Source organism: Sparus aurata, chromosome 10, assembly GCF_900880675.1.
Source record: "Sparus aurata chromosome 10, fSpaAur1.1, whole genome shotgun sequence".
Classification (NCBI taxonomy): Eukaryota; Metazoa; Chordata; class Actinopteri; order Spariformes; family Sparidae; genus Sparus; species Sparus aurata.
In genome coordinates, this window is record NC_044196.1 from 33,157,306 (window position 1) to 33,229,394 (window position 72,089).

A 72,089-nucleotide genomic window follows, 5' to 3' on the forward strand; every position below is an offset into this window, starting at 1 on the left:
CATGCCAGATGTGGGCCTTTCCTTTGGTGACAAGCAAGTTGTAACAAAGGATAAACCTGATGTTCTCCAGTGATTGAATTGGCACTGAATGTAAACAGTCCGTGGAAGAGTAGACAGGCACTGATGTAACCCAGGTATTGATTAAGTCCTTTCTGAGCCTGATTGTCCATAGGTTTGTTATGAGAGGCTCTAATAAGGCCAGAGTGTGAGAGAGAGGGCAATAAAAGGGATCAGGACTCTCCCTAGGCGGGGGAAGGAACAGAATCAGGAGGTTATCTGGTGATTCCACATGAGAACTCAGCAGACTGTCCTTTCTCGCAGGCGAAAATGCATATAGCTGGATCACATGCTGTTTTTGTCAACAGTATAGTGTCAAAGAAAAGGGGGGCAAAGGAAGTACAGTATCCAGGCCACCACAATATGGCAGGGAGTAGGTGAGAGGTGAGATGGACACTGACATGCCACTCACACCTCCTGTGGTGAGAGAAACAGAGGACGATGGCTGGTTCCTACAATTGCATGTTACTCTCAAAATACTGTATACTGAATACTGTACATTTAGTCAGCTGAGTGTCAAAATAAATGTGTAAAAGTATGATTGTAAGATGTGTTTTATCATTCATTGATCATTAGCATTAGAGCTCTGGCTCTATCAGTCACAGTTCATCTTCTCCTCTCTAAGAAGCATTCATTACATTGTGACGGGGAAATCTTACAATATAATGACACATTAACATAGGACATTGGGCTCTAAAAGCTGATATTTGTATGATGATGATTCAAATGAATATGTTAAACTGACAAAATTTTTGCTCTAGTTTATTACAATAAGTTGAGTGTTGAATAATGATAATAATAATAACTTTATTTGTATAGCACTTTTCAAAAACGAGTTACAAAGGGCTTCACAATAAAACAGATAACATGATGAGTTAAAATCCAAACAAAGATAAAACAAGGAGGATAAAAGCAAAAGAGGATACTGAGTTAGCCTGCCTGAGATCTCCAGGCAGAGAGTTCCATAGCCGAGGGGCACCAACAGCAAAGGCCCTGGGGCGGCTGTGGCTCAGTGGGTAGAGCGGGTCGTCTAGTGATGAGTAGGTCACCAGTTCGAATCCCGGCTCCCCCTAGTTGCATGTCAAAGTGTCCTTGAGCAAGATACTGAACCCCAAATTGCTCCTGATGAGCAGTTGGCACCTTGCATTCATCAGTGTATGAATGTGTGTGTGAATGGGTGAATGTGGCATGTGTTGTACAGCGCTTTGAGCCGTCGTTAGACTGGAAAAGCGCTATAAAAATGCAGACCATTTACCGGTCACCTTTAGTGACAAGTCAAGATTTTGGAACCATTAGGAGGGCCATGCTGGAGGATCTCAGGCGGCGATCAGGCTCATAAGGAGTCAGCAGATCACAAATATAGGCAGGAGCCTGACCATTCAGGGCTTTAAAAACAAGCAGTGAAATCTAAAAAAATATTCTCAAACTCACAGGTAACCAGTGAAGAGCAGCAATAATTGGTGTAATGTGGTCACATCTCTTAGTGTGTGTTAAAAACCTAGCAGCAGCATTTTGTATCAGCTGCAGTCTTTGGATGTTTCGCCTGCTGACACCAGAGTAAAGTGCATTACAGTAGTCCAGTCTGGAGGAGATAAAAGCATGGATGACCTTTTGTAAGTCAGCAGAGGACAGGAATGACCAGACTAGAGGAGAGTTTGGCATAGTTACTAGTGCTGGAGCCAGAGGGACTCATTATAACAATGTCTGATTTGGAGTCATTCAATTGCAGAACATTTTTGGACATCCAATTTTTTATCTCAGCAAGGCAGGAGAAAATACGACAATCATCACTTTTACCAGGCTGTAGTGGGACATACAACTGCGTATCATCTGCATAGCAGTGGAAATCACAATGTGACACACAGCAAAGAGCCACAGGTCAGAATTGAACCCTGGGCCACTGCAGTGAGGACACAGCCTCTCTACATGGGGCACCACCAATTAAACAGCAAGGATTTATATTGTGATTTTATTTATTTATTTTTTTGAACAAATGTGTTTATTGATGTTTCAAGCTTTACATACTTACATACTAACTATATTGTGATTTTAATCGAGGAAATATTTCAATTCAAGGAAATATATGGAAATATCTGTGTCATTACTACAAGTAGCTTTGTGCTTTACCACCATATATCTGACATGGTTTCAGCTCTAGTGTCTTTTAACCCAAATACTAACTGCTAATGTACAGAGAGGTTCAATTACTTTTTACCTGCCCCATTCTTTAACCCAGAACAGTGCCTGCAGGTATTATTTAAGGCCGGATACAATCTTTGTAGATTGCATGTAGACTATAATGACTGCACAGTTACAGATTAATGTTCAGGAAGTAAAGCGTAGAAGGTGCAAGATCTCCCACATCCTGTGGAGGCCCAACCCATCATCTAACTGTCTCATAACAAAGCGAGTCAGAGGCAGGAAGAACTACAGATAAAGCATAGCATGTTAAGTTTTGATCAGTAGAATTCATTCTACCGTGGACACCTTACTTCAGCATTGTAAGTTCATTTTACTACATTTCTCTTAACACTCAGATTCAAATTATATTGTAAAATAATCAGTGTTCTCACCTTAAATAAACACAGTCATGTAGACCTACTCTCCTTCAGTTTCTACTTTTTGGTGGTTATTTGATGTCATCTGTTAGATCCCAAGTTTGCCAGGAGGCACTGGACCAACTCTCTCCATTATAAAGAGGTTGCTTTAAAAGTGGGAATTTGAATAGGGAGTTCTTAAGTTGGTAGTGAGGAGACTCGCCTAGCTTCTCACTGCCTGAGTCCAAATGTCTACTCTGCTTCTTCTGGTTTGGAACTTGACATGAACAGCCCTTGAGAAAGTACTCCAATATCCAAATTGTAATCCAAAGCATGTTGGCAAAAATGGTCAGTCTGTTGTGCTCTTATTTCCTTGGTCTGTTTCTGCTGAAGATTTCTTGAAGTCCTTTCTGCGATGTTTAGGTTGCTCACAACCGAACAGTCTTGCAACCCTTCCTCTTGGCCTCAGCTCATCCCATCTTCTCTACTGATTTAACATTTCGTTCATTAAGTTTCTAAACTTTAAATACATCTATTTCAAACACAGCTGAACATTCCACACTCTTTTACTGTTATCACAGCAAAGTTAATATTTATATTTATATTGTAATCATGACAGAATCATCATCCTCTGACAGAGCCTGGGTTGTCACACTCCTTTTCGACCGAACAGTCTTGTGTCACTTCCTCTTGGCCTCAGCTCAGCACAGCTTCTCTGCTGATTTAACATTTTCTTCATCAAGCTTTCCAAACTGTTAATACATCCATTTCAATCACGGCTAAACATTACACATTCTTTTACTGTGATCACGGCAAAGTTATTACTTATATTATCATTGTAATCATGACAGAATTATAACATGTTTAATACAATACAGTAGGCAGAGCTTTGATATTATTAGGACTATGTATAATGTCCATTAGATTTATATTTGTGTTTGGCAGGAGTAAATAGATCTCAACTTATCTGACACATCAGAATGAAAGTTTACATGAAAACAATGTTTCACCTCGTACCTGCGACCACCAAAGTCTATTAATGGAAATTCCACAGCTCTGCTTATTCAGAGTTTAATTCCTGTTGCAGAGCTGAAGGAGGAAGTTTAAATTCTAAATGTCAGTAATGGAAAAGTGTTGCACTCTGTGTAACAAACACGTTGTTAATGCTGTCAGCAATTCTAGTAGTTAGGACAAGTGTAGTAGTTAGATGAGTTTTCAAGTTGTAGAAATGATTTTGCATTACTTCTAGTACTTATATGTAGTTACAGGGAATGTCTTCTGATGGATTGTACCCCACCTAAATGCAAAGTCTTAAAATAAAATTTCACTTAAATTCATCACAGTAATGTATATGTATTCCTGTATAACGTGACAGTAATACTCTAACCTTCTCTTTTTCAGTTATGAAGAAAAATGAATATCATCACAGAGTTCCAACTGCCAGCACCCCCAACAGAAACACATCATATAATACAGTGTGTAATTGACAACAACCTCAAGAAGCTAAAAAAATTACTGAAGAAGAACGACATTAATGGCATTTACTCATGCACAGAGTGTAAAGTCAACATAAGCCCACTGACTGCTGCTGTTGTAACTCATAACTGGGATATTTTTACTTTCCTTTTGCGGCAGGGTGCAGACCCAGACAATGTTTCAGAGCAAGGCTTCACACCTCTGCATTATGTCTCAATGTATGAAGCACCACTTGATTTTGTGGAGAAACTGCTTGAAGCAAGAGCTAATCCAAATGGATGTAATCTACAGCTATTCACACCACTGCAAGCTGCTGCCATCAAAGACAGAGATGATGTTATGAAAGTGCTCATCTCTGCTGGTGCACTGGAGACACCCATATCTGTCATTGATCCTAAACATGTGACTCACAATGATGGAAGAAGTCAGGCGATTAACAACTTTGCATCGAAAGGAGATAAATTATGCTCCGTAATCAGATATTTCCTTGATATGGCAGTTGCTCTGGACAGTAAAACACCTGAACAAGTGTTCAAAACTTTTGACAGTCACATGCTGTTGGAGCATCCTCAGACCCATGTGACCATGATTGAACTTATTTTTACTGAACCTGGGCCAAATGAAGAGAAATACCACCAGGGAAGTATCAAATGGCTGAAGGACACTGGAAATCTGAACACCTACATTGAAGGAGCAGTCAGACGCTTTCCAAACATTCACAAGGAATATGTATATCACACTATTATTACTTTACATGCAGTTCTGTGTACTGTGGACGAAATACCAAATGAACAAGCACAAGCTTTAGTCCCCCAACTACTGGAGCTTTGCTTAAAAGATGAACCTGATGTATGTGGACCTGTTCTGCAAACACTGTATGTGATAACACAGAAAACAAAAGGCACAGATGGCTGGGATCTGAACTTCATTGAGAAGTTATGTAAAACAGTTGCTCCTTTTGTGCAAGACAAACACAAAATGAGCATAAGAGTCTTAGCATACGGCTTATTTGGAAACTTGCTGTCATGCAAACATGCTGGTAACATCTTATCATCAGTAGGAATAACTTCAGTTCCTGAAGACATACTGATGTCAGCAGATATGAAGATGCTACAAGATCTAAAAGAAGTTCTCAGACGACTGAACAATCATTTCAGCAAACCAGATGTGGAATGCGAGGACTGTACAGCCTCACCTGGGCCGAGGAAAAAGAAGAACAAGAAGAAGAAAAAGAAGAACAAGAAGAATGAAAAATCAGACAAGGAAGAAGACCCAAATGACAAGTGTTTGAGTGGTGCAACTGATCCAATATCAATTCCTGTTGTGGAGTCAACTTCAAATGTTCAGCCACTCGACTCCAACACCACTGTATCATCAGATACACACACAAGGCGACCAATCAGCAAGAAGTGGAGAGAAAAAATAGAGAAGCTGGATAGAAACAGAGCTGATGGAAGCAGAGTAACCAGAGTTGGGAGCATGAATTATGTGAATCATGAAGAGTTCCGTATAGCAAAGGGCAGTGAAGGTACTGAAGTCTTCTTGGGGCTGAGAGATGATGGCACTGAGGTTGCTATTAAGAGAATGACAAGAAGCAACTATCAAGTTCTGAGGAATGAAGAGGGATTTCTACGACTTCCAGAACTTGATCATCCATCTATTGTCCGATACGTTGACTTTGCAGAGGATGAGAACTTTGGATATCTTGGTCTTCAGCTTTGTGAATACACCTTGGAAGAATGCATCAGAAACAATGATGGTGGTCTGCTGAAAGAGAAACTTGTCTATCAGGTTCTGGAGAGTTTAAAAGTGCTTCACTGTCAAAATCCTCCAATTCTCCATCGTGATCTCAAACCACAGAATGTTTTGATTGGTAAGGAAAAGTTTCAAATGTATTGGAGTAATGAAATTAAATCAGAAATTCAGAATAACAGCAACAATATTCAAAATGTATAGTTATCATACCTTTTTGTGATTTGTCTTGCAGATGTTAACGGGAGGGCGAGATTAGCAGATTTTGGCATCAGTAGGCGGTTACTGAAAGGACAAACAACTTATTGCACAGGCAGTGCAGGAACAAGATGCTGGAAGGCCAGGGAGACTTTAACAGATGAAGCTGACATACGATACAAGTCAAACACTGATGTACAGGTCAGTTTTACTGCTATGTAAACTCAATCTATGACTTGGAGAAAATACTTACTATATTGCAAAACTGTTCTCTTAATTCTCAAGGTGGCAGGGATGCTGATTTATTACATCCTCTCTGGAGGACACCATCCTTTCGGCAACAAACCCTTTGAATGTGAGTACAACATTCATAAAGGTTCGTACACGTTGGACCACGTTGAAGATTTGGTGGCAAAGGACCTCATCGAGTGGATGATCAGTAAAGAACCAGAGAGCAGACCTACAGTGGAAGAATGCTTGAGTCATCCCTTCTTCTGGACCAATGAAAGGTAGGAAGGAAATAGGTGCACTTTATGTTAGAGCACACTAATAAGATGTACTAAGCCGTAGTTTTTGTCAAATTAGAAAAAAATTGGAATAATATGGTATTTATTTGACAGTAAACAAAGACAGTTATAGTCTGCTTAACTAATGAGATGTTACAAGATGAACTTTATAACAAATTAGACAAAAAATAGAAAGTTAGTATTATAAAGTTCTACCCTAATTATAAGCCATACACCTAAATCAGGTTATAATTAGGAATCACATCGAATGTATTATTAGACCTAAAATGTGTATACTTAGACTACAATGCTGAATTATATTGTAATTAGAATCCAATTAGGAAATATCCTATTGCATACAAGATCATGCAATAAAAAATCAAATACAATACCATATCAGATCCATAACATATTGATTAGACACCCCCTCACTACCAAGTAATACTGAACACACCACACTTAATGCTTCCACCACAGACCTACAATGGCTCAATTAGACAATACAGGCTGTAATTGATGATGTAGTTCCATATTAATAATGATCAGACAGAGAACAGCACTCATAGTATGGTGTGTTTATTGGGCGTTATTTAATGTAGTTTCACATTATTACAGGGTAATGTTGCCAACTGTCACCTTGTTAGGACGTTATGAGACTTTCTTAGAGGTCAGTTAGTGACACAAGAAAACTGTACTGCTGGTGTAGTTGCTTTCTATCTGTTACCCGAATTAGATATTATTATATTATATATATTATGTGTTATATTAAATAAACAACAATGATATATCATTTGTGTCATTATCTAGACAAATGGAATGATAAACTATTGAGTAAGGCTATGTTGCAAGGCTGTATTTTTAATTATTACCATTGTTACAAATGGCAGTGAGTTTTTCAGGTTACTTAACATTGGAACAGAACCTTAAGGTTATATGATGTTTTAGTTCATTTTGTAATTCACATAATTCATATATTCTAAGATAAACGTTTTTGTGAGCAGAGTTGAATACTTGAGAAGGACTGGCAACAGGGAAGAGGCGTCAAACTGCCGAAATGCTGACCCGGAACTGATTAGTTCAATAGAACAATACGCCAGGGATGGATCCTTCAGAGAGTGGAAAAAGAAGGTGACTGCAACATAACAACTTCAACTTTTATATTCCTCCCTATCTAACTAAACTAATTGTATTTGGTGTTACAGTTTCCACCAGAGTTAGTCCAAAAGATGGATGGAAAGAAGAAACCCTACCCTGACAACATACTGGGATTACTGCGCTTCATCCGAAACCTTCATGAGCACTAGTAAGTGAAACTCAGCTAAAAGTACATCTTTATGGCATGTAATTCTTAAAGAGGTCATATTCTGCTAATTTCTATGTTCATATTTTTATTTGGAGGTCCTAGTAAATTAGGTTTACATACTTTAATTATTAAAAAACACATTGATTATTAATTATTATTAACATACCTTTTCACACTGTGTCGTGGATGCTCCGTTTTAGTTACAGAGTGAGACATCTCGCCTCTGTTCAATTTTTGGTGAGAGTTGCACATGCGCATATCTTCACAGGCAGGATGTAGCCAATCAGAGGCAGAGAAGGGCGGGTCATGCCAAACAAGGTAGTGTGATCTAAAATGTCACTGCTACAGCAGTAGCAACTGTATGTCTGCTGTCTGACTGAGTGTATATATTTAATAATAACCCTGATAATAACCCCTTTTTTACTTTGCAGACCTTTCACAGACACAAAAATGCTACATAACACAATAAAGGAAAGGCAGAGAGAAATAATATGACCTCTTTAATGTTCAGACCATATATCCTCGCGTTCTATTACATTCCACTTCTTGCTGATGCTCTGCATCTATATTCACCTGAAAACCAGTTTTCAAACTAAAAACAAGCCAATTATATTAGTTAAATGTAGGAGGTCAAAAAGGATAACATGGCACTGCATTTGGGTACATTTGACAAAGCTATTTGAAAACAAATATTTCAGTGGACAGCAGCCCTAATCAGCACTTGGAGTTTGTTAAAAATCTAATATCTTTGATAATCAGCTATTAAAGCCAACTGCCAGAAACTGAGCATGTTATCTCTCATGCAGACCTTATCTTTGATGGCCCTGTCAGTGCTGTATGCATGATTTAAACAGTACAGCCAGAGGAAACGATTTTAAATCTTTCTTAATTTGTTAATTGTATTTTTCTAGTATCTTACTCTGTGTTATTTAACAAACTATTTGTAGCCAAACGTGATAAATTAGTTTTCTGATCCGTCAACTACATTCCCTTGAAGTATATTTACTATCACAAACAGTTCAATAGTAGAAGATGCATGACAACTGAAAGTCAAAACACAATGCAGGAGTCATTAAGTCTACTAGCACACAATGTGATGCTTTGGTTATGGGTGTCATTCACCCATATATGCTAGTTTTCAATACATTGTAATGAAAGGCTCCTTTTACTTTGCAGTGCCAAAGATGCAGAGAAAGTTAAAGTGATGGAGCTGTTTCCTGATCTCTTCGGATGTGTTTACAAGTTTGCCAAGAGCAAAGGTTGGAATTCAGAGGTACCCCTGAAGGAAATGTTTTAGAGAGAAGACATCGCCACAAGGTTCACAATGCTGTCCATAAATGAGGAGCACCCAGGTGTCCCAGTACAAGAGTCTCAACCAAGCACAACCAGTTCTGGTGTCAAAGAACACCATTAGGTGTAGTGTCCCAATCCAACCCCATAGCAAGGCTTCAGCAGCACTGCACAAAGATAGTCCAAGAGGCCTTTTTCACACCTGATATCATGAGACCTAAAAGGAAATGTTACGAATAACATTAATGGTGTCTCTTTTGTATTGAAGTGTCCCAATAAGACCTGACAGTGAACCAGCGTGAACAATACCAGGACCCTGAAACTGAAGCAGCTAAATGGAATTCAGTCATGATTCATTTTATTATTCACTCCTGTGCTTTTACTTACTGTGACATGTCAACATGTTTCCTGTGAAATAAGCCTGTAAAGTTTTGCATATGTGTTCTACATAATAACTATTTTCAAAAGTAACAGTAACAGTAAGTAGTATTATTTACAAAAGTAACAGTAACAGTAAGTAGATTAGAAAGATAAAATAAAAGTACAATTCAAAGGACTTTCTCCTCACTTGTTATGGTATAGAAGTTGTATTTTTTGAAGATTGTATTGTTTTACATGAGAATCATTATAATCAGGAACTCTTTGTCTTTTATTTTGCTGACGATTTTAGTTGTTTCGTTTTGTTTTTCTTCCGCTTTATCCATGCGGGTCGTGGGTGATGTTACCGCTTTTATACCACCTTTTTTCAAGGTGGAGCCGGGGTACTGGGGCCAAATCCAGTGACTCTATAAGCGAAGGCCAGGGTACTCCCTGGATGAGTCGCCAGCTCATTGCAGGGCCCTTACTGATGGCAGTGGCTGCCACGAAGGTGCCAACTGCACATCAGGAGCAGTGTTGGGGTTCAGCATGTTGCTCAAGGATGCTTCAGCTTGTAACTCAGTCCTGCCCTGGGGAGCCAGGGATTCGAACCCGCGACCTTCCGGTCACTAGTCCTCAGCTCTACCCACTGAGCTACAGCCGCCCCAATTTTAGTTGTATCTCACAAATTATAAAAGTCATGTCATATGAACAAAAAACACAATGTTGTGTTAGACTTGCACCACCCAACCATGTGGGTTGCAAAATTATAGTTCTTTTCACTTTTCTACCATTTTACAATTTTGTGTATTTTTCCGTCATTGAACTACATTATGTGAGTTATTTTACTTTCTTGATTATCCTGTCTCGTTACCCGTTCTGCCATAGTCTCTCACATGTACTGCCATTTCAGTAAGATTGCAAGAGTAATAAAGAGGTTTGGTTCTGTTGTTTGAAAACATTGAATTCTGACTTACAGCCTACAAAATGTACATAAAACAAAGAATACAATTCCTGTTAGTCACACAAATATCTGAATGGATGTTTGCGCTTGCTTTGAAAAAATAAAATGTTCTTTTTGCAGAAATGTATTAAACTCAGAAGGTGAAGGGACCTTGTTCATCAATTGAATAGTATTAAAAATATATATGTATTTTCACAACTTGAATAAATATAAGAACTTTCCAAAATCTTGATTATTTCTTGAGTTTGTTTTAATTGCTCTGAATGTTGCCCTCAAAATACACAATGAGTAAGAGTACAACAATTAATGTATGAAAATATGATTGGAAGATATGTTTCCTTATGTTATGTTTGGGTTATGGCTGCTATAATATGGCGCAACATTAATTGAACATCAAGTCTCCCCTCACAGGATAAATTACTCTCCATACTTTCTTTGTTGCAAACAAAATATTCATAATATTGTGTAGACAGAGCATTAACTTGACTAACCTCTCTAAAGGAGCTTGTATTATCTTTGCCCTGCACTTTTGTAGTGCACTGAAACTTCCTCTTCATTTCTGGGGAATGACTTGATCTTACTAACTGTGAACAGGAAGAGAGAGTAAGGTAGACAGAAAGAAAAAAGAGAGATGCAGTGGAGATTGACTCACTTTTGGAACCAGCCTCAAGTGGCCATTCGAGGGACTGCATTTTTTGTTCCTCCTGCATTGGCTTCATTTCTCAGCCCTCGAGGTTGTTGCTTGGTATTTACTGCAGTCATGAATGTCGTATGTATGTGACTATGCAGCACACTGAAACAAAAAAAATAATTATTACAGCAAAGACAAAACTTATTTGGAATTAGACTTCAGTTTAGTTGTTTTAATTCACAGTTATGTTGTATTTTATGAAGAATTATATGTTCCTAAACGTTTTTGATGTATTTTATTTTCTATAAATGTTCCTTGGATTCCTGTGTGTACCACTAGAGGGAGCTCACATACCACCACAGTTTGAGAACAGCAGTACAAGACAGTTATTAACAACACATAATTATTTGAGGTGTTGCAGTTTCCATCAAAGTTGGTCAATAAGATGGATACCCATAACCAAGCCTACAAAGACAAACAAACTGGGATGACTGCGCTTCATCTAAAACCTCTTTGAGCACCAGTGAATGATACAGTGTCATCATTTATAAACACTGAAATATCACAATGTGATGTGGGAATTATTTTACTTTCCTTGCAAAGGACAGTGGAATCTTTATTTTAACCAAATGTTAGTGGAGTTTTTGCAGACAGATGATGCATGTGTGGTCATATAGAGAGTACTAATATTGTATTGATAGTTTTCTTACATGGTCTTTGTATTGTGTTGTATGAAAGAAAACAAGCCAAAACACATTGATAATAAAGTTGATCTTTAGACTACGAGAGTGGTTAGAGCTTTTTTCCCTATTTGTCTTTTATTATCTTTCTCTCTTGTATTTTGACAGTGACAGGCTTTGTGCTCTTATCGTGTTAAAACTGCAATAAATTGAATAGAATCTGTATTTGAAGGAGTGACCTGATCATCTTCCTGCCCTGTTGACAGACACTTTCTTTTGCAAAGAAAAAAAACTTAATGGAATATGCAGATTCTTTTGTATGATTTTTGTTTTAAGCATATTGAATGTTACTCTCAAAATATACTGTACATTTAGTCAGCTGAGTATCAAAATAAATGTGTAAAAGTATGATTGTAAGATGTGTTTTATCATTCATTGATCATTAGCATTAAAGCACTGGCTCTATCAGTCACAGTTCATCTTCTCCTCTCTAAGAAGCATTTATTACTTTGTGACGGGGAAATCTCACAATATAATGACACATTACCAAAGGACATTGGGATCTTAAAGCTAATATTTGTATGATGATGATTCAAATGTCAAACAGCAACATGTCAAACTGACAAGAGACATGCAGAGAACTCGTGCACCTTATATTTAATATTGATTTAAATGAATGTACATTCTGTAGAAATGGAACTGAAACTCAGGAACACCTTTTCTTTTCTTGTAAAGGTGGAGGCCCAACCCACTGCAAATTTAGATGTTTGTTGTGGAGATTTTAATGCTCATAGTACATTATAGGATAGCTATAATGATGTGAATGGAGAGTTGATTGAAGAAGTAATGGAAACTAAAAACCTAGTATGACTCAATGATGGAAATGGTACAATGAATGAATGGGGAAGCTGAGAGAACATCACTGAAAACCATTTATATAGGATTAATCAGATCAGTATTAGATTATGGCTGTGTAGCGTTTGGATCTGCAGCAAACACATCTCTAAAAAAAGGTTAGACAATATCCAATATCAGGCTTTGAGAATATACTCAGGTGCTATTAGAACAACCCCAACATCAGCACTACAAGTGGAAATGGGAGAAATGCCACTGGAGATAAGGAGAGTACAGTTATCATTGAATTACTGAGTTAATTTAAAAGGTCATCATGAAGATTATCCAACACAAGATATACTGAACAATGTTGGGAAAAGGAGAGAAGAGAAACACAAAGTTTTGGATGGACAGTTGAGCAGAAAGCAAAAGAACTAGAAGTAAATGAAATAAATATTTGTCCAACGGTACCACCCTCAGTAATACATCATGATACTTCCTGATCCTATTGTAGATCTCACACTGCTTGACAAAAAGAACAAAGATAAGGAGTTCATTTTACACCAACAAGTAATAAAAACATATATAGAAAATAACTATTATAGTTGTGTTCAAATTTATACAGATGCTTCAAAGAACTCAGGTAACAAAATTGGTATTTCATTTATGGTTCCAGATTTCAACATTAAGATGTGTAAGTGTATCAGTGATGGATTGTCAGTGTTTACTGGTGACATGATGGTAATTTTGTTATCATTACAATGGGTTGAGGACCGTTGAGAACAGTAATATGCTCTGACTCAAGTTCTTCATTAATCAGCTTAAAAAATAACAAGTCAGGCAGCAGACCAGATGTTTTAATAGAGATGCAGCAAACATTATATAGAATTCAAATGATGGGACTAAATATAATACTAGTATGGATACCAGCACATATAGGAATCTGTCAGGGTTGGGTTAAAGGGAAGAGTATGGATAGAGGGAAGGTGGACCCAAATGCAGTTACACGAGAGGCAAGGATATGGGGAAACAAAAAGCGAGCTTTATTTTAAAGCTGAACACAAAAAACAGAAGCAGACAAAACGGGGGCAAGAGGCAAAGTAGCAACCAAAAACAGCAAGGCAAAGTAACAACCAAAATGCAAGACAAAGTACAAAGAAAAAGGCAAAGCTCAAATCAAACATAGAAAACTCAAAACCAAAACCTACCATAACGGGACTTGAAGAACATGGACGAGAGCATGGACGTAAACAGGGGCTGACAAGAACAAACAAACGACCAGACAAGGAGTGAGGGGAACACAGAGACTAAATACACAGACACTGGTGACAAGACGAGGAACAGGTGAGGTGGACCGACAGGTGAGATAATGAAGGGGAGGAGCACATGAGAACATGAAGGGAACAAAGCAATAGACAGAGGGAGCCAGAGGGAACATAGGAACGCAGGAGAACTTAAAGGACACATGAGGGCATGGGAAAAACAGGACACAAGACAAGATACAAAGACACGGAAATCAAATACAAGAAACCACAAGACAAAACTAGACAAGAACACAACAAACAGATCTACAGTCATGACAGTACCCCCCCTCAAGGGACAGCTCCAAGATGTCCCTCAAACACAAGTCCAAGTGAGGCTGGGAGGGTGGAGGGGGTCTGGAGGATGGCCAGAGTCAAAGTGAAGTCGGGAGGGTGGAGGGGGGCCAAGGTCCAAACAAACAGGAGGGTGGAGGCGAGGACTGGAACCCACTGGAGGCCGGGGACGTGGGCTGGGGCCCCCTAGTGGCCGGGGACATGGACTGGGACCCACTAGAGGCCGGGGACATGGACTGGGACCCACTAGAGGCCGGGGACATGGACTGGGACCCACTAGAGGCCGGGGACGAAGACGAAGACGAAGACGTAGGCGTTCTGGAGGCCGGCGACGAAGACAAAGGCGAAGGCGTTCTGGAGGCCGGCGACGAAGGCGTGGGCTGGCACCTACTGGAGGCCGGCGGCGAAGGCGTGGGCTGGGACAACAGAGGTTCGCAGGGAGCTGGTGGCCTGTGAGCCAATGAAGGGTCGCTGGCAGCAGATGACCTTGGCCGGGCCTCCGACCGAGGGGCAGACACAGAACTTGGTAGGGACTCGGCCGGGCCTCCGACCGAGGGGCAGGCACTGGACATGGCGTGGGACTCGGCCGGGCCTCCGGCCGGGGAGCAAGAGCAGGACTAGGCGTGGGACTCGGCCGGGCCTCCGACCGAGGAGCAGGAACAGGCTGAGCAGGGACAGGCCTCGGCCAGTCCTCCGACCGAATTGCAGGGTCTGGACTTTGCGTGGGCCTTGGCCGGGCCTCCAACCGAGGAGCTGGAACAGGCCTCGGCCGGTCCTCCGACCGAGGAGCAGGAACAGGCGCTGTTAGGGCCGCCGACTGAAGGCCACTGGCAGGTGTCGACCGGGCCGCCGACTGAAGGCCACTGGCAGGTGTCGACCGGGCCGCCGACTGAGGGCCACTGGCAGGTGTCGACCGGGCCGCCGACTGAAGGGCCACTGGCAGGTGTTGACCGGGCCGCCGACTGAAGGGCCACTGGCAGGTGTCGACCGGGCCGCCGACTGAGGGCCAGCTGGAACCGTTGTCAGCCATGCCGTCAAAGGGGATGACCCAGCTGGCATCGGCAGGGCAGCCAACATAGGAGCTGGGAATCGAGCTGAGGCATGGGCTGGTAGCTGTGCTGTGGCTGAGGCGTGGTCTGTGGCTGGAGCTGAGGCATGGTCTGTGGCCGGAGCTGAGGCATGGTCTGACGCCGGAGCTGAGGCATGGTCTGACGCCGGAGCTGAGGCATGAGTTTGGGCTGGGGCCCCAGAGCCTGACTTCAGGGAGCCAGGACGTGGACGGGCTCGTCGCTTTCTCGGTGGGGCCTTGTAGGCCAGCCAGGTTCCCCAGAAAGGGGACATATCAGGATTGGCAGACACTGTGGTTGAGACTGAGGCCTGGGCTGGTAGCCAAGCTGCGGCTACGGCATGGGCTGGGGCTGGTAGCTTGGCTGTGGCTGTGACTGTGGCGAGGGTTTCGGTTGGTAGCTTTGCTGTGGCTTGAAAAAAAAGGTTGCTAGCAGCAATTTGACGAGCCCTGCTAGCAGGGTTGGTCATAAAGTCCTGGTACCAGCGAATAATCTCTAGGCCATTAACTGCTGGGTCCATTTTATAAGGTCTGGTCATTCTGTCAGGGTTGGGTTAAAGGGAAGACTATGGATAGAGGGAAGGTGGACCCAAATGCAGTTACACGAGAGGCAAGGATATGGGGAAACAAAAAGCGAGCTTTATTTTAAAGCTGAACACAAAAAACAGAAGCAGACAAAACGGGGGCAAGAGGCAAAGTAGCATCCAAAAACAGCAAGGCAAAGTAACAACTAAAAGGCAAGACAAAGTACAAAGAAAAAGGCAAAGTTCAAATCAAACATGGAAAACTCAAAACCAAAACCTACCATAACGGGACTTGAAGAACATGGACGAGAGCATGGACGTAAACAGGGGCTGACAAGAACAAACAATGACCAGACAAGGAGTGAGGGGAACACAGAGACTAAATACACAGACACTGGTGACAAGACGAGGAACAGGTGAGGTGGACCGACAGGTGAGATAATGAAGGGGAGGAGCACATGAGAACATGAAGGGAACAAAGCAATAGACAGAGGGAGCCAGAGGGAACATAGGAACACAGGAGAACTTAAAGGACACATGAGGGCATGGGAAAAACAGGACACAAGACAAGATACAAAGACACGGAAATCAAATACAAGAAACCACAAGACAAAACTAGACAAGAACACAACAAACAGATCTACAGTCATGACAGGAATAAAAGAAAATTAATTAGCTGACAAATGTGCAAAGGAAGCTACAAAAAGGAATCATACTGATATCGAAGTTCCTTTTAGTAAATCGGAAATAAAAACTACAATCAAGTATAAATTGGAAGAATGGTGGCAAAAGCAATAGGAAGAAGAGTGAAAAGGAAGATGGTTATACAGAATTCAAAGAAAAGTAGGCATGATGAGAATCACGGGGAGAACCCGGAGAGAGCAACAATAATATCCAGGTTACACTTTGGTCATACACGATTAAACAGTAGATTATTTAAAACACAGTTCAGGAAGATGTGAGTTTTGTCAGCAAGAACACACTTTAGAGCATGTTATGCTTTATTGTCAAAAACTGAGAGAAAGGAACTGATTCTGAATCTCAAAGAAATGAAGATGAATTATGATTTACGGGATCTTTTACAGAGAAGTTCTGGAAAGAAGTCCATCCATCCATCCATCCATTATCGTCCGCTTATCCGGGGCCGGGTCGCGGGGGCAGCTGCCTGAGCAGGGACACCCAGACTTCCCTCTCCCCGGACACTGCCTCCAGCTCTTCCGGGAGGATCCCAAGGCGTTCCCAGGCCAGCTGAGTGACATAGTCACACCAGCGTGTCCTGGGTCTTCCCCGGGGTCTCCTCCCGGCGGGACATGCCAGGAACACCTCCCGAGGGAGGCGTCCCGGGGGCATCCGAAACAGATGCCCGAGCCACCTCAGCTGGCTCCTCTCGATGTGGAGGAGCAGCGGCTCTACTCCGAGCTCCTCCCGGGTGACAGAGCTCTTCACCCTATCTCTAAGGGAGCGCCCTGCCACCCTGCGGAGGAAACTCATTTCGGCCGCTTGTATCCGGGATCTTATTCTTTCGGTCATGACCCAAAGTTCATGGCCATAGGTGAGGGTCGGAACGTAGATTGACTGGTAAATCGAGAGCTTCGCCTTTCTGCTCAGCTCTCTCTTTACCACGACAGACCGATACAACGACCGCATTACTGCGGCCGCTGCACCGATCCGCCTGTCAATCTCACGCTCCATCCTTCCCTCACTCGTGAACAAGACCCCAAGATACTTAAACTCCTCCACTTGAGGCAGGAACTCTCCTCCCACCTGGAGGGAGCAAGCCACCTTTTTCCGGTCGAGAACCATGGCCTCGGATTTGGAGGTGCTGATTCTCATCCCAGCCGCTTCACACTCGGCTGCAAACCGCCCCAGGACATGCTGGAGGTCCTGGCTCGAAGGAGCCAACAAGACCACATCATCTGCGAAAAGCAGAGATGAGATCCAGTGGCTCCCGAACCAGATCCCCTCCAGCCCGTGGCTGCGCCTAGAAATTCTGTCCATAAAAATAATGAACAGAACCGGTGACAAAGGGCAGCCCTGCCGGAGTCCAACATGCACTGGGAACAGGTCTGACTTACTGCCGGCAATGCAAACCAAGCTCCTGCTCCGGTCGTACAGGGATAGTACAGCCCTTAACAGAGGGCCTCCGACCCCGTACACCCGGAGCACCTCCCACAGAATGCCACGAGGGACACGGTCGAATGCCTTCTCCAAGTCCACAAAACACATGTGGACTGGTTGGGCAAACTCCCATGAACCCTCGAGCACCCTGCGGAGGGTATAAAGCTGGTCCAGTGTTCCACGGCCAGGACGAAAACCGCATTGTTCCTCCTGAATCCGAGGTTCGACTATCGGCCGAATTCTCCTCTCCAGTACCCTGGAATAGACTTTCCCAGGGAGGCTGAGGAGTGTGATCCCCCGATAGTTGGAACACACCCTCCGGTCCCCCTTTTTAAATAGGGGGACCACCACCCCGGTCTGCCAGTCCAGAGGCACTGTCCCCGACTGCCACGCGACGCTGCAGAGACGTGTCAGCCAAGACAGCCCCACAACATCCAGAGACTTGAGGTACTCAGGGCGGATCTCATCCACCCCCGGTGCTTTGCCACTGAGGAGCTTCCGAACTACCTCAGTGACTTCGGCTTGGGTGATGGATGGGTCAACCTCTGAGTCCCCAGCCTCTGCTTCCTCTATGGAAGGCGTGTCAGTGGGATTGAGGAGATCCTCGAAGTATTCCCTCTACCGCCCGACGATATCCCCAGTCGAGGTCAACAGCTCCCCACCTCCACTGTAAACAGTGTTGGTGGAGGACTGCTTCCCCCTCCTGAGGCGCCGGATGGTTTGCCAGAATTTCTTCGAGGCCGACCGGTAATCCTCCTCCATGGCCTCCCCGAACTCTTCCCAGACCCGAGTTTTTGCTTCCGAGACTGCCCGTGCTGCCGCACGCTTGGCCTGCCGGTACCCGTCAGCTGCCTCAGGAGTCCCCTGGGCCAGCCAGGCTCGGTAGGACTCCTTCTTCAGCTTGACAGCAACACTTACTTCCGGGGTCCACCACCGGGTTCGGGGATTGCCGCCGCGACAGGCACCGGAGACCTTACGGCCACAGCTCCGGACAGCCGCGTCAACAATGGAGGTGGAGAACATGGTCCATTCGAACTCAATGTCCCCAGCCTCCCTCGGGATCTGTTTAAAGCTCTCCCGGAGGTGGGAGTTAAAGATCTCCCTGGCAGAGGGTTCTGCTAGACGTTCCCAGCAGACCCTCACGATACGTTTGGGTCTGCCAGGTCTGTCCGGCTTCCTCCCCCGCCAGCGGATCCAACTCACCACCAGGTGGTGATCAGTTGACAGCTCAGCCCCTCTCTTCACCCGAGTGTCCAAGACATACGGCCGGAGGTCAGATGACACGACCACAAAGTCGATCATTGATCTCCGGCCTAGGGTGTCCTGGTGCCACGTGCGCATATGGACACCCTTATGCTTGAACATGGTGTTCGTTATGGACAAACTGTGACTAGCACAGAAGTCCAGTAACAAAACACCACTCGGGTTCAGATCGGGGAGGCCGTTCCTCCCAATCACACCCCTCCAGGTAACACTGTCGCTGCCCACGTGGGCGTTGAAGTCCCCCAGTAGAACGACGGAGTCCCCGGTTGGAGCACTCTCCAGTACCCCTCCCAGGGACTCCAAGAAGGCCGGGTACTCTGCACCGCTGTTCGGCCCATAAGCCGAGACAACGGTGAGAGTCCTATCCCTGACCCGAAGGCGCAGGGAAACGACCCTCTCGTTTACCGGGGAGAACTCCAACACATGGCGGCTGAGCTGGGGGGCTATAAGCAAGCCCACACCAGCTCGCCGCCTCTCACCGCGGGCAACTCCAGAGTAGAAGAGAGTCCAGCCTCTCTCAAGGAGTTGGCTTCCAGAGCCCAGACTGTGCGTGGAGGTGAGCCCGACTATTTCTAGCCGGTACCGCTCGACCTCCCGCACCAGCTCAGGCTCTTTCCCCCCCAGCGAGGTGACATTCCATGTCCCCATGGCTAGAGTCACCATCCGGGGATTGGGCCGCCGGGGCCCCCGCCCACGACTGCCACCCATATCCCACTGCACCGGCCCCTTCTGAACCCTCCAGCGAGTGGTGAGCCCACGGGAGGGCGGGCCCACGTTGCTCGTTCGGGCTGCGCCCGGCCGGGTCCCGTGGGCACAGACCCAGCCACCAGGCGCTCGCCTGCGAGCCCAAACCCCAGGCCTGGCTCCAGGGTGGGGCCCCGGTGACGCCGATCCGGGCGATGTGCACGTCCTCGTTGTTCTTTCTGTCATCAGGGGCGAGTGAACAGATCTTAGTCTGACCTGTCACCTAGGACCTGTTTGCCTTGGGAGACCCTACCAGGGGCATTAAGCCCCGGACAACATAGCTCCTAGGATCATTCGGGTGCTCAAACCCCTCCACCACGATAAGGTGCCGGTTCAAGGAGGAGTCTGGAAAGAAGTGTTATCCCTTTTTGTTTCAGTATCTAAAGAGAACAAAATTGATTGAGCGAATATAATGTTGTTCATTATATTTTTTTTTTTGTGTGTGTGTGTGTCTTTATTTATCTTTTTATTAATAGATTGCATAAAGTCCCGATCCACACTCCATGCCAGTAGGTGGCGGTAATGCAACAAAAAGTTGTTTGTGAACCGCCATGAAACATCAAGAAGAAGAAGAAGACTGCCAACCTGTCGACTGGCGGGTTTCTTCATTCCCGGGACAGAGTGAGAAGCGGGAAGACACACAGAGAAAGCAGCATTTAAAGTGTTGATCGATAGGATTCATACTACAGTGGACACCTTACTTTGTAAGTTCATTTTTCTACATTTCTCTTAACATTTACCTTCAAATTATATTGTAAAATAATCAGTGTTCTCACTTAAAGAAGCACAGTCATGGAGACCTACTCTCCTTCAGTTTCCACTCTTGTGGAACTTCGGTAAAGTTGGAAATATATTCACAGATTCGAACTTCCTGGATCAATAACTCATAATCGAAACATTGTTAAAACACAAACGACGACTGTTTCCTACAGTAGTAAGGTAGACAACGAGCTACAACCGTATTTTCATCAAAACAGCTGGACATTAACTCTGGTCTGTATGGTCAGCCGTGTGTGAGACGAGGGCGCAGGGACCGTCTACAAAGTGCAACACCGAAAAGAGATGCCACAAAAAATATTCAATAACTTCAATATTATTCAGTGTAGTGTCACCAAAATCACTGCCCACATCACAGATCTGATCCGCAGCAGGAGACCATTGATGTGTGCAGTGATTTTGCAACTTTACCGAATTTCTTGAGTTTATTTGATGTCATCAGAAGGAATGTTTACATGAACACACAATATTGAGGGCCCTAGCAGGTCTCAATAGATTATGAATATTTCATAATCTATTATCGTCTTCCAGTGGCGAGCGGTGACCTTTTACTGTGGTCATGCTGAAGTGTCAATACCATGTGCGCCCGTAAGGGGGGTATTTATTTATTAATAAAAAATATAATGTGGTTTTTAACTACTATATCAACTCAATTTTGACACTCTCACACTCACACTTGCCCCATGTTACTAACAACAATGTGTTGGAATTTACAGTGTATGTAGGCTAAATGAAAGCAGAAATATACAGCACTGACATGACGCTTGATGCGCCCACACAATGTAACCAGCGTGGTCAATCACATGCCTACAAAGTTACCAACAACATGTTGGAATTTACAGTATTCGGAACTGGCATTCGCCCATGAAGTGGCCTCAAGCCAGGTTCAGCCGTGCTCAAGCGGAGCGAAGAAAAGAGAGGAAAAGCATCTCAGCGCAGCGGCAGCGAGTGAGGATTTCAGTACCACGGACAGTACAGCAAATTATATAGGCCTAATTAATGAAGACGGTGACACATTTTCCAATAAAAAAACAATGAACTAGCAAAATCATATAGGCTAATGAATGAATTTTGACAATGCCAGTTACAGTACAAACGCACTCAATAAATGTCCTACCTTATTTATAGATGAATTCCATCCTACGGGCCTTCTTGGTAAACTCCGCGATGACTTTGTCATAGAAGCTTTCATCCGACTTGATTTTCTGAAGCATCCTCCGTTCTATAGACATCATGGCAAGGCCGGACAATCTCTGCTGGCCCATGGCGTTGCGCTGATACGTCTTGATCCGTTTTAGTCCAGAGAATGTTCTTTCTACCGAGGCAGTGGTGGATGGCAGAGTGAGGAACAATTCACACAGTTTGTAGAGTTGGGGCATGGCATCACACAGGCCATTTGAGCGCATGAAACTGGTTAATTCCGAGACGTTTTGTTTTTTCAGATCAGGAGACACATACAACACTTTCAGCTCACTGCGCAAAAGCACATCATCAAAAAACTGTCCATAAGTGTATTTGAGAGAGTCAAATGCACTCTCTGGAAATGCCTGCTCATACTGATGGAATCTGGGGAAGTCCAGGAGACCCAGAAATGTCATCTTCTCCAAAGATGAAAGACGATGTTGCATTTGGGAATCAATTGTGTCCAGCACTTTGAAATAAAGTTCTTTATATTCCGTTTTTCTGTCGCCTGCCCCTCTGCACCTCTTTGCTGGGTTCTCAGGTTCTGGGACCAGAGCAAAAACATGTTCAGAATCCCCTCTCTGTCTTTGCAACTGTTCTGCCGTTCTCTTCATTTGACTCACACAATAGCCAATGTCAAAGCCTTTGGTTTGCAGGATGTTGAAAAGTACATCTGTGTGTGAAAAAACATCTGAAAAAAGCTGCAGGAGAAATACGACTTTGGGGTCGTTTAAATATTGCAGAAAGCCCCCTGCTGAAAGAATGGACCTCTCGTCCCAGTCCAACGCATTGTTCCTGATTTCATTGAACAGTTCAATTAGTGCTTCGTGGTTTTCTTTTGCTGTGTTTACTAACCTAGACGTGTAGTTCCACCTAGTTGGGGCAGCTCGGGGGAATCGCCTCTGCACAATGTCATCAAGAGCCTTGGTGCGCTTTGTAGAGGTAACAAAAAATGACGCCAGGCCATTTAAAGTTGAAAAGAAAACCTTGCAGTCTTTGATAGTGTTGCACGCTTGTGACAGCACCAAGTTAAGAGTGTGGGCAATGCAATGCACGAAACAGCAGGACGGGTAACGGTCCCTAACCTTGGCCTGCAGGCCATTTAGGTGGCCAGACATCACTGCGGCTCCGTCATATGTTTGACCGACAAGTTTGACACCGCATTGCATTTCATCAACAGCGGCAAAAACATGCTCTGCTAGGGCCTTGGCTGTTCTGTCAGCGCTGACATCAGAAAAGCCCACAAATCTCTCTTCCACTTCTCCCTCTTTAGTGACATATCTCCAGACAGTAGAAAGCTGGGCGAAGTTGGACACATCAGTTGTCTCATCAAGTAGTATAGCTACAAAGCTTGCATCTTTGATTTTGGATTTTATCTCATTTAACACCACACTAGCCACAGCTTCAATCAAATCATTCTGAATGTGGCTTGACATGCCCGAGAACACAGTACATGTCTCCAAATGATGGGCAAGCCTCTCATCATATTTTCGGAGTAGATTGACAAGTTCAATGTAGTTACCGCGGTTGTCTGATCCTTCCCTTTCTGTGTGCCCTCGAAATGCCTGTTCCTGTGCTCCAAGGTAGACAACGATGTCCACAAGCCTCTTCAACACGTCCCGGTTCTTTTTTACCCGCGCGTTGTGCTGCTCTGTGGCCAGTCGCAGTCCCTCATTCAGCTGATGATCAATCCGTGTGTTTCCAAATGTCTGCAGTTTTACCATACAAAGGATGTGCGAATATGCACGCTCATGCTTGCTCATAGCAGTGTGAAGGTTGTTTAAATCACCATAACCTGTCGTGGTCCAGACTGTGTGTTCCGTGGAAAAAAGGAGACAGGGCCAACAGAACAGTTTGCTAACCTGTGGACAGCCAGCTAGCCATTTGTCTCTCATACGTGCTGGCTTGAAAGTGACGGACGAAATTATTTGCAGTTTTTGTTATATTTACTTCAGGAGTAGGCCTACCACTTGAAATTATAGTTTTCTTTTCCTCAAAAGTTCTCCGCGAAAACGGCACTGAACGCAAAGCAGAGTCCTGCACGGGTCTTATTTTGCAAACCTGCACCCGCCCGTACCCGTCGTACTTAAAACCGCATCCGACCCGTTTCCCGACAGTAGCACAAATTACATTCCGCACCCTAGCTGACCCGCTATAAATTGATACCGACGCCCGTCCCACACCCGAAGCAAAATTAGACTTACGCAATTTTTAAAAATGAAAGTAAGCCAGCGTGGGGAATGGGAGTTCTGGGAGGGCGCAAGCACGCATGAATGAGCTCATATGAAATATACCGTATTGACCCGAATATAGGACGACCCTGATTATAACACGACCCCTCTTTTCAAGACTAATCTTCAGAAAATAACTCTGATAACCAAAATTAGTTTCTCAATAACAAACTCACATACCCTCCTGTCAATCTCTTGGAAGCGGCCGCTTAGAGGACCACGATAAGCTTTTCTCTTACTGTTAGCGTTTTCAGACGATCTTTTTGGACCCGCCATCTTCGGACGTTACACTCCGTAACTCCATATTTCTTGGCTGGCTGACAGTTGTTTGGCGCCTCCGCTGCATTGATCACCATTATCTTAAAATTAGCATCATAGCTCCGCCTCAGATGTCTGTTAACTTGCCCCACTTTTGATCCATTTGCTCCGTAAAATCACCGCGTCTCTCCATTTTTCATCTCCTGTCACTTCTTCTCCGCTGTGATTGACAGATAACCCCAGCCACAGTGTCAGTGACGTCTCTACAATAAGCTGGCGCCCTCTGCTGTTGCGGTCGTGTAGCGACCCAGACAACTATCAGCATGTGTCAACGGTTAGACCCCGATTATAAGACGACCGTCACGACCCCACTTTTTCCACATAATTTTCATCGAAAAAACGGTACATGCTTATCATTTTGAAATGCAGGCATATTTTTGTAGAAGTGTTGCTAATGATTTTTTTTTTTTTTTTGCACCTGACGCCATGAAAATGACAATCGCAAAACCCGACCCGCGCTCTCTAGGCGTCCGACCTGATCCGCACCCGTGTCTGACACAGGACATTATTTTTCACCCGTTTCATCCAAATTGTGCGGGTCACCCGTCGGGTACCCGCGGGTACCCGAACCCGTGCAGGACTCTGGCGCAAAGACTGAATAGAATTAATATTTTCACTCATTTTGACCCAGGCTACACGATGAAATGAACCACTGACAGTTTCCCGCTGAACAATTCAAACAAGTCAGTTTTGCGCATGCGCGGTGGCAGATAAGCTGCTTCATTGACAGCTTTTTTGCCATTCAAAATGCTCATCTACAGTAAACACAGCCTCTAGCAGTAACTGTACTACTCAGTGTCACAGTGCGCATGCGCGAAACAAGCTGTCAGCTTTCCAGCTTTTCGCAAGCAAAACGGGACAGATTAGGCACGGATTTAAGACCAAAACAGTAGAACTAAGGTATTGTATAATTGAACACACTGCCAGATTAATATTTTCGATTATTTTTATTGAAGGGCTTGGACATGCACTGCATTTATAGCTTATTATGACCGCTCGCCCATGTCGTCTTCAGTTTCCACCACTAAGTGGCGCTATAATCAAGGAAAGTGAATTTTGGCTTATAACTCATATACTTTGTTGCACAGTTAAAAATCTTATATCCACGCATTAACTGATTGTGCTGAATCTCGTGACATAGGCCACGCCCATTTCCGTTTTTTCCCCGCAAATTTGGGAAATGACGCAAACCTACTTTTTCGAACTCCTCCCAGGCAATTTCACCGATTTGCAGGAAACTTTGCACACAGCATCTGTGGGCACTCCTGACGAAAAAGTGTGTATATATATATATACATATAAAAAAATCATATTCCAAACAATACTGAAGTTACTAAATAACAACTTCCTGTACATTTTGCTCAAAATGACACAATGATCTGTCCAATAAATTGAAATATTTTATATCTTGGTCGGATTAAGACGAAACTTGGTAGAATCATTGCCAACGCCCTTCTGACGATAGCTGAATGTAAACGAAAGGCATTACCTGAGGACTCTATAGCGCCCCTGGAATAATAACAATCCAAGCCCCGCCTCCTACATGCACATACATGACCGAAATTCGGTACGCATTTGTATAATCACCAGGCGCAGAAAAAAAGTTATTAAAAGAATTTTCATATTCCAAACAATACTCAAGTTATTAAATAACAACTTCCTGTACATTTTGCTCAAAACACAAAGTGTTGCATATCTTCACATTGTCTGTCCGAATGACTTGAAACCCAGGTGACTACTTCCCCTTGAGCCACTGAGGCTCTGTGAAAGAACGAAAAACTTACTTTTTCCAACTCCTCTTAGGCCATTTGACTGATTTGAACGAAACTTTGCAAGTAGCACCCTGGACGAAACTTTTTCAAAGCTTTCACCTACATCACACATGGTGGCTGTGGTGGTGTGGTCGATTTTGATGCTTCGCCATAAAACCATCAACTCATTATAACTTCCACATACAATTTGCCATCTACTCCAAATTGCTGAAACATGTAGAGGGTGTTGCCCTGAATACATCTTCGCGGCACACCCCGACGGCAGCATGCCGCGGTGCTCATGGACTGCGGGGGCCCGTTCATCGCTGCTTGCAGCTTTAATTCACCTTGTACCGACGACCACCAAAGTCTATTCATGGAAATTCCACAGCTCTGCTTATTCAAAGTTTAATTCCTGTTTCAGACCTGAAGGAGAAGGTTTAAATTCTAAATGTCAGTTGAAGGAAAGGTGTGGCACTCTGTGTAGTTAATGCTGTCAGCAAGTCTAATAGTTAGGACAAGTGTAGTAGTTAGATGAGTTTACAAGGTGTAGAAATGATTTTGAATCACTTCTATACTACTTATGTACGAATATGTAGTTACAGGGAATGTCTTGTGATGAGACATGACAAGTGTAGTAGGTAGATGAGTTTTCAAGTTGTAGAAATGATTTGAATGTCTCAAAGGAATGTATATGTCTTTTTAACATTGATATTATACCCTTTTCTTTTTCACATTTAGGCTGAAGAAAAGAAATGAATATCGTCACACAGCTACAAGTGACATCATCAAGGAACACATCCTATAATACAGTGTGTAATTGACAATGACCTCAAGAAGCTAAAAAGATTACTAAAGGAGAACAACATTAATGGCATTTACTCATGCACAGAGTGGAATGACCTCATAACCCCACTGACTGCTGCTGTTGTAACTCACAACAGGGATATTTTTACTTTCCTTTTGCACCAGGGTGCAAAACCAAACAGTATTTCAGAGCAAGACTTGACAGCTCTGCATTATGTCTCACTATACCAAGCACCGGTTGATTTTGTGGAGAAACTGCTTGAAGCAAGAGCTAATCCACATGGATGTAATCTACAGCCATACACACCACTGCAAGCTGCTGCCATCTATGACAGAGAGGATGTTGTGAAAGTGCTCATCTCTGCTGGTGCACTGGTAAAATTTGTATCTGGCATTGATCCCAATCATGATATTCACAATGAAAAATTGAGTCAGATGATTCAAAAGCTCACATTGAAAGGAGATCAATTCTGCTCTGAAATCAGATATTTCCTAGATGCTTCAATTGCTGTGCAAAGTAAAACACCTGAACAAGTGTTCAAAAAGTTTGACAGTCATATGCTGTTGGAGGACCCCCAGACCCATCTGACCATGACTGAAACACATTTTAATGTAACTGGGTCAGGTGAAGAGAAATACTGCCAGGGAAGTATCAAATGGCTGAAGGACACTGGAAATCTGAACACCTACATTAAAGGAGCAGTCAGACGTTTTCCAAACATTCTCCAGGAGCATGTACATCAGGCAACTCTTACTTTATATGCAGTTCTGTGTAATGTGGAGGAAATACCAAATGAGCAAGCACAAGCTTTAGTCCCCCAGCTACTGTACAGGCTTTTCTTAGGAATGAAACATGATGTATGTGGACCTGTTCTGCAAACACTGTATGTGATAACACAGAAAACAAAAGGCACAGATAACTGGGATCTGAAGTTTGTCAAGAAATTGTGCAAAGCAGTTGCTCCTTTTGTAAAGGACCATCACTCCTCAGACATCAGAGTCTTCACATATGGTGTCATTGCAAACTTACTTTCAGTTGAACATGTGGGTGACATCTTTACATCAGTGGGGATAACTGCAGTGCCTGAGGACATACTGCTGTCTGCAGAAATGAGCAACAATGACAAGCTGAAAGAAGTTCTCAGAAGACTGAAAAATCACTTCAGCAAACCAAATGTGGAATGTGAGGACTGTATAGCCTCACCTGGGCCGAGGAAAAAGAAGAAGAAGAAAAAGAAGGAGAAGGAAAAATCAAACAGGGAAGAAGACCCAAATGACAAGTATTTGAGTGATGCAACTGATCCAACATCAGTTCCTGTTGTGGAGTCAACTTCAAATGTTCAGCCACTCCACTCCAACACCACTGTGTCATCAGATACACACACATGGCTACAAATCAGCAAGAGGTGGAGAGAAAAATTAGAGAATCTGGTTAGCACTGATAGAAGCAGAGTAACCAGAATTGGGAGCATGATTTATGTGAAAGATGAAGAGTTCCGAATAGCAGAGGGCAGTGATGGTACTGAAGTCTTCTTGGGGCTGAGAGATGATGGCACTAAGGTTGCTATTAAGAGAATGAAAAAAAGCCACTATAAAACGCTGAGGAATGAAGAGGGATTTTTACGACTTCCAGGACTTGATCATCAATCTATTGTACGATACGTTGACTTTGCAGAGGATGAGGACTTTGGATATCTTGGTCTTCAGCTTTGTGAATACACCCTGGAAGAATGCATCAGAAACAATGATGGTGGTCTGCTGAAAGAGAAACTTGTCTATCAGGTTCTGGAGAGTTTAAAAGTGCTTAATTGTCAAAATCCTCCAATTCTCCAGCGTGATCTCAAACCACAGAATGTTTTGATTGGTAAGGAAAGTTTAAAATATTAAAATAACAACAACATTTGAATTTATATGTATGAAAAAAGATTTTAATGTCACAGTTTGTCTTCTTTGATTTGTCCTGCAGATGTTACCAGGAGGGCGAGATTAGCTGATTTTGGCATCAGTAGACAGTTATCCACAGGACAAACAACTTGTCCCACAGGCAGAGCAGGAACTAAATGCTGGATGGCCAGGGAGACTTTAACAGGAGAAACTGACATACGATACAAGCGGAGCACTGATATACAGGTCAGTTTTACTGCTATGTAAACTCAATTGATGACTTGGAGAAAATACTTCATATATTGCAAAACTGTTCTCTTAATTCTCAAGGTGGCAGGGATGCTCATTTATTACATCCTCTCAGGAGGAAAACATCCTTTTGGCGACACCTTTGAATGTGAGTACAACATTCATCAAGGTTTGTACAAGTTGGACCATGTTGAAGATTTGGTGGCAAAGGACCTCATCGAGTGGATGATCAGTAAAGAACAAGACAGCAGACCCACAGTGAAAGAATGTTTGAGTCATCCCTTCTTCTGGAAACGTGAGAGGTAGCATCAGTTTCATTGTCACCTTTTATTTCTGTGTATAGTAGCTCGCATTGTGTTAACGAGAGTCGATGACCACGAGTGGCTCAGTGAGGCTGCTCTTAAAGGCACAGTGGTGCTTTCATCTCAATGCTAACATCAGCATGCTAACAGGTTAACAATGACAATGCTAACATGCTCATACTAAGAAGGTATATTGTCTACTATGGTCACCAACAATGCTTATAATGTAGATGCTAATTCCTACCAGACCTAAACTTGGTTGATGGGAATTCATTTTGTATGTGTTTGGTCTGAATCCCAACTACTGGATAAATTGAGAATTTGACTTAATGATAGAACTGAAGAACATTTCAGGGGTCATTAAGATCCATCTTTTGATGAATCATGAATGGCAATCCATCAAACAGTTGTTTCTTTCAATCCAAGTGATGGACTAACAGAGCAACAGACCAACATTGTCGTCTACAGAGTTCTGACATGGCTAGTAAAACTCCACGTGTTGTCTCTTTTTCCATTTCACTAAACAAGCATCTTAAACACATTTTATTTTTCAGGAGACTTGAATACTTGAGAAGGATCGGAAACATAAAGGAGGTGGAAAAGTGGAAAGATGCTGACCAGGAATTAATTTCTTCGTTGGAGAAATGTGTCGGGGATGGATCCTTCAAACAGTGGAAAACTGAGGTGACAACTGTACAACAACTGGAACTTCTCTATTCCTTAATTCCACTTAATGACTAGTTAGGGGGCCAAGCCCGAGGGGCCAAGGGAACGCGTATGCAAGCATACGCGTTTCCTAGGACCAGCGGTGCTAGGAACCCTATTGTAATTGTAAAGATTTTTATTTTTATTTTTCTCCGGCTAAAAGTGGTGCTGCAGGCTAAACCGTGCAAGGGAGAGCAATGCAATTTTGAGGGTTGGTCCAGACTCCTGCAAATATCTCAGACACAAAAAACTACACATATTCACCGGCAGGGGGCGCTATAACCTAGGCCAACGCGTTTTTGCCTATAACTCCCACACCGTATGTCGCACATTCAAAAATGGAGCCGAATCATTTTGCGATTGGCCACGCCCACTTCCGCCTAGAATTTTTTTTCCGCTAAATCGCAAAAACTGGAAAACCTACTTTTTCGAACTTCTCCTAGGGATTTTGTCTGGTCTGCATGAAACTTGGCACATACACTCTTCAGCTGGACCTGATCTAAAGTTATCAAAAGAATTTTGCTCAGTCAAAAAAAAAAGCAGATTATTAACGAACAAAGTTCTGTAGCTAGCTATAAAAATGGAGAGTGTTTGATATTTCGGTCAAACTAAATGCTATTAACACCAAATTTCACATCCTTGGTAACATGACACTGGGATGGGATGATCCGAATTTTGAGAATTTTGGCCACTAGGGGGTGCTAAAAATATGGAAAGTTCATGTCTCCTGAATAATACATTTTAATACATTTTATTTGTTTGGTGGCGCCTTTCAAGTCACCCAAGGTCACCTTACATAGGATAAAAGCATAAAATCACAGAGTAATATCACCACATAGTATCACAGAATATTAAAAACAAACATTGATATAAAAAAGGAAAAGAAAGGTGTAGTGCACAGTGACCAGTCAGAGTGAGTATGCCAGTTTGAACAGGTGGGTTTTGAGTTTGGATTTGAATGTTGTGATGGAGTCTGACTGTCTTATGTGTGGGGGGAGAGAGTTCCATAGTCTGGGTGCCGAGCAGCTGAAGGCTCGGGCACCCATGGTACTGAGGCGTGGTGTGGGGATGGTTAGCAGTCCAGCAGAGGTTGAGCGGAGGGTGCGAGAGGGGCTGTATTCATGGAGGAGGTTGCAGAGGTAGGTGGGGGCTAGATGGTGGAGAGCTTTGTATGTGAGGAGGAGGTTTTTGTAGTGGATGCGGTATTGTACAGGGAGCCAGTGAAGTTGGATGAGAATAGGGGTGATGTGGTCAGATGATTTGGTGCGGGTGATAATCCGGGCAGCTGAGTTCTGGATGATTTGCAGTCTGTTGATGAGTTTGGTGGGGAGTCCGGTGAGGATGGCATTGCAGTAATCGATGCGGGAAGTGACAAGTGAATGAACCAGGATTTCGGTGCTGGACTGGGACAGTGATGGGCGGAGTCTGGAGATATTTCGGAGGTGGAAGAAGGCAGTCCGGGTGATGTTTTTGATGTGGGGTGCAAATGAGAGGGTGCTGTCCAGAATGACGCCGAGGCTCTTGACTTGTGGGGAGAAGGGTACAGGGAATCCGTCGATGATGATGGGTGGGGCTGGGGTGTGTTGTGATTTAGTGAGGGTGGATTTGGAGCCGATGAGCAGGGCCTCAGTTTTATTGCCATTGAGCTTCAGGAAGTTCCTGCTCATCCAGCTCCGGATGTCTTCGAGGCAGGTGCTGAGGGAGGTGGGAGGGATGGCGGCGTTGGGTTTGGAGGAGATGTAGACCTGTGTGTCGTCGGCATAGCAGTGAAAGAGGATCCCATGATGACGGAGGATTGTGCCCAGGGGGAGGAGGTAGATGATGAAGAGGAGTGGACCCAAGACTGACCCCTGGGGGACACCCAGTGAAACACCCGAACACCCAGACTTGTGGTCCCTTATTTGCACAAAGTGTTGGCGGTCAGTGAGGTAGGATGTAAACCAACGGAGTGCAGCACCAGTGATCCCAATGCCAGCCAGGCGGTCCAGGAGTAGTGTGTGGGAGATAGTGTCGAATGCTGCGCTGAGGTCGAGGAGGATGAGAATTGTAAGAAGTCCGGAGTCAGCTGCACAGAGGAGGTCGTTGGTGATTTTGACAAGGGCTGTTTCAGTGCTGTGTTTTGGACGGAAGCCGGATTGGAAAGGTTCATGGAGTTTGTAAGTGTCGAGGTGGGACTGTAGTTGTGCAGCAACCACCCTTTCAAGTGTTTTGGAGATGAAGGGGAGGTTGGAGATGGGCCGGTAAAGGTTAAGGTCATTTGGGTCAGTACCAGGTTTTTTCAGGATGGGTGTGATAGCAGCCAGTTTGAGAGTGGGGGGCACAGTGCCAGTGGTGAGGGAGGAGTTAATTATGTTGGTGATCATGGGAGAAATGGATGGCAGACAGGCTTTGACGAGGGAGGTGGGAAGAGGATCAAGCTGACAGGTGGTGGCTTTGGCTTTGTGGATGAGGTCAGAGATGGTGTGTTCTGATACTGGGGTGAAGTCAGAGAGGGAGCTGATGAGAGGTTGGCCAGAGGTGATCATCCAGGCTGGATCTTTTGACGAAATGCAGGATGAGGCCAGTTGTTGGTGAATGGTATTGATTTTAGAGCTGAAGAAGTCCAGGAAGGCAGTGCACTGATCGGTGGATATGTCTGGTGGGAGGGTTTTCGGAGTCTGAATTAGGTGGCTGATCGTTGCAAAGAGGACTCTGTTGTTGCCTGTACCAGTGTTGATGAGGTTGGAGTAGTATGAGGATTTGGCAGTAATGAGGGCGTTCTTGTAGTGATGCAGGTGGTCCGAGTACATTTGACTGTGTACGGTGAGTCCTGTTTTTTTGTACAGTCGCTCCAGTCGACGGCCTGTGGCTTTGAGCTGGCGTAGGTCAGGGGTAAACCAGGGAGCAGTGTGATTAAATGAGACTGAGCGGGTTTTCAGAGGAGCCAGGGTCTTGAGGGAAGAGGAGAGACAGTTATTGTAATGAGTCACCAGGTCAGCAGGGGAGGATGCTGGGGGAGGGCTGGGGTAGGAGCTGATCAGGGTGGAGAGATCTGTTGTGTTGATATGTTTGATGTTTCTGAAGGAGATGGTCCGTTGTTCTTTGACTTTGTGAAGTTGGGTGTGAATGTCAAAAAGTACAGCTTTGTGGTCAGAGATGGGGAAATCCGTGATGTCAAGGTTGGTGGGAGTGATGTCAGTGCAGCAGATTAAGTCCAGTATGTGGCCTTTGTTATGGGTTGGTAGGTTGACATGTTGTGTGATACCGAGACAGTCTAGGAGTGATGTGAAGTCGTTGGCAAAGGTACTGGACGGGTTGTCAATGTGGATGTTGAAATCGCCGAGGAGGATAACAGTGGGGGACATGGCACATACAGATGTTAGTAGTGATGAGAATTCATTGAGGAAAACAGCAGAGGGTTTTGGTGGCCTGTAGATGGTAACAATGATAGTGGGTTTTGGGCCTGTGAGTTTTGCAGCTAAACATTCAAAAGAGGAGTGATGGGGGACATTGACAGGAGTGACTCTGAGGTTATCACGGTGAAGGAGAGCGAGACCGCCCCCCCCTCCCTGTAGCACGGGGTTTACTAATGTAAGAAAAACCCGGTGGAGCAGCCTCATTTAGCTGGGAAAAGTCGTTTGGCTGTTGCCAGGTCTCAGTGAGGCATAAAATGTCCAGCTTATGGTCAGCAATAAAGTCGGCGATCAGGACAGCCTTGTTACTGAGGGATCTGATGTTCAGCAGACAGAGTTTCAGACAGGTGAGTGGTGTGTATGTGGTTGCTTTGAGCAGGGGGGACAGTACATTGTGATTGACAGGACTGACAGGACGGGCAGAGCGGGGAGGGGGGCGGGGCTCAGTGGACCAAAAAGAGCGGATGTTTGTGTTGCTGATGTGTTGACTGTACTGAAAGTTTCGTCCAGAGCCTCGATGGATGTATTTCGGTGGTTTGAGAATGTTGTGGCGGTGTGCAAGCTGTAGTGGAGGGGTCCTGGAGAAGATCCGAAGGCGTAACAACTCCGTTACCGAGTAACGGAGTGGCAGAGTAGCGCTCGTCAGAGTCAGACACAGCGCAATCCAGAGTAACAGGTTAAAAATCCACATGACGCAAGATGGTCAGCGATGTCGTCCAGCGGTAGTTGATCCAGGTGATGAGGCCACAGGACCAGTGTGGTGGAGGCAGAGAAGTGAAGCGTGGAGGTTGTAGTTTCGCTGGAGACGTTGAAACGGCTGAGCGACGCCGGGGATTAGCAGCAGGCTAGCAGACCGGCAGGCGAACACCCTCGGGGCAACTGGTGTGTCGGGTCCTCCGCATAAGACAGCAATCCGTGGGCGCAGGTAAGCGTCCAGGAGAGCTGGCAGGGTGGCAGCGGACCAGTCGGCTGGGGCGTGCTTCGTGGGGCACGACAGAGCAGGCTATCCAGCCACAGAGTGCGGAGAGGAGTCCCAGGAATCCCTTGCAGGTGAGCCTTGTACCGGTGAAGCTAGCTCGGACGCTAACCAGTGGCGAGGCAGTAGCAGCAGACAGGTAAAGACTGTTTAACTGGCGTTTCAGTGTGACAGAGCGTTAGGTCGAACGAGCCGAATCTAACAGATGGCATTAAAGTCCAGAGTTCATGCACAACACGAGCAAAAGAAAAGTAAAATATCACAAAAACAGTAAAAATAGTGGAGGAGGCGCGGCAGCAGCTTGCCAGCGGTCCCTCACTTCTGTTGTTTAGATGGCAACAGAATGGCTATACCAAATTTGGTCGGTATGATGTAGGGCCAATCCTGAGGCCATATCTTGAAGGTGGTCATGACTGGTCAATGTGGGCGTGATTTAGTACAACAAATCCAAATCGGCACACATTCAGCCTTTTGCACTTCAGGTGCACCTCCCATTACAGCGAATACCACGGCTCAGACGTTGGCCTTTGTCCTCACTTTTGCCTCGAGCCCGTCATCCTTTGGGGCCAACTTCCGTGAGCTCTGCGGTGCACGGGGTCCGAGTTGCGCAGGGGGGCTTGGCCCCCGTTCATAACTGCTTGCAGTTCTAGTTGTTTTTGGTGTTGCAGTTGGCAGAGTTGGTGAAGAAGATGGATCCCAAAAATAGATACGATGACAGCACACTGGCATTCCTGCGCTTCATACGAAACCTCCACCAGCACCCGTAAGTCAAACTGAGTTACAGATGATGAGGGGCCTTAAAGGTGTTATTGATAACATTCAGTCATAAATGTGTCATTCCATCTCCCCACTTCCACTGCCTTCATGTTACAATAATGCTGTTGTTTGGAACATCTGCCCCCTCAAGTGGTTGCTGGTGTCTGTTGCTAAAGTCAATCTTAACACAAACTTTACCTGATTTACCACAGTTTGTGCCAGCTCTATTTTTTATTTGATTGTCGTGCAATTGATTTTTCTATCTGTTTGCAGTCCCAAGGACGCAGCCGACATTGATCTGATGTTGATGTTTCCAGATCTCTTCGGGTGTGTTTATCTGTTTGCCAAGAGCAGAGGGTGGAATTTAAGGTCGCCTGTGAAGGAAATGTTTGGAACAATGTTCTCCAGAGTTGTAAAGTCATCCACAGAGGAGGATCATGTTGGCAGGCCAGTTCAAGAATCTCAACTTCTGTCTGGGCCAAGTCCTGCCGCAACCTAGTTGAGTTGATTGAACTGCATTAATGCAACAAGACCTGATGCTGGGTGGTTGTAAATCAGCACCCCGACTTCTACGTTTGCTTATTTTGCCACTGATCTGGAGCTTCAAAGTCAACTGTATAGTAAAAAGACAAGTCTACAAGCCTCTAAATGTTTCCACATTAACTAAATGGAACCTTTCTTTTCGGGCTATCACTGAAAAAGCTACCTCAGGTAATTAAATGAGTGCTGATGTAGTTCTACGTCAACTCCAACGGTAGGACCTTGACCCCGGTCTGTCATTGACACGGCTGATGTTAAAGACCTGTACTTTAAAGAAATAGAGAACGTGAGTTGAACTTCTTCGCTTGAGTAAGGAGGGTGTCAAAAATGTAAAAATAAGTCTAAGTGCGTCCTCTCATTATGTGAATATTGCAGAGATGGGACTCGAGTCACTGTGATTTGGACTCGAGTCGACTCGAGTCGCTGTTTTGATGACATGTGACTTGACTTGAAAAAAAAATAAAAGACTTGAGACTCGACTCGGACTTGGAAGTTAATGACTTGGAACTTGACTTGACTTGAGACACAATGACTTGAATGACTTGAGTGTTATTCAGTTCATGATTTCAGTTTGAATATAAATTAATACATTAATTAAAAGAAAATATATATACATATCCATAACCCGGTAGGAGCGCAGGCTGAGAATGGCGTTGTCATGATTGGATCACTACCTTGTCAATCAATCATGCCCTCTCTACATACCTTATGTGTTTATTTGAGAAACTCGCCCTATCATATCAGATCTGCATCAACATGGCAGCGGGAGGGGTACCGAGAGTCGTCTTTGGCTTTCGGAATTACCATTTTGACGACAAAAGATGCACAGCAAAGTGCAAGACATGCGACATAAACATCTCGGACAGCCAAGCAACAACTTCAAACTTTGTTCGTCATTTGAAGAGCCATTCTACCCAGTAAGTGCTTGTCAATTAGCTAATATTATCCTGTTAGCCTAGTCGGTAGTTAGCTAACTTTAGCTTGATATGATACGGAGGTGGGGGTGGGAAGGGTCGGTTTGGTGGAACTTCTTGTTTTTAATTTGCCAAAATTAACTCCAGAAAACGCGAGCGAACCTTCCGACCGGTTCATCACAAGACCGGCTGTACGTTTAACGAACGAGCTACACAGGGTTAAATGAGCTAAATAACATACAAGCCCGCCAACACCAAATCATTACCCAGTGTTTTCCCTGACTATCTCAAGCAATGGCGGGCCGCCTGCATGAATTTGGCCGCTACCTGTGTGTGTGTGTGTGTGTGCACGCGCGTGCGCACGCACAGACGTGCACACGGGGGTTATCCCTGCAAAGTAAATATTGCAGGGATGAAGTCACCTAAAAGTAGTAGTAGTAGTAACTAAGTTTGTGAAGTTGAATGAATACTGTTTGAGATGGACTAAATGAAGCAATTGTCTTAAAATTGAGTAATTACTACCAGCTAAAACGCTAGCAAATAAAGTAGATGCTGCTTAAAAACAAATCATGACACAAATATGGTTTTAAAACTTAGCAAAGTAAATAAATATAATTTCAAATGGAATACATGTTAAAACAGTACATTAAATAAATAGGATTTTAAATTGAAGTAACCCCTAGTTAAAAAACAGCATATGAAGTTGATTTGGGTTAACAGCTGAGTAAATGTAAATTTTTGTTTTGTTTGATGTATTTTACTGAATGTCAGTAATTACAATGTAGGTTGGACACATTGGCCATTGATTTTTACTGACAGTTACTTATATCTTGTCTTTTCACTTTATTAAGATCAGATTCTGCAGGTTAAATTGCAATAATAAGGTGACTTGACTTGGACTTGACTTGACCTAGTACAGGACTTGACTTGACTCGACTTGATATAACCTGTGACTTGACTTGATTTGACTTGCCCAAGAAAAAATGACTTGGGACTTACTTGAGACTTAAAGGTTAAGACTTGAGACTTACTTGAGACTTGTGTCGTAAAATGACTTCTCTTTTCTTGGTTGGTCCAAGAGATTTCAAAGATCAAAAAGTCACCAGGAGTCTTCAAGGATGAGTACAATAGAACTTTTTTTGCTGGCAAAAAAGAGCGGGATCAGACGCAGACAAAATCTGTGAAAAAAACAAACTGACCTGAGGCTCAAAGCCCCGAACATCCTCTTTTAAACACAGAAAAGTGGGTGTGTCCGTTCGGACAACATGGCCTCAACCAATCATCATTCTGCTTAATTTCTGCTGACACTGTTATTTCTCTATGGAAAAATACCATATTTCTTATGGAAAATCCCTGTACCTCTAGTGGAAAAACCCTGTATTACCTTCTGCGCTTGCGCGAAGATTGGCGTACGTGCAGAACTGCATGTTGACCAGTTGCACCTCGCCTCGCTTTGGATTTTTTACATTGGGGCTTACTCTGTGCCGCTATCACCGGCTCTTAGAAACTCTGGCCTTGAGGCCTTCAGGTTTTTGATAATTCACTCCCCTCCTTGATATATCCCATTATATCTGACCACTCTTGGCACTGCATTTTTAAACATAATGAAAGTGTTACATATTTGGTTATATGATGTAATTCTTAGATTTGTGGTTACATTTTCACGCTTGACATCATCTGACTATAGCAGCTTTAAACAGTAGATGCACTTTTCAGTCAGCTGGTGCCCAGCAATATGTTTCAGCAACTCTTTCACACTTGTTACCCTTTGTTTCTTACTTTTATCATTATAACAGTTATTATCAGTTATCATTAGTAACTATTTACTAACTGTGGTTATTTTATACTGACCACTATCTACTTACTATGGTTATTTTACACTATACTTGCACAGATGTGACTTGGTCCCATCTCTGGTATATTGTAATTAAAACAATATAATGAAATATGAAAGCTGTACAACATGCAGGTTGTTTTTAAAGAGATTCTCTGTATTATAAGGTTTTCTGTTGGTTATAAAAATGAGTAATGTTTGATCATGTTTGTTTTAGTTATATTATATATTTATATTATATATATTTATATATTATAATTACTTTCTTTTTATATGGAAATTATATGGGAATTACCAAATGTTAGTGAAGTTTTTGCAGACAGATGATAATATTATACTGATGTTTTTCTGAAATGGTCTTTGTATTGTGTTGTATGCAAGAAAACAACCCAAAACACATTGATAATACATTTGTCTTTAGACTACGAGAGTGGTGAGAGTTTGTTTTTTTCCTATTGGTCTTTTATTATCTTTCTCTTTATTTTGACAGTGACAGGCTTTGTGCTCTTATTGTGCTAAAACTGAAAAAATTGAACAAGTCTGCATCTTCCTGCCCCGTTGACAGAAACACGTGCTTTTGCAGAGAAAATAAACTGGCTATGACACGTTATATCGGTGACTCCAAAGTTCTACGTTGGGGTGCCAAACAATTTACAGAGATCCAGGCTTTGCCCTCTCGAGGCTCCATGATTCTCCAGCCGTTCCTTTTCAAAGAACGTTACTACCTGGCCCTGGGAAGCGATTACACCTTCTCACAGATCTACCTGTGGGATAATGAAGAGAAACTCTTTGAGCGCTTCAAGGAGGTGTACATCCAGGCGCCGCGCTCCTTCACTGTGGTTTCCACTGACCGCAGGGACTTCATCTTCACCTCCAGCTTCAAGGGAAACACGCAGATCTTTGAGCACATCATCATTGACTTGAGCTTGTGAGGGGCTGTGCCTTATTGCCTGTCCTGCAATCGAACGTCTTCCACTCAAAAGATATATTTGTGAAGGGAACAGACTTAATGAACTGACAAATATCAATTCCTACATAGTTTTCTGTCACAAATAAGAGCCGGATCAAGTAGTATTTGGAATCCCGTCAGTTTCTCACTGGCCTTGTCCTATTATCTGTTCTCATGGCCTCTCAGACTTTCAGAGATACGACCATTTCACAAAGAACGAGAGGGACAGTCAAGAGGGTGGACACTCGTACAAGGCAGCTGGTTATTCTCCTAATAATCCAGCCGACATTCCTGGGGTTGGAAAGATTTGAAATACGATTTGATCTATTTGGATGTCTACATTTCGGTTTAATCTCCCCTGTGCTAATGGTTTTATACCCCAAAAATATACACCAGGACCTGAGAGAAGGATCATTGTACTACTGAGGGTGAAGCAGGTGTGGTTGCCACTTACCTCATGTCCTCTTACCCTGTGGTAATGTACAGTATGTTGCCTTATCAGCACTGGGGTTCTGTGTTCTGATGGGCCCACAGTGCCTCCCTCTGGCCGTGATAAAGTATCACACCCCTTTGCAGATTCTTTTGTATGATTTTTGTTTTAAGCATATTGAATGTTACTCTCAAAATATACTGTACATTTAGTCAGCTGAGTATCAAAATAAATGTGTAAAAGTATGATTGTAAGATGTGTTTTATCATTCATTGATCATTAGTATTAGAGCTCTGGCTCTATCAGTCACAGTTCATCTTCTCCTCTCTAAGAAGCATTCATTACTTTGTGACGGGGAAATCTCACAATATAATGACACATTAACAAAGGACTTTGGGATCTAAAAGCTGATATTTGTATGATGATGATTCAAATTAACATGTTAAACTGACAAGAGACAAACTTTTTGCTCTAGTTTATCACAATAAGTTGAGTGTTGAATGCACAATGTGACACACAGCAAAGGGCCACAGGTCAGAATTAAAAAAAAACCTGGGCCACTGCAGTGAGGACTAGGGATGTCCCGATCAGGTTTTTTTTTACACCGATCCCCATTGGAGTCTTTCAATATTTAGTATCTGCCGATACCGAGTCCCGATCCGATACTTAGCCTTAACTAATATTTTCCTGGATAATACAGCTGCATTTAGAAACAAAGTACCTGCATCAAAGCTGTTCCTTAATAGGTTTTTTTATTTTGTTGAAACAAAGTATATACTTTCATATGGCTCTTCCTTATTCTGCATATGCTATTGCAACATTGGCCTCCACCTTCCTTGTGTTGGCAGGTGAGTGTGTGACGCTGCACTGTGACAGCAGACCCTCGTGTACAGCCAGCTGAAGTGTGTGAGACGCAGCCCACGCTTGATGCCTCCATATCATCCACTGCTTTTACATATTCCTTACATTGTCACATAAAAAGACGTGGACGCGTTGCTCGTCTATTTCACACGCGGTCAGCGTCTCCTCGATTGCCTGTTTTACATGCTCTGCTGTATGAGACCCACGAAACTAGTGCGCATACTGGCACGTTGTAACTCAAAAGTGGAGTCAATATAATGTATTGCCAGGTGACGAACATGAGCTGGTTATCCAGAGCGATTCATTTAATGACCTCTGTGTAATATTTCCGCCCATGTCGCTGTCTCGAGGATATTTCTCTTTCCTTTTGAGGGTATCCGCGAGTGTTTTTTTGCTTCATCGTCTTTGCCTGTATTGCTTGAGTTAACTCGTAATCTTTGAGTTTTTGTTTTTTATGTACCGTAACAAATGTGTTGTATTAAATGCTGGGGCGCCGAAAAGGGGGGGGGGGGGGGGGGGGAAGGGGAAGGATTCGAGGGGCCCATAACTGACAGGGGCCCAGAAAGGCCCTTAATCAAATTGTAATACTGACAAAAATAATATGACACTAATTTGTTAGTTTATAATCATAAATATACATCATTTAATGCACTGATAATAACACTAAGTTTATTTTAGAAACATTTCTTAAGCCCCCCCCTTACGTAAAATGGTTCGGTCCTCCCATCAAATCAACTGAACTGCTGCGTGGTGCCGAGTGTCAGTCAGTCAGTAAGGAGACCGAGAGAAGGCAAAGTGCCTCAGAAGTCGGGTAGCCAAAAAAGGAAAGACAATAAGATTAGGCAGGGGAGAGAAGCAAAGGGGCGTCAGTATGTCACCCAGTTTTTCCAGAAACAAGGTGGGTTTGGTTCATGTGAGGGAAAGTTCTGGAACACATTAGTTTGTTGTTTGTCTTAACTTTAAACTTGTGGTTTTTAGGCTAGCTCACTTTTCTCACAAACTCTGGATTTTTAGATTTCACTGTTCACGTTTAGCAAGCTGCCCATATTTAATCAGTTGACCACCCCTCCTGTCAAAAATGATGCATGTTTGAACAGGCACGTCAAGTGCAGCAGCAGCAGCAGCCGCAGCTGTCTGTGAGCCCCGTGAGCCACCTACCCCCCTGAACCAGCCCCAGCACCCCCACCTCCCCCTGCACCTGCAAACTTTATTAATATTAAATCGCAACGACCATAGAGCCTCATTTATGTATTTTTTTCCATCCCAACTCTAATTCCACCACGTACAGTTTTGGAGATTAATTATTATTATTATTATTATTTTTAATAGATTTTTTGAAAACAAAATATAAACGTATATAACAAACTTAATAAAAACAACAACAAAAACATAATGTAAGGCAGCATACAGTTTTTACATTGAGGGCAGTGGCTGGTCTAAGTGTGTGTGTGGGGGGTGCTGTGCATGTTTGAAAGAGAAATTGTGTGGTATTGCTATATATAGTAATAGTAATAGTAATTTTGGAGATAAATTAGACCTAAATGCAGGGCTACAAGAGGGAGACAGTGAGCAGTGGGGTACTGGTTGTGAAAATCACATTTTCTTTAGTTATTTTTGATCAAATCACTGACAGTAAAACAGAATGGTGGGAGAAAACTTGAATCTGGTGATGGTGATGCTATTTCAAATGGTATTACAGGAAATGCTATATAATTCATGTATGTCATGCATTTGTATTTTTCAGGTAATTTAATTTAAGAGAATTTTATATTTTGACCATTAAAGTTGCAGACTTGCAGACAATGAATCTAAATTCCATTGTATTCTGAGTGTTCAGTGCTTCCCCTACCAAGTGACTGTCATGTTGTTCTTTTCACACATATAGGAAATTATAGTCAAAAATATCATTAAAATGCACAGTTTTATGTAAACAGCATAACACATTTTCGCCGGCCTTATGGCCGGCTATACAGGAGCCCAGTAATATTTCTTTTCACGGGGCCCAAAATCCCTGGCAGCGCCCCTGATTAAATGCAGCTCCGCGAAACGGTTGTATAGCAGATGTTACGTGTCGCCGTTGGACTGCTTTCGCTTTCTAATCTAAGTTATTTCCACACTGCAGACACTTTATCGACAGATTTGCCAGAGTAACGTTGTGTGCGCGTCTGCGTTCTGCCACAACTTGTGCTTCGACATTTAAAAATAAAAATAAAAATCGGGTTTGGGTCCACGTTCAAAAAATGCCCAGATCGGCCCGATCCCGATCCTACAAATCGGATCGGGACATCCCTAGTGAGGACATGGGGCACCACTCAACACCATTTTACCTTAAAGAATACAACAGCAAGGATTTATATTCTGATGTTATACAAGGAAATATTTTAATTCAAGGAAATATATGGAAATATCTGTGTCAAAACTACAAAGTAGCTTTGTGCTTTACCACCAAATATCTGACATGGTTACAGCTCTAGTGTCTTTTAACCCAAATATTAACTGTTAATGTACAGAGAGGTTAAATTACTTTTTACCTGCCCCATTCTTTAACCCAGAATAGTGCCTGCAAGTATTCTTTAAGGCTGATGTATGCAGACTCACAGTCACAGATTAATGTTCAGGAAGTAAAGAGTAGAAGTGGAAAGTCCTCCCACACCCTGTGGAGGCCCAACCCATCATCAGACAGGTATTTTCCTATCCGTGACAGAGAGAGTCAGAGGCAGGAAGAAACAGCAGGATAAGTTTTGATCAATAGAATTCATACTCCGGTGGACATCTTACTTTGACATTGTAAGTTCATTTTCCTACATTTCTCTTAACACTCATCTTCAAATTATATTGTGATTATATGAATTTTGCGAGAAAATCTGTGTCAAAGCTAAATCTTAATCTTTACCAACTTTGGCCCGTCGGCCACACAAGTCTATTTCACTTTATTGTGAAGTCTGAAACATTTTAATGTCTTTCAGCTCCTTGTTTTGGTTTCATAAGATCAACTTTACAGATGCGGTCCAGTCTCAGTGCTCACATCTATGTACTTTGATCCCAGAAAGCTTGACTATGTTGTTCCGCATTTCCTTTTTTGAAAATCAACTGCCTGTCACCACGAGAACAGGTCTACATAACAGTTAGAGTTACATAATATGTCTTCGTATAATGAAATTGTTCACTTCAGTATAAGACAGCTAATACCATTTCAAGTCAGCAGGCTTCATATCCACATCGATCGTTTGGCCATCAGAGCTTCACAGCAGGAGTTTTATTTTTTTAACCTGTTTCTCCGCTGTTTTCCCCTCAACTGATACTTCCTTGTGTGTGTGTGTGTGTGCTTGTGCTTGTGGTGTCACTGCTGTAGCCGAGAGACACATCTGTGACTCATCAATGTATCTGCTGCCTCTTCATAATCCTGGTCTTCGCCTCTTGTCAGTGCCAGATTGTCCTGCCTCATCTGGTGACTCTCCAGATAAAACTTCAAGTATAGTGTCTTGTGTCTTTTGATCCCGCGTGCATGTTTTCATGTGTTTGTGTCTCTCTGCTCACATGCAGGTTTCTCTGGCGTCTCTCTGCTCAGCAGTCAGCTCAACTGCCTTCACCTGCTCACCCCAACCCTGTCCAGGTATTCTTTAAGGCTGGATACAGTGCCAAAACCCTTCACCAATAAGACACTCTTTGTAGATCGTATGTATGTAGACTATGGTGACAGAACAGTCACAGAACAATGTTCAGGAAGTAAAGAGTAGAAGAGGCAAGTCCTCCCACACTGTAGAAGCCCAACCCATCATCAGACAGGTATTTTATCGTCTCGTGACAGAGAGAGTCAGAGGCAGGAAGAACTTCAGATAAAGCACAGCATGTTAAGTTTTGATCAATAGGATTCATACTGCAGTGGACGCCTTACTTCAACATTGTAAGTTCATTTTCCTACAACTCTCTTAACACTCACCATCAAATTATATCATAAAATCATCAGTGTTCTCACCTTAAAGAAGCACAGTCATGTAGACCTACTCTCCTTCAGTTTCCACTCTTGTGGTTATTTGATGTCATCAGAATGAAAGTTTACATGAAAACACAATATTTCACCTTGTACCTGAGACCACCAAAGTCTATTAATGGAAATTCCACAGCTCTGCTTATTCAAAGTTTAATTCCTGTTGCAGAACTGAAGGAGGAAGTTTAAATTCCAAAGGTCAGTTAGCATAAGGTGTGGCACTCTGTGTAACAAACACGTAGTTAATGCTGTCAGCAATTCTAGTAGTTAGGACAAGTGTAGTAGTTAGATGAGTTTTCAACCTGTTGAAATCATTTTGCATTAATTCTGGTACTTATATTTAGTTTGGGGGAATGGCTCATTATGGATTTGTATCCCAAATTAATACATTGTTTTTAAACATAATTTAATATGAATATTATATGATTCATAGATCATGTAACATTAATATTATAACCTTTTCTTTTTCACAGTTACGCTGAGAAAAGAAATGAATATCATCAGATCATTCCAAGTGACAGCAGCCTCAACACATCCTATAATACAGTGTGTAGTTGACAATAACCTTAAGAAGCTGAAAAAATTACTAAAGGAGAACGACATTAATGGCATTTACCCATGCACAAAGTGTAATGACCTCATAAGCCCACTGACTGCTGCTATTGTAAATAACAACAGGGATATTTTTGCTCACCTTTTGCAGCACGGTGCAGACCCAAACCGTGTTTCCCAGAAAAACTTCACACCTCTGCATTATGTCTCAATATCCCAAGCACCACTTTTTTTTGTAGAGAAACTGCTTAAAGCAAGAGCTAATCCCGATGGATGTGGTCTACAGGTATACTCACCACTGCACACTGCTGCCATCTACGACAGAGAGGATGTTGTGAAAGTGCTCATCTCTGCTGGTGCAGCAGTGACATACTTACTTGTCTCTCATCCTCAACATGTGACTCACAATGAAAAAATTACTCAGATGATTCACAAGCTCGCATCAAAAGGAGATAAATTATGCTCTGTAATCAGATATTTCCTGGATGTGGAAATTGCTGTGCCAAGTAAAACACCTGAACAAGTGTTCAAATCATTTGACAGTCACATGTTGTTGGAGGATCCTCAGACCCATCTGACCATGATTGAAGTTCTTTTTACTGTAACTGGGCCGAATGAAAAGAAATACCGCCATGAAAGTATCAAATGGCTGAAGGACACTGGAAATCTGAACACCTACATTGAAGGAGCAGTCAGACGCTTTCCAAACATTCCCAAGGAACATGTACATCGCACTATTATTACGTTACATACTGTTCTGTGTACTGTGGAGGAAATACCAAATGAACAAGCACAAGCTTTAGTCCCCAAACTACTGGACCAGCTTTGCTTAAAAGAGAGACCTGATGTATGTGGAGCTGTTCTGCAAACACTGTATGTGATAACACAGAAAACAAAAGGCACAGATGGCTGGGATCTGAACTTTGTCACAAAATTGTGCAAAACAGTTGCTCCTTTTGTAAAGGTCCATCACCACTCAGAGATCAGAGTCTTCACATATGGTGTGTTTGCCAACTTACTTTCAGTTGAACATGTGGGTGACATCTTTACATCAGTGGGGATAACTGCAGTGCCTGAGGACACACTGCTGTCTGCAGAAATGGGCACTGATGACAAGCTGAAAGAAGTTCTCAGACGACTGAACAATCATTTCAGCAAACCAAAGGAATGTGAGGACTGTACAGCCTCACCTGGGCCGAGGAAAAAGAAGAACAAGAAGAAGAAAAAGAAGAACAAGAACAATGAAAAATCAGACAAGGAAGAAGACCCAAATGATAAGTGTTTGAGTGGTGCAACTGATCCATTATCAATTTCTGTTGTGGAGTCAACTTCAAATGTTCAGCCACTCCACTCCAACACCACTGTGTCATCAGATACACACACATGGCTACCAATCAGCAAGAGGCGGAGAGAAAAATTAGAGAAGCTGGATAGAAACAGAGCTGATAGAAGCAGAGTAACCAGAGTTGGGAGCATGATTTATGTGAATGATCCAGAGTTCTGCATAGCGAAGGGCAGTGATGGTACTGAAGTCTTCTTGGGGCTGAGAGATGATGGCACTGAGGTTGCTATTAAGAGAATGACAAAAAGCAACTATCAAACGCTGAGGAATGAGGAGGGATTTCTACGACTTCCAGAACTTGATCATCCATCTATTGTACGATACGTTGACTTTGCAGAGGATGAGTACTTTGGATATCTTGGTCTTCAGCTTTGTGAATACACCCTGGAAGAATACATCAGAAACAATGATGGTGGTCTGCTGAAAGAGAAACTTGTCTATCAGGTTCTGGAGAGTTTAAAAGTGCTTCACTGTCAAAATCCTTCAATTCTTCACCGTGATCTCAAACCACAGAATGTTTTGATTGGTAAGAAAAGTTCAAAATGTACTAAAATAATACAATTAAATCAGAAATTCAAAATAACAGCAACAGTATTTAAAATATCTAATTATTATACCTTATTTGTGATTTGTCTTGCAGATGTTACCGGGAGGGCGAGATTAGCTGATTTTGGCATCAGTAGACGGTTACCCAAAGGACAAACAACTTATTGCACAGGCAGTGCAGGAACTAAATGCTGGATGGCCAGGGAGACTTTAACAGACGAAGCTGACATAAGATACAAGCGGAGCACTGATGTACAGGTCAGTTTTACTGTTATGTAAACTCAATTGATGACTTGAAGAAAATACTTCCTGTATTGCAAAACTGTTCTCTTAATTCTCAAGGTGGCAGGGATGCTGATTTATTACATCCTCTCTGGAGGACACCATCCTTTTGGGGACAAACCTCGTAAATGTGAGTACAACATTGATGAAGGTTTGTACACGTTGGACCATGTTGAAGATTTGGTGGCAAAGGACCTCATCGAGTGGATGATCAGTAAAGAACCAGAGAGCAGACCTACAGTGGAAGAATGCTTGAGTCATCCCTTCTTCTGGAAACCTGAGAGGTAGGAAGGAAAAAGGTGCACTTTATGTTAGAGCACAATAATAAGACATACTATCCCACACTTTTTGTCAAATTAGAAATAAGTATAATTAAGTTCTACCCTAATTATAAACCATACACCTAAATCAGGTTAAGATTAGGAATTGAAAAGAATGTATTATCAGACCTAAAATGTAAATACTTAGAATGCTATGCTGAATTATATTGTAATTAGGAACCAAATAGGAACTATACTATTGCATACAAGATCATGCAATAAGAAATCAAATACAATACCATATCAGATCCATAACATATTGATTAGACACCCCCTCACTACCAAGTAATACTGAAGACACCACACTTAATGCTTCCACCACAGAACTACAATGGCTCAATTAGACAACACAGGCTGTAATTGATGAATGTAGTTCCATATTAATAATGATCAGACAGAGAACAGCAGTCAGAGGATGGTGCATTTATTGGGCGTTATTTAATGTAGTTTCACTTTATTACAGGGCAATATGTTGCCAATTATCACCTTGTTAGGACGTTATTAGACTTTCTTAGAGGTCAATTAGTGACACAAGAAAACTGTACTGCTGGTGTAGTTGCTTTTCATCTGTTACACTATTTAGACATTTTCATATTATATATATATATTATGTGTTATATCAAATAAACAATAAGGATATATCATTTGTGTCATTATCGAGACAAATGTAATGACATACTGTTGAGTAAGGCTATGTTGCAAGGCTGTATTCTTTTTAGTTTTTGAGGTTACTTAACATTAGAACAGAACCTTTAGGTTGTATGATATTTTTGTTTATTTTATAACTCATTTATTCTAAGACAAACTCTTTGTCAGCAGAGTTGAATACTTGAGAGAGACTGGCAACAGGGAGGAGGCAGTAAAATGCCGACATGCTGACCCGGAACTGATTCGTTCAATGGAACAATATGCCAGGGATGGATCCTTCAGACAGTGGAAAAAGAAGGTGACTGCAACATGACAGCTTAAACTTTTGTTTCCTAAATTCAACTTTATCACTAATAATTTTCGGTGTTACAGTTTCCACCAGAGTTGGTCCAGGAGATGGATGAGTTTAGTGAACCCTACCCCGAACACATACTGGGATTACTGCGCTTCATCCGAAACCTTCATTGGCACTAGTGAGTGAAACTCAGCTAAAAGTACATCTTTAAGACATAGAATTCTTAAAGAGGTCATATTATGCTAATTTTCAGATTCATACTTTTATCTGGGGGTCCGAGTAGAATAGGTTTACATACATTTTCAAAAACACATCATTGTTCTCATGTGATGCATTGTTCCTTCTCCCTTCCATATATATATATATATATATACACATATATATATGTAAATGTATTTCATAATCAGCTATTAAAGCCAACCACCAGAAACTGAGCATGTTATTTGTCATGCAGACCTTTTCTTTGTCAGCCCTGTCAGTGCAGTATGCATGATTTAAACAGTGCAGCCAGAGGAAATGATTTTTAATCTTACTTAATTTGTTAATTGTATTTTTCTAGTATCTTACTCTGTGTTATTTAACAAACTATTTGTAGCCAAACGTGAAAAATTTGATTTCTGATCCGTCAACTACATTCCCTTGAATTATTATTTCTATCACAAACAGTTCAATAGAAGAAGATACATGACAAATGAAAGTCAAAACACAATGCAGGAGTCATTAAGTCTACTAGCACACGATGTGATGCTTTGGTTATGGGTATCATTCAACCATATATGCTAGTTTTCAATACTTTGTAATGAAAGGTTCCTTTTCCTTTGCAGTGCCAAATATGAAGACAAAGTTAAAGTGATGGAGCTGTTTCCTGATCTCTTCGGATGTGTTTACAAGTTTGCCAAGAGCAAAGGTTGGAATTCAGAGGTACCCCTGAAGGAAATGTTTCAGAGAGAAGACATCGCCACAAGGTTCACAATGCTGTCCACAAATGAGGAGCACCCGGGTGTCCCAGTACAAGAGTCTCAACCAAGCACAACCAGTTCTGGTGTCAAAGAACACCATTAGTTGTAGTGTCCCAATCCAACTCCATAGCAAGGCTTCAGCAGCACTGCACAAAGATAGTCCAAGAGGCCTTTTCACACCTGATATCATGAGACCTAAAAGGAAATGTTACGAAAACATTAATGGTGTCTCTTTTTTATTGAAGTGTCCCAATAAGACCTGACAGTGAACCAGCATGAACAATACCAGGACCCTGAAACTGAAGCAGCTAAATGGAATTCAGTCATGATTCATTTTATTATTCACGCCTGTGCTTTTACTTACTGTGACATGTCAACATGTTTCCTGTGAAATAAGCCTGTAAAGTTTTGCGTATGTGTTGTACATAATAACTATTTTCAAAAGGCTGACAGTAACAGTAAGTAGATTAGAAAGATAAAATAAAAGAACAATTCAAAGGACTTTCTCCTCACTTGTTATGGTATAGAAGTTGTATTTTTTAAGATTTTATACTTTTACATGAGAATCATCATAATCAGGAACTCTTCTTCTTTTATTTTGCTACATTTATCTGACGATTTTAGTTGTATCTTACAAATTATACAAGTCATGTTGTATGAACAAAAAACATAATGTTGTGGTAGAGTTGGACCAGCTAACCATGTGGGTTGCAAAATTATAGTTCTTTTCACTGCTTGGTGCGTCAATATTACCTGAAAAGACCCTGAAGATGACAATGGTTACGTTTGTTCTATAATTTTACAATTTTGTGTATTTTTTCACTTAACTACATTATGCGAGTCATTTTACTTTCTTGATTATCCTGTCTCGTTACCCGTTCTGCCATAGTCTCTCACATGTACTGCCATTTCAACAACATTACAAGAGAAATAAAGAGGTTTAGTTCTGTTCTTTGAAAACATTGAATTCTGACTTACAGCCTACAAGATGTACATAAAACAAAGACTGCAATTCCTGTTTGTCACACAAATATCTGAATGGATGTTTGCGCTTGCTTTGAAAAAATAAAATGTTCTTTTACATAAATGTATTAAACTCAGAAGGAGAAGGGACCTTGTTCATCAATTGAATAGTATTGAAAATATATATGTATTTTCACAACTTGAATAAATATGAGAGCTTTCCAAAATCCTGATTATTTCTTGAGTTTGTTTTAATTGAAAATATGATTGTAAGATATGTTTCCTTATGTTATGTTATGTTATGTTCGGGTTATATTAGCATTATGTCACGTTATGTTATGGTTATATTAGCATTGGTTCAGCAATTAATGTCTGAAAATATGATTGGAAGATATGTTTCCTTACGTTACGTTACGTCATGTTATGTTCGGGTTATATTAGCATTATGTTGTGTTATGTCATGTTATGTTATGTTTTGTTATGTTCGGGTTATATTAGCATTATGTTATGTTAGGTTAGGGTTATATTAGCATTATGTTATGTTATGTTATGTTACATTATGTTCAGGTTATGGCTGCTATAATGTAGCGCAACATGAATTGAACATCTAGTCTCCCCTCACAGGATAAATTACTTCCCGTACTTTCTTTGTTGCAAACAAAATATTCATGATATTGTGTAGACAGCGCATTAACTTGACTAACCTCTCTAAAGGAGCTTGTGTTATCTTTGCCCTGCACTTTTGTAGTGCACTGAAACTTCCTCTTCATTTATGGGGAATGACTTTATCTTACTAACTGTGAACAGGAAGACAGAGTAAGGTAGACAGACAGAAAAAAAAATGGAGATTCAGTGGAGACTGACTCACTTTTGGAGTCAGCCTCAAGTGGCCATTCGAGGGACTGCATTTTTTGTTACTCCTGCATTGGCTTCATGTCTCAGCCCTTGAGGTTGTTGCTTGGTATTTACTGCAATCATGGATGTCATGTGTAATGTGACTATGTAGCATGCTGAAACAAAAAAATATTTATTACAGGAAAGACAAAACTTATTTTTGAATTACACTTCAGTTTAGTCATTTCCATTCGCAGTTCTGTTGTATTTTATGTAGAATGATATGTTCCTAAACGTTTTTGATGTATTTTATTTTCTATAAATGTTCCTTGGATTCCTGTGCATACCACTAGAGGGAGCTCACATACCACCACAGTTAGAGAACAGCAGCACGAGACAGTTATTAACAACTCAGAATAATTATTTGAGGTGTTGCAGTTTCCATCAAAGTTGATCAATAAGATGGATACTCATAACCAAGCCTCCCAAACACACTGGGAGGACTGCGCTTCATCAAAAACTTCCTTGAGCACCAGTGAGTGATACAGTATCATCATTTATAAACACTGAAATATCACAATGTCTTTTTGTTTCGTTTCGTTTTCTTCCGCTTTATCCATGCGGTGCGCGGGTGATGTTACCGCTTTTATACCACCTTTTTCAAGGTGGAGCGGGGGTACTGGGGCCAAATCCAGTGACTCTATGGGCGAAGGCCTGGATGAGTCGCCAGCTCATCGCAGGGCCTTTACTGATGGCAGTGTCTGCCAGTGTCTACCAACTGCACATCAGGAGCAGTGTTGGGGTTCAGCATCTTGCTCAAGGATGCTTCAGCCATGTCATTTATAATCTTTCTCTCTTTATTTTTTAAACAGTAACAGGCTTTGTGCTCTTATTGTGTTTAAACTGCAAGAAACTGAACAAGTCTGGATTCGGAGGAGTGACCTGATTGTCTTTTTTTCCTTGACTGACCAAAACTGAAACTTAATCAACTAACTCATCACAGGGATATTTTTACTTTCCTTTTGCAGCAGGGTGAAAGCCCAAACAATATTTCCCAGAAAAACTTAAACACCTCTGCATTATGTGTTACTATATAAAGCATCACTTGATTTTGTGGAGAAACTGCTTGAAGCAAGAGCTAATCCAGATGGATGTGATCTACAGGTATACCCACCACTGCAAGCTGCTGCCACCAATGACAGAGAGGTTGATGTGACTGTGCTCATCTCTGCTGGTGCAACAGTGACCGAGTTACTTGTCACTCATCCTCAACATGTGACTCACAATGAAAAAATAAGTCAGATGATTCACAACTTTGCATTGAAAGGAGAAAAATTATTATCTGAAATCAGATATTTGCTGGATGTGGGAATTGCTGTGCAAAGTAAAACACCTGAACAAGTGTTCAAAACTTCTGACAGTCACATGCTGTTGGAGGATCCTCAGACACATCTGACCATGACTGAAGTTCTTTTTACTGTAACTGGGTCAGATGAAGAGAAATACCGCCATGGAAGTATCAAATGGTTGAAGGACACTGAATATCTGAACACCTACATTGAAGGAGCAGTGAGTCGCTTTCCAAACATTCATAAGGAACATGTAAAGGATACTATTATTATTTTACATGCAGTTCTGTGTACTGTGGAGGAAATACTAAATGAACAAGCACAAGCTTTAGTCCCCCAACTACTGGACCAGCTTTGCTCTAAAGAAAGGTGATTGGACCCGACACTCTTCCATTAGCGGGTCAGATATAGAGAAGATAGAAGATATTGCAAGAAAACAACGTCACCAGGTCATTTTTGACCTAACAAAGGGTTAAAAAAACTACAAGGGGAAAGTCCTCCCACTTCCTGTAAAAGCCCAACCCATCATCTAACAGGTCTTTTCCTTTCTCGGGACAGAACGAGAAGCTGGAAGAAACACAGATAAAGCACAGCTTGTTAAGTTTTGATCAACAGAATTCATACTACGGTACACACTACTTAAAATTCTTCCTACAATTCTCTTAACATTCACCTTCAACTTGTACTGTAAATCAGAGAAGGGAAGTTCAAAAGAACTTCCAGATGTGAAATAAAAAAATAGAATACAAGCTGTGAGCCAAACTGCAGTGTTGCTTGAATTGTGTGGAAAAGCAGCTTATAGAGTTTGAATTGTTATTTGTCTGCTTGAGCAGGGATTGTGGAAACAAGGGCCATTCTGCTTGAATGGAAAAAAATGGCAGACAATCATCGATTATCTTTGTAATTATGAATGTTATCGATGAGTAAAATAGACACAGTGAATTCCCAATTGAGACGAATATTTTTGTGTTTTAGTGGAGTGAACACATTGAAAAATGTGGAAGAGATTGAGGTCAAAATAACAGACGGTTATTCACAACCAATAATCAGTGTGCTCGCCTTAAACAAACACAGTCATGTTGATCTACTCTCCTTTAGTTTTCACTCTTGTGGTTATTTGAAGTCATCAGAATGAAAGTTTACATGAAAACACAATATTTCACCTTGTACCTGCGACCACCGAAGTCTATTAACGAAACGTCCACAGCTCTGCTTATTCAAAGTTTAACTCCTGTTGCAGACCTGAAGGAGGAAGTTTAAATTCTAAAGGTCAGTGAGGGAAAGGTGTTGCACTACGTATTCGTTCATTTGAGATAAGACAAACTACAACTTACTTTTTACCATTTATTTGGAATTGTATCATTAAGTGAAGCTTGATCACATTTTATTTGAAAATGATATGATTCACACCTCATGTAACAGTAATATTCTAACTTTTTCTTTTCACAGTTACACTGAAGAAAAGAAATGAATATCAACCCACAGTTCCAACTGACAGCACCCCCAACAGGAACACATCCTATAATACAGTGTGTATTTGACAACAACCTCAAGAGGCTAAAAAGATTACTAAAGGAGAACGACATAAATGAACTTTACCCATGCACAGAGTGTAATGACTTCATAACCCCACTGACTGCTGCTGTTGTAACTCACAACTGGGATATTTTTACTTTCCTTTTGCGGCAGGGTGCAAACCCAAACAATGTTTCAGAGCAAGGCTTCACACCTCTGCATTATGTCTCAATGTATGAAGCACCACTTGATTTTGTGGAGGAACTGCTTGAAGCAAGAGCTTATCCAGATGGATGGGATCTACATCCATACACACCACTGCAAGTTGCTGCCATCAACAACCGACATGATGTTGCAAAAGTGCTCATCTCTGCTGGTGCATTGGTGACACACTTAGATGGCACTCATCCTCAACATGTGACTGACAATGTGAAAATAACTCGGCTGATTCACAAGCTCGCATCGAAAGGAGATAAATTATGCTCTGAAATCAGATATTTTCTGGATGTGGCAATTGCTGTGCAAAGTAAAACACCTGAACAAGTGTTTCAAACTTTTCACAGTCACATGCTGTTGGAGCATCCTCAGACCCATCTGACCATTAATGAAGTTCTTTTTACTGAACCTGGGCCAGATGGAGAGAAATACCGCCAGGGAAGTATCAAATGGCTGAAGGACACTGGAAATCTGAACACCTACATTGAAGGAGCAGTCAGACGCATTCCAAACATTCGCAAGGAATATGTACATGACACTATTATTACTTTACATGCAGTTCTGTGTACTGTGGAGGAAATACCAAAAGAACAAGCACAAGCTTTAGTCCCCAAACTACTGGACAGGCTTCGCTTAAAAGAGAGACCTGATGTGTGTGAAACTGTTCTGCAAACACTGTATGTGATAACACAGAAAACAAAAGGCACAGATGGCTGGGATCTGAACTTTGTCAAGAAATTGTGCAAAGCAGTTGCTCCTTTTGTAAAGGTCCATCACCACTCAGAGATCAGAGTCATCACATATGGTGTATTTGCAAACTTAGTTTCAGTTGAACATGTGGGTAACATCTTTACATCAGTGGGGATAACTGCAGTGCCTGAGGACATACTGACATCTGCAGAAATGACCAACCATGACAAGCTGAAAGAAGTTCTCAGACGATTGAACAATCATTTCAGCAAACCAAACGTGGAATGTGAGGACTGTACAGCCTCACCTGGGCTGACGAAAAAGAAGACCAACAAGAAGACAATGAAGAACAGGAATATTGACATATCAGACAAGGAAGAAGACCCAAATGACAAGTATCTGAGCGATGCAACTGATCCAACATCAATTCCTGTTGTGGAGTCAACTTCAAATGTTCAGCCACTCCACTCCAACACCACTGTGTCATCAGATACACACACATGGCTACAAATCAGCAAGAGGTGGAGAGAAAAAATAGAGAATCTGGTTAGCACTGATAGAAGCAGAGTAACCAGAATTGGGAGCATGATTTATGTGAAAGATGAAGAGTTCCGCATAGCAGAGGGCAGTGATGGTACTGACGTCTTCTTGGGGCTGAGAGATGATGGCACTGAGGTTGCTATCAAGAGAATGAAAAAAAGCAACTATCAAGTTCTGAGGAATGAAGAGGGATTTCTACGACTTCCAGAACTTGATCATCCATTTATTGTACGATACGTTGACTATGCAGAGGATGAGAACTTTGGATATCTTGGTCTTCAGCTTTGTGAATACACCCTGGAAGAATGCATCAGAAACAATGATGGTGGTCTGCTGAAAGAGAAACTTGTCTATCAGGTTCTAAAGAGTTTAAAAGTGCTTCACTGCCAAAATCCTCCAATTCTTCACCGTGATCTCAAACCACAGAATGTTTTGATTGGTAAGAAAAGTTTTAAATATTAAAAATAACAACAATATTTCAATGTATAAGTTTGAAACATGATTTTAATGTCTGAGTTTGTCTTCTTTGATTTGTCTTGCAGATGTTACGGGGAGGGCGAGATTAGCAGATTTTGGCATCAGTAGGCGGTTACTGAAAGGACAAACAACTTGTCTCACAGGCAGTGCAGGAACTAAATGCTGGATGGCCAGGGAGACTTTAACAGACGAAGCTGACATACGATACAAGCGGAGCACTGATATACAGGTCAGTTTTACTGCTATGTAAACCCAATTGATGACTTGGAGAAAATACTTTTTATATTGCAAAACTGTTCTCTTAATTCTCAAGGTGGCAGGGATGCTGATTTATTACATGCTCTCTGGAGGACACCATCCTTTCGGCGACACCTTTGAATGTGAGTACAACATTCATAAAGGTTTGTACACGTTGGACCATGTTGAAGATTTGGTGGCAAAAGACCTCATCGAGTGGATGATCAGTAAAGAACCAGAGAGCAGACCTACAGTGGAAGAATGCTTGAAGCATCCCTTCTTCTGGACCACTGAAAGGTAGGAAGGAAAGTGTTGTTTCTGGACTGTCTCCATCAAAGGTGTCAGCGTGTAGTTTGGTGATAAAAGGATCTACCTACTTCTTCTAATTGGTCACTTTGGTGGATTGCGGGTCCCTCTATCCAACAGGTGAAAGAGGAGTTGGTCTGCCCCCCTGCTCATTTTCTGTGAATCACCTAACTCTGCTGATGTCACTCCTTGTCCCCTAAAGTTGACCAGATTATCTCTCTGTTCATACGTGGAAATATATATTCTTGAGCATCTCCAAACATCTGGCATGAGGGCCAAAGTCAGTTAACCTTTAACACAGACACAGAGCTGATTAATGACTCCAGGGGCCCCTGCACATGGAAACCCAACACCGTCCACATTCCTTAACTCACATGAGGAAAAACAATCTGTCACAGGTAAATCATAGCTCAGAATATGTAGTAACACAGACACCTCAAAACCTGTTGTTGAAAGATGTTTGTGATTTGTGTGACATAGATGCACTTTATATTAAAACACATTAATGAGACGTACTAAGACATACTTTTGGTCAAATTAGAAAAAAGTAGGAATAACATGGTATTTATTAGACAGTAAACACAGACAGTTATAGCCTTCTTAACTAATAAGATGTTACAAGTCGAATGTTACAACAAATTAGACAAAAACTAGAAAGAAGAATAACTAAGTTCTACCCTAATTATAAACTACATGCCTAAATCAGGTTATAATCAGGAATGTATTATTAGACCTAAAATGTAAATACTTAGACTACTATGCCAAATTATATTGTAATTAGAAACCAAATAGGAAATATACTATTGCATACAAGATCATTCAATAAGAAATCAAATACAATACCATATCAGATCCATAACATATTGATTAGACACCCCCTCACTACCAAGTAATACTGAAGACACCACACTTAATGCTTCCACCACAGAACTACAATGGCTCAATTAGACAACACAGGCTGTAATTGATGAATGTAGTTCCATATTAATAATGATCAGACAGAGAACAGCGCTCAGAGGATGGTGTGTTTATTGGGCTTTATTTAATGTAGTTTCACTTTATTACAGGGTAATATGCTGCTAATTATGATCTTGTTAGGACCTTATTAGACTTTCAATTAGTGACACATTGCAGGAAAACTCTACTGCTGGTGTAGTTGCTTTCTACCTGTTACCTTAATTAGATATTATCATATGTATTATACGTAATATGAAATAAATAACAACCATAGATGATTTGTGTCATTATCTAGACAAATGGAATGACATACTGTTGAGTATGTAAGTAAGTAAGTAATGTTGCAAGGCTGTATTTTTAATTATTACCATTGTTACAAATGTCACTGAGAGCTTTAGTTTTTGAGGTAACTTAACATTAGAACAGAACCTTTAGGTTATATGACATTTTTGTTTATTTTGTAATTCATATATTCTAAGACAAAATCTTTTTTCAGGAGACTTGACTACTTGAGAAACACTGGCGAAAAGGAGGAGGCGTCAAACTGCCGACATGCTGACCCGGAACTGATTAGTTCAATGGAACAATACGCCAGGGATGGATCCTTCAGACAGTGGAAAAAGAAGGTGACTGTAACATAACAACTTCAACTTTTATATTCCTCCCTATCACTCAATTTATTCTGTGTTACAGTTTTCACCAGAGTTGCTCCAGAAGGTGGATGACAAGAAGAAGCCCTACCCTGAACACATACTGGGATTACTGCGCTTCATCCGAAACCTTCATGTGCATCAGTGAGTGAAACTTAGCTAAAAGTACATCTTTAAGACATGTAAACCTTAAAGAGATCATGTTACGCAAATTTCCAGGTTCATACTTTTATTTGGGGATCCTAGTGAATTAGGTTTGCATACCTTACATTTAAAAAAAAACACGTAACACTTTTTTCTCATGTGGTGCATCACTGCAGCATCCCTTTTCACACTGTGTCTCGTGAGTGAGACATCTCACCTCTGTTAAGTCTTTGGTGAGAGTTGCACATGCGCATATCTTAATAGGCAGGATGTAGCCAATCAGAAGCAGAGTAGGGCGGGTCATGCCGAACAAGGTAGTGTGATCTAAAATGTCCCTGCTACAGCAGTAGCAACTGTATGTCTGCTGTCTGACTGAGTGTATATATTTAATAATAACCCTGTGGCATGGACTTTGGGCATTTTCACTTTGCAGACCTTTCACATGCACAAACATGCTACATTACACAATAAAGGAGATGCAAAAAGCATAATATGACCTCTTTAATGTTTAGATCATATATTTCCTCACATACTATGACATTCCACTTCTTGCTGAGGCTCTGCATCTATATTCATCTGAAAACTAGTTTTCAAACCAAAAACAAGCCTTTTTTTCAGTTAAATGTAGAAAGTCAAAAAGAAAACATGACACTACTTTTGACAAAACTATTTGAAAACAAAGCCTGTTTAGTTGCTTGTTCTAAATATTTCAGTGGATAGCAGCCTTAATCAGCACTTGGAATTGGTTAAAATTCAAATGTATTTGATAATCAGCGATTTTTAATCTTAATTTGTTAATTGTATATTTCTAGTATCTTACTGTGTTATTAAATAAACTATTTGTAGCCAAACGTGTTAAATTAGATTTCTGATCCGTCAACTACATTCCCTTGAATTATTATAACTATCACAAACAGTTCAATAGAAGAAGATGCATGACAAATGAAAGCCAAAACACAATGCAGGAGTCATTCAGTCTACTAGCACTCGATGTGATGCTTTGGTTATGGGTGTCACCCATATATGCTAGTTTTCAATACTTTGTAATGAAAGGTTCCTTTTCCTTTGCAGTAAGGATGATGCAAAGGAAGTTAAAGTGATGGAGCTGTTTCCTGATCTCTTCGGATGTGTTTACAAGATGGAATTCAGAGGTCCCCCTGAAGGAAATGTTTCAGAGAGAAGACATCGCCACAAGGTTCACAATGCTGTCCACAAATGAGGAGCAACCAGGTGTCCCAGTACAAGAGTCTCAACCAAGCACAACCAGTTCTGGTGTCAAAGAACACCATAAGTTGTAGTGTCCCAATCCAACCCCATAGCAAGGCTTCAGCAGCACTGCACAAATATAGTCCAAGAGGCCTTTTCACACCTGATATCATGAGACCTAAAAGAAAATGTTACGAAAACATTAATGGTGTCTCTTTTTTATTGAAGTGTCCCAATAAGAGCTGACAGTGAACCAGCCTGAACAATACCAGGACCCTGAAACTGAAGCAGCTAAATGGAATTCAGTCATGATTCATTTTATTATTCACACCTGCACTGTAAAAAATGTCTGTAGAAATTACGGTAAAAAACTGTCAATAGCAACAGTAAAATACCGTAAAATAAAAAAATTGTATATCACTGTAGTAAATACATTAAAGAAATGTATTTACACAAAGAATTACCGTAAATCAAGAAACAGTAAATAACTTAAATTTTACGGCCTTACTAAGTAGAAAATATGGAATTTACTGTGAATGTTATAAAAAGTTTGCTAAATTCACGGTAAAATACCGTAATGTCACAAGCGTGTAATTACCCTAAAATTGACGGTATCATTCTGTCTGAATTACAGATTTTGCTGATGTTTACGTTTAAATTTACGGTACACAACCATTAAATCATACCATCATTTGTATAGAAAGTAGAATGTTAAAAAGTATGGTATATTTAAGCAATAGGCTACATCATGACAGGCCGTGGTATGTGCTTATTATATCACAGTTAAGGGGCATTGTTCGGGCCGACACAAAGCACTTAATGCAATAGAAAACTATAAATGTTGTATTATTGTCAAAACACAGTGAATTAAGATAAGATTAACTTTATTGTCCCACAGGAAAACATAGGCCTACAACAATCGTTAGAGTTTATCATATAGAGTTTTATTGCAACATTGTTAACACATCCTTTTTGAATAATATGGAAGTCCATTTCCGCCACTTGATGAAAAAAAATTATGAGATACTAAGTCAAAATTATGAGATAGCTAAGTCATAATTATGAGATACTAAGTCAAAGTATCTCATAATTTTTGTCAAGTGGCGGAAATGGGCTTCCATAAAATAATAGTATATTTTATATCTTTCTTTTGTATAGTGAAAACACAATTTCTATTTTTATTTTATTCTTGTACATGACCTTTTTTTATTATATGTAAAACATGACATTGAAAACGTTGTTGTGTTTGTAGTTGTTCGTGTCAATAAAGCTTTGAGAGAGAGAGAGAGAGAGAGAGAGAGAGAGAACCGCTGAGTTAACGGAAGCTAGAAATTTTGAATTTCAGTTCACCGCCATTGCTTCGCGCCCACAGGAGCAGTGTTTGTTGTTGTGACAGAGAGACAGACACACAGCTAGATAGATAGATACAGACAGAGAAGACAGACAGAGAAGAGAAAGAGAGAGGACCGCGAGTTAACGGAAGCTTGAAATTTCAGGTCACCGCCATTTCTTCGCGCCCACAGGAGCAGAGTCTCTTCTTCAGGTAAGCACATTCACAGCTCATTGAGACTGTCTGATTAACGTTAGCTAGCCGCAGAGCCACATTAGCTCTTATTCGTTGACTTTCAAGCAGAGGAGTTCAGGTAGCTATATCTTAAAAGTTGCTGGACATGTCACTATCTTCTTTTTGCCGAATAAAAGAGTCACTTAAGGGCTCTGAGAAGTCGCTAACGTTAGCTACAGCTAATGTTGCTAATGCTAGAAAAATGTTTAGCTGTAACTTCTGTAGCAAGTCGGTTAAGACTTTGATAATGGAGAAATTGGTTTACTCTTAATAAAAGATGATACAAGGAGACTTGGATGTATTACGAAGGAAACATTTATTGACACTTGATCTAGGCGAATTCAAAGACAACATACCAAGTGAGAATGATCCCTTTAACACCTTAGCCATACAATTTTTTAACAAATAATTTCACCTTCTCCACAGCACGGTGCAGCTGGATAATGTAAGGCAATCAACTTTGCAGGAATGCGGTATGGCCAGTACTCTGATTCGTCGTCATCGTTATCAGCACTCATCTTCAGTGAGTACATTTAAATAGATTAGCTTCTGAACTGGTGCTGCCATTAAATGTTTTTGTTTCTTCATACCTGTCAAATACTTACATGGCCACATCAATAATTATGTCTCCCATATATGTCTACTACCCTGTTATCTGTAGTTCCTTAAGGGTAAATCCTCGGAACTATCCTTAAAAAAATCAAAATCACTGATTCGATGTCAAATCCAAAGGATTGTGTGTTTTCAGCTGTAGTCACTCTCCACAGTTTCTCCCTCAGTCTCTCTCAATCTATTAGATCTGCTAAATCTGTTAACTGTTTTAAGCGCCTCCTGAAATCATATTTATAGGATGGCCTTTTTATGAGATTTTTTAAACCTACTCTTCATTCACCATTTAATTTTTTTTCTGTTCCAACTTCTTTAATTAATGTTTTGTTTTTTGTTGTTGTTGTTGCGGGAAGCACTTTGCAACAGTGTAAGTGCTATATAATAATAATTATCATTATTATCATTAACAATGTTTTCTTTGTTGTCTTTCTTTGTCTGGTTGCAGTGAGATTCATGCCAGTCCACAGTAAACACCTGATTGAAGACTGCTGGTGAATTTTCAAGCAGGAATGATGACAACACCTGCCCAAAGTTCCAGTTTCCTTAACATTGTAACATGTCTGTATGAGACTCTGTCCCACCTGTCTTCAGTCAAGTCTGGACCCAATGACTCAAACACCAGTCTTGTCAAGGTAATTAGAGGTAAGCTATGGTTCATGTCAGTGTAGCAAATGAGTAGATGCAAGCACTCAAACTACACTCAATCGATCTCCCTCAAGTGAACGGTGCCAACAGCTTCATACAAACATACAGTAGGAAAAAAAAATCAGTATTATGGACAGGATTCAGGATTTAGGCTGCAATTCGACAAGGGTGAAACAAATAGTGATGATCACTTAGTCCTGAAAAGTGACTGTTTCTACTTTTCACACTAATACAATAAAATAAATGAAATACTCCTGATGATCTGCAAAACTATATTCCAGAGTACTGGTTTCATTCTATGTATAGCTCATTGGAGCTCAGTTTAACAGCAGAAGGCTGAATTTATCTCTGTAGGCATCATGCTCAGGCACTGCATCAATCTAACCTTTGCTTTGTTTCTTTTTTCTGGCTGCAGAGAGGATCATGCCAGTCTACAGTGGACACCAGATGGACAACACATGAGTCTTCAAGCAGAACTGGTGACTGCTGAATGCTTTAAGTTCCAGTTTCTTGAACACCATGTCCATGTTAAGAGCCCTCTTCAGCCAAGTCTGGACTCAGTGACTCATTAGTGTTGATCAACACAGGGCAAGTGGCTCCTTTTTTCATGACGTTTATTTCTTCTACCATGGACTATCCTTCATATGTATGGACACACACTGTCTTTTGAAGATGTCAACACTGCCTTGTGAGTATACTAGACGAGTTCTGTTTTTCAAAGAGAATGTGTATATGCAAAGAGATGTTCTTAAAGTTTATCAATTATAGTCTGTACTTTGGTTTACAATGGGCTTAATTGGTTATTTCCTTTATAATTTACCATTTGCATTTGCTGACTGTAAAATCTACGCCAACAAACTGTAATTCCATGTGTGTTGTACCATATTTTTTACGGTGAAATTCTGGCAACCACAGCTGCCAGTATTTTACCGTAGTTGAACTTTGCAATAAAATACCGTAATATATCTTACAGTTTTACCGTGTTTTTTCACTGATGGACTGTAATTAGGTTTACAGTATATTATTTTTAAAAGAATTTACCGTAAACAGGTTTATATGATAACTGTTATTTTTACAGCAAATTACCGTAAACAAATAACAGTTCTCTAATGTGAAATTTACAGTTACATTGTGACCGTATTTTCTACGGTAAAGTTCTGGCAACCACAGCTGCCAGTATTTTACCGTAAATTCTACAGAATTTTTTTTACAGTGTGTGCTTTTACTTACTGTGACATGTCAACATGTTTCCTGTGAAATAAGCCTGTAAAGTTTTGCATATGTGTTCTACATAATAACTATTTTCAAAAGGCTGAAAGTAACAGTAAGTAGATTAGAAAGATAATATAAAATTACAATTCAAAGGACTTTCTTCTCACTTGTTATGGTATAGAAGTTGTATTTTTTAAGATTGTATACGTTTACATGAGAAAAAATATTTATTACAGGAAAGACAAAAGTTATTTGGAATTACACTTCAGTTTAGTTGTTTTCATTTGCAATGCTGTTGCATTTTATGAGAAATGATGTGTTCCTAAAAGTTTCTGATGTATTTTATTTTCTATAAATGTTTCTTGGATTCCTGTGCGTACCATTGGAGGGAGCTCACATACCACCACAGTTTCAGAACAACAGTACTAGACAGTTTTTAACAACTCATAATAATTATTTGAGGTGTTGCAGTTTCCATCAAAGTTGGTCAATAAGATGGATACCCATAACCAAGCCTACCCAGACAAACACACTGGGATGACTGTGCTTCATCTAAAACCTCCTTGAGCACCAGTGAGTGATACAGTATCATCATTTATAAACACTGAAACAATAATTACACATTTTCAATTCTTTTTAAGAGGTTTGTGTGGTTCAGTGTTTTTACAAAGCTGCTAAAAGCTGAGCGAGTTAACTCTGATGCAGTCTTTATTTTCAATTATTGTGTCCTTCAGCAGATGGCTGTCAAATATATGTAAGATGGATGTTAAAAAATGTTTCAGTGTTGAATGTTTTTAATGTTACAATGCCATTCACAAACATTGAGGATCCCCGGGTCGGCCCAGTGGAACCCAGTGGAAATGAAGTTGAATGAAAAAAGGATTAAGGACTTCAGAGTCAGCAAGAAAAAGCACAGCGACTTCTGATGTAAAAGTCTCAAATAGATTAGTTTGTTAACAGTGTGTAACCCATGCCTCATGTCAAGGCTTTAGCAACACTTGGCCAGTGAAGTACAATTTTAATGGACTTTCTCCTCACTTTAGTAAATGTATATATATATATATATATATATATATATATATATATATATATGTATATGTATATTTGTATTGCATGCATGCACATTATGTGTCCTCAGATATTGGTATGTGGCACTGCGGCATTCAGTCTGTACACAGATTCTGGTAAGATCCATGCCAAAAAGAATCAGTCATAGGTAGCGCTGTTCTACACCCTACATCAGAGATAGTGACACTAATGCTTTCGGTCAGCCTTAAACTTTATGATATAAATTGATAGAAAAACATGTTTAAATATCTTGTTTGTTCAATAAGTCAACAAACTGTTTAACAAATATACTAACCAGTGGGAACACTTGACAGCATAACAACCCTTAGTTACATTTTAATGTGCTTACTCATCATAGTCAGTTCATCAATAATCAATCCAACGTGTTTAAACCTGCAGCTTTGCAGTGCACAGTTGATAGGCGTAGCTGTAACCGGCAAGTCAGTCAGTCAGACAAAAAGACAGAGAACGCTCCAGTACGATTCATGCTCACAGCGCACAGTGTTGTAATTTTTTTCTATTTAATAATGTGAAAAGCATATCCACTTACAATATAGGACTAATCTTTCAGAATGTTGAAAAAGTCTGAGCCAGGTACACAAGTTCTTACTTGTCCTGATGAAGAGCTTGATGGCTATAACACACAGGCACGTCTCATCTCCCTCTTTAGTGCCTCAGACTTTTTCAACAATTCTGAACAAATAAGATCCCCAAACTGAAGCGTATCACAGGGGACATAATTTTCCAGTTGAGCAACACTTCCTGCATTCTGTTTTTTTATCAGGATTATTCTTGTCTATAACGCTGTCTTAATTATCAGTGAGGATGATCAGGTAATATCATCACTACATTCAGAACTTTTTACTTACAGATGTAAGTTTTTACTCTTGTACTTCCTTGTTAAACCGAAGATTTCCTATATATTTTCCTATATATTTCCTAGTTGAATTCAGGTTGACAGCCTGAATGAGGAAGTTCTAAATCGTAGTAGTTAGTATCGGTCAGGGTGTGGCACATATACTTCTGTCATTAAAAATGACGATTACTTTTACGTTCAAATACTTCACTTGGTCAACAGTGAAGATTCTGTGGACATTTCTTTCAGTGGAGGAGGATCCAATGTTGAGTAGCATATTTCCAAGTGAGTCCAGTTACTTTAATGCAGAGGAAAAGAGAGGAAAGAGATAGAACAACATATTTTCAAGTCATCTAAAATCATGATATCATACTCTTTCAATATAAACTGTGTATGTGTCCACATAATGAATTTGCTCAACAGTGAAGGTTAAAGTGAACATTTGATGGCGAATGATCTGATGTAATATCAGTAACATACTGACAATTAACACTTGAAAACACTTTTTGCAGAATCGATAAAGTCATAACCAGGGCCCACTGTGAACTGGTTGTTTATTTACTTCAGTTGAAGGTGAGTGGCTTTATCAGTCTTTAATATTTGATAATTGAGATGATTACAGATAAAACACAATGATAGACTAATGTGAGTTCAACCTGTGCCACATTTGAATTACACAACACATCCTAAAGTCTTCGCAGCATGTTTAAAATGGTAGGTGGCTCGAAATGAGTAATATTATGTCTTTGTCTTTTTCACAGTTACCCTTAAGTAAAGAAATGGGTATCCTACAACTACTGCAAATTTTCTTTCCCAAAATGACAGTTACATTTCTAATGGACAACAAAATTAAGCTAGATCAAGAAGACCAAAGTGATGAAGTGTCCACTGCTGCAACTTCTATGTCGCCACCCAAATGGCTACAAATCAGCCAGAGGTGGAGACAACAATTAGAGAAGCTGGTAGGAACTGATGAAAGCAAAGTAACCAGAATTGGGAGCATGATTTATGTGAATGACGCAGGATTCCTCATAGCAGAGGGCAGTGACGGTACTGAAGTCTTCTTGGGGCTGAGAGATGATGGCACTGAGGTCGCTATCAAGAGAATGAAAAAAAGCAACTATCAAGTTCTGAGGAATGAGGAGGGATTTCTACAACTTCCAGAACTTGATCATCCATCTATTGTACGATACGTTGACTTTGCAGAGAATGAGAACTTTGGATATCTTGGTCTTCAGCTTTGTGAATACACCCTGGAAGAATGCATCAGAAACAATGATGGTGGTCTGCTGAAAGAGAAACTCATCAGACAGTTTCTCAAGGGCTTAAAGGTGCTTCACAGTCAAAAACCTCAGATTCTCCACCGAGATCTGAAACCACAGAATGTTTTGATTGGTAAGAAAAGTTCAAAATATTTTAAATATAGCAACAATATTTGCATTTATAAATATGAAACCTAATTGTAATGTCTGAGGTTGTCTTCCTGATTTGTCCTGCAGATGTCACCGGGAGGGCGAGATTAGCAGATTTTGGCATTAGCAGACGGTTACCTGAAGGAAAAACAACTTTGCTCACAGGCAGAGCAGGAACTAAATGCTGGATGGCCAGGGAGACTTTAACAGGAGAAACTGCCATACGATACAAGCCGAGCACAGATGTACAGGTCAGTTTTACTGCTATGTAAACTTAATTGATGACTTGGAGAAAATACTTCCTATATTGCAAAACTGTTCTCTTAATTCTCAAGGTGGCAGGGATGCTGATTTATTACATCCTCTCTGGAGGACACCATCCTTTTGGCGACAAACCCTTTGAATGTGAGAACAACATTCATGAAGGTTTGTACACGTTGGACCATGTTGAAGATTTGGTGGCAAAGGACCTCATCGAGTGGCTGATCAGTAAAGAACCAGAGAGCAGACCTAGAGTGGAAGAATGCTTGAAGCATCCCTTCTTCTGGACCACTGAAAGGTAAACCTGAATGATAGATTGACTGATGAATTAAATTCCTGTTTGTTTGGCAAAATTATGGTCAAGAGTGAAATATTCAAGTGATATCCAAACACCTTTGGCTACCAGCTGCCCACTTGCTTTCAGCTCCCATGTTGACCAATTGGGCAGTTCAGACAGAGCACACTGCAGTAAGGACCTCCATGCCCAGCTAATGCTTTATAGAGCACCTACATGCCAAACAGTGTGCATGTTCAGTCATGTAGGCAGGTTTGTGTGAAACTCCCTGTCATGCTTTGTTAGGGTTATAAAATATGGTTTGACAATGCTGTTTTGTCAATTTCAATTTATAACACCATTTTCAATTATTATTTATTTTACAATTCAAATATCCAAAGATAAACTGTTTTTCAGGAGAGTTGAATACTTGAGACAGACTGGCAACAGGGAGGAGGTGGCAAAGTGTCGAAATGCTGACTCAGAACTGATTTGTTCAATGGAAAAATACGCCAGGGATGGATCCTTTAGACAGTGGAAAAATAAGGTGACTGCAACATAAAAACACTGCAATTCTTATTTGTGCTTTACGTTATGTTTTACTTGTGACTCATTCTTAATTATATGTTCCTTTGCAGTTCCCACTGGATTTGGTCCAGAAGATGGATGCTAAGAACAAAGCCTATCCTGACCACATACTGGGATTACTGCGCTTCATCCGAAACCTTCATGAGCACTAGTGAGTTAAAAATGATGAAGGGACTTAAAATGTCACTAAAGTTCTTCATATTTATAAACACTGAAAACAATCATTATACACTTTCATCTATTTTCTGAAGAAAACTGTGACAAACCCTAACCCTAACCCGTGTGAAAAATAAGTACATCCTTAAGACATGTCTTAAAGCCTGGAGAGGTGGGTCGGGTTTTACGATTGCCATTTTCAAGGCGTCACGTATCATCAGTCATTATTAGCGACACAAATGATAAGCATTTATATTTCATATGAGCTCATTCATGCGTGCTTGCGCCCTCCCAGAACTCATTCCCTCTACGCTGTCTTACTTTCACTTTTAAAAATTGCGTCCGTCCAATTTTCCTTCGGGCGTCGGTATCAATTTATACCGGGTCGGCTCGGATGTGGAATGTAAGTTGTGTCGGAAAACTGGTCGGATGCGGTGACCCTTGCAGGACTCTGCTCTAAGTGACCATTTTAATCCTCTAGCTAATTATCAAGCGAAATATCCAACATGCTAGTTAACATCAAAGACTGCGGTGGAAGAAGACGGTAAAATATTGCCTTTCTCTAACACTGGATTTATTTATGCCTGAATTTTGAAGGTGTGGCGGCTTTTATTTTGCCCGTGGCGGTGCGCCACAGTCAATTACATGTAGGGGAAACCCTGTAGCTTGTAAAACTACATGTAGCCGGGTGGGAAAATGAGGCTGTAAACATTTACGCCACCAGGTGACACTGTTTTAGTTTGGGAAACCTCCTGTGCGCACTGTCTCCTGGGAAACGATCAGGAAGAGAACCCGGAAATGAGATCAACATCGTTTCACCGCGACGCGCGCTGAAATGTGATTTCGGACATTTTGGACTGTTTCTGCAAGGTAAATGTTCTGTAAAAAGCATGGAGTAGCATGAAATATCAATGGATAGACTGTTAAAATGATTCATGACCGTGTTTTGTGACTTGTTACGATGTTTATGTATTTGTTTGGTATGTGATGAATTTCCAGATCTGACTCCCTGCTGGCCATAATGGCGTAGAGCCCGTCGCCGCTTTTGTTGTGTATTTGTGGACGGATTCACATGTTAGTACAGTATTTTCACGGTATTTTCACGCATGTATTGTAATATTTTTATGACCTTTGAATGTGAAAGGGTTTATTGTGAATTTGTGGCTATTTGTGTTACAGCGATGAGCCATTATAGTTATCTTGGCACTCCTTAGTTATTCTGGAATACTCTTGTTACTCCTCTAAATATTAGCCTACCCATTCAGGAATATTTTTGCACTCTCTTGTACTAACAGACTGACACCTACAGTCTCTGTGAGTTCACGTTTTTTTCTGAAGCAGACGAGAAGTCTGGAGAGGCATTTTGGGTTTAAGTGTAAAGAAGAGAGCCGCTGTGGGTGGTGTTTTGGTTTATTCTTTTTGTAAGAGGAGAGTTCATTGTACATTTTCCAGCTCTATTTTATTTCTTATTCTTTTATATGATTTGAACCCCAATTTTTCTGTCCAGAATAAAGACCCCAATAAGAGATTTCTGTGTCCTGTGCAGCTCAATTTCGCCAGGCTACATACATGTAGTTCAGCCTGGCAGTAGTTTGAACAAACTACATTTCTACCCCTGGAAAAATGTAGTTTTTATCAGACAGCTGGTTCCGTTTGGCACTAAAACATCTTTACCTACACTAAAAAGCCACTCACATTACTGGTGGGTGTTGATGGAGATGAAGAAGGTGTTTGTGGCGGCCTCACCTGAGAATAAATGAATTGTTTATTCACCCACACATAAGATGAATACACTAATCTTCAAGATCATCAAGGTGTGCATGAATCAGGTCTCCCTGGGAAGCTATTTTAGCTTTTAGGTGAGAGCCCAAGGTCAGTCAATGAGGCAAGCTAACTTAAATGGTTACAAAGGACAGTATATACATAATATACAAAATATAATAATAATAATAATTATAATCTTACATTAGCTGCATAAACTCAGCTGAATATAGCAATACTGTCCTTTAGATTAAAAACGAATGCACTCACCTTTAGATGCGTCCTTTGATTGGTGTTGGATTTCTTTGAATTCGAAATTTTTGTTGTTTTCAGCTTGCAGGGCTCACATGTGAACACGCAGGTCGTGTCTGTAGATGCATCTATATCAAGCATGTAAATGCTCAAATATGACTGTGGTTGGGCTGGTGCGTTCGGGGGCACATAGGAGGTAGCGGCAGGGTTGTCCATGACGTGCTGGTGCCGTATGAGCTCTGCCTTCCTTGGCACAAAGACCCGCCCACTATGTGAAGTATTTGAGTGCTGCCGGGGCAAGCCAATGAAGGGCGGCGTTGGCTTGGCATGTCATGACATGTATTTTATTTTTCTTTGAAAAAAGGCATGAAACATTTTATATTATATGGGTCTTTTTTTAATAGAAAAAAAATATATTAATTGTAGTTTGTAAATTAAGTAGTTAAACTACAAAAAATGACCCAAAGTCAAAAAAGTAGTTGAAATACTTGACGCATCACAAAATATGAATGTAGTTTAACTACCAGCTAGTAGCAGCAAATTGTAGTTAAGCTACAGTGGGGCAAAAAAGTATTTAGTCATCCACCAATTGTGCAAGTTCTTCCACTTAAAAAGATGAGAGAGGTCTGTAATTTTCATCATAGGTATACCTCAACTATGAGAGACAGAATGAGAAAAATAAAAATAAAAAATCCAGAAAATCACATTGTCTGATTTTTAAAGAATTTATTTGCAAGTTATGGTGGAAAATAAGTATTTGGTCAATAAGAAAAGTTCACCTCAATACTTTGTTATATACCCTTTGTTGGCAATGACAGAGGTCAAATGTTTTCTGTAAGTCTTCACAAGGTTTTCACACACTGTTGCTGGTATTTTGGCCCATTCCTCCATGCAGATCTCCTCTAGAGCAGTGATGTTTTGGGGCTGTCGCTGGGCAACACGGACTTTCAACTCCCTCCAAAGATTTTCTATGGGGTTGAGATCTGGAGAATGGCTAGGCCACTCCAGGACCTTGAAATGCTTCTTACGAAGCCACTCCTTCGTTGCCCGGGCTGCGTGTTTGGGATCATTGTCATGCTGAAAGACCCAACCACATGTCATCTTCAATGCCGTTGCTGATGGAAGGAGGTTTTCACTCAAAATCTCACGATACATGACCCCATTCATTCTTTCCTTTACACGGATCAGTCGTCCAGGTCCCTTTGCAGAAAAACAGCCCCAAAGCATGATGTTTCCCCCCCCATGCTTCACAGTAGGTATGGTGTTCTTTGGATGCAACTCAGCATTCTTTCTCCTCCAAACACGACAAGTTGAGTTTTTACCAAAAGTTCTATTTTGGTTTCATCTGACCATATGACATTCTCCCAATCCTCTTCTGGATCATCCAAATGCTCTCTAGCAAACTTCAGACGGGCCTGGACATGTACTGGCTTAAGCATGGGGACACGTCTGGCACTGCAGGATTTGAGCCCCTGGCGCCGTAGTGTGTTACTGATGGTAGCCTTTGTTACTTTGGTCCCAGCTCTCTGCAGGTCATTCACTTGGTCCCCCCGTGTGGTTCTGGGATTTTTGCTCACCATTCTTGTGATCATTTTGACCCCACGGGGTGAGATCGTGTGTGGAGCCCCAGATCAAGGGAGATTATCAGTGGTCTTGTATGTC

The 72,089-nt window shown here is 41.4% G+C and overlaps 2 protein-coding genes across 2 annotated transcripts in view; both read left to right on the forward strand.

Annotated features, from left to right (window-relative positions):
* LOC115590302 (serine/threonine-protein kinase ppk4-like) overlaps positions 1-10,666 on the forward strand; it is a 17,540-nt gene extending 6,874 nt beyond the window's left edge. The window contains exons 2-6 of the mRNA XM_030431642.1: positions 6,058-6,221; positions 6,306-6,529; positions 7,528-7,654; positions 7,729-7,829; positions 9,006-10,666. Of these exons, the coding sequence (XP_030287502.1) occupies positions 6,315-6,529; positions 7,528-7,654; positions 7,729-7,829; positions 9,006-9,126 (564 nt within the window). The 5' untranslated portion in view covers positions 6,058-6,221; positions 6,306-6,314 and the 3' untranslated portion in view covers positions 9,127-10,666. The remainder of the gene's footprint in view (positions 1-6,057; positions 6,222-6,305; positions 6,530-7,527; positions 7,655-7,728; positions 7,830-9,005) is intronic.
* A 17,947-nt stretch (positions 10,667-28,613) lies between these two features.
* LOC115590301 (serine/threonine-protein kinase ppk4-like) lies at positions 28,614-60,080 on the forward strand. Its single transcript, XM_030431641.1, has 7 exons — positions 28,614-28,825; positions 28,928-29,091; positions 47,524-47,747; positions 48,600-48,729; positions 48,804-48,904; positions 49,551-49,647; positions 59,715-60,080. Exons 2-7 carry the CDS (start codon positions 29,029-29,031, stop codon positions 59,859-59,861), a joined length of 762 nt encoding a protein of 253 aa, XP_030287501.1. The 5' UTR covers positions 28,614-28,825; positions 28,928-29,028; the 3' UTR covers positions 59,862-60,080.
* The last annotated feature ends 12,009 nt before the right edge of the window (positions 60,081-72,089 follow it).

Coding starts and splice junctions, on each gene's coding strand:
- LOC115590301 (XM_030431641.1), top strand. CDS start 29,029: ATGGCCAGGGAGACTTTAACAGGAGAAACTGACATACGATACAAGCGG. Junction 47,748..48,599: donor TTCTTCTGGAAACCTGAGAG/GTAGGAAGGAAA, acceptor ACTCTTTGTCAG/CAGAGTTGAATACTTGAGAG. Junction 48,730..48,803: donor TCAGACAGTGGAAAAAGAAG/GTGACTGCAACA, acceptor TCGGTGTTACAG/TTTCCACCAGAGTTGGTCCA.